The sequence below is a fragment of the Alosa pseudoharengus genome, unplaced genomic scaffold (assembly GCF_046254945.1).
Source record: "Alosa pseudoharengus isolate Yale_2024_CS ecotype anadromous, Long Island Sound unplaced genomic scaffold, YU_APseudo_1.1 YU_APseudo_1.1_scf_3, whole genome shotgun sequence".
Classification (NCBI taxonomy): Eukaryota; Metazoa; Chordata; class Actinopteri; order Clupeiformes; family Clupeidae; genus Alosa; species Alosa pseudoharengus.
In genome coordinates this window covers 22623024-22695112 of record NW_027468718.1, presented here as the reverse complement: position 1 = coordinate 22695112, position 72089 = coordinate 22623024, and the positions used below count along the sequence as shown (strand labels likewise).

The following is a 72089-nucleotide window of genomic DNA, read 5'->3' as shown; positions in this document are numbered from 1 at the left end:
CCCTGACCGACTGAAGTTCACCAATCAGCATTTCTGTACCCCTCACGGTGCTGATCCACTAGCACTACACGACATTCTGTCGTATCGCACTCCACTCCATTCCTTTGGGTGACGTCAAGCGACTTTTGCGCACCCGCAAAGCATTCCGGAAAGGCAGCGCTGCATTTGAAAAAATGTCAGGCGTCAAAAAACTGTCCGATGCCCATCTTTATGCAAATGAAGCTAAAACGAACTGAATATGAGCTGCTAGGTGACATTTTTAACGAAACGCCCACACACGACTGGGAGGCAGCGCGACACCATGCGTATGTCGTGTCGTCCTAGTGGATCAGCGCCGTCACACACTACGCACACCCACCAACCAGAAGTGGCACAGTCAAGGAGGATGACGAGAATATAAAAGTCAAATAACAGAAATGTACCTATGCATGATTATTTGCAGATTTTACAATTGGGCAGTTGCATTGGATCATATTTTGATTACGATTGCAACAATTGAGCAGCCCTAAACGGGACACTACAGCTTACCACATTGGGAAAGAGCCCTCTCCACGACACAGGTTGTTGGAGGCAATGGCTGAAAGAATCCAGCTATTGTTGCATCCCTGTTGTGGAACACGTGGTTTCGGTGTATATTGACATCACACTCAGCGCAGAGGAATGGGTGTGGTCGGCAGTCACGACAACGGACAGCAGCTGGACATTTGCCACAGTGTTGGCAAATCCGATTTGCCGCATTTTGTTTTGCCACCATAGTATTCACCAGCTGGGGTCTCTCTTTCTCCCACCTCTCTGAGAGGAGACTTTTTCGAGTAGACCAGTCTGAGGAAGCTCGTGGTGGTGCTGGTGCTGTTTCCTGATCATCCAAGTCATCACCCTGTGAGTGGTTTAGTTCCTCAAGGAAAGACTCTATTAAAATAGTACATAATATTTAAAAACAAAATGAAAGTTTGCAACATGCTGTCTGTTAATCTCTGTGAACGTTGTCTGTTATTCTGTCGCAAAAACATGGAATTTACATTCTAATTATTAGAATTTACAAGCATAATGAACTAACAGAGACAAAATAAATAACATACCAACAGTGTCAGGAGGACAGTAGTTGGCCATCTCATTGCTGCTGTCTGGCTGGGGGGAGAGCGAGAGAGAAAGAACAACAGAGAACCAGAGACTGACAACAAATTTTAACAAGACAAACGTGGCTCTTAAAAGTGCCTTTGTTTTTGTTTTGCAGGGAAGCTGAAGTTTTGAAGTAAATGATGAAGGGACTAGGGGACCTGTTGAGAGAAGGGAAATCATATGAATTCAGCTTTTTGAAGAGCATGCTACATACTACTACATAAATAATGAATAACTAAAAGGTTTAATAATTGGACAAAATGCGGTTTTTGTTTGCCCATGCTTTGGGATGTGGTGGGGAGGTCTGTGGGTGAATATTAGGCCAGAATACTGTATTACAATACAATATCTCCACTAGGTATGGACTGATCTTGACATTCATGGCTGAGAGATTTATACCAAACACTCAAAATGCCAGTTTGGCTGATAATCAGTTATTTTCATGTTCATCCATGCTTGCCTTTCATTAGCAGTTATAAGTTACATTGACTAGCATGTAAATGTGCACAGAACAGGGGGCAAAGAGCAACTACACAAAACCACACACAGACGTACATTAGGCTACAGCTGACACTTGTGGTATGTCTCATTATGCCTACCCATCACATTGCGAAACACTTAATTTGCATTAGCTAACTAGGCCTATTAGCAAATGACTTATTAGCTGGTCTTCTGTGTAGCAAACTGCACATTTCATTTGTTGCAACAACCGCGCATTATATGTCGTTAATTTGGTCTCTGTCCAATGAAAGTAATACATTTATATGTCACTTTAACTGTGCAAACAAACTCAACTACAACTTCTTCACATAATTAGGTCATCCTTTATATGTAAATGTGCAACATTTTCTCATTCAGGTTAGCATATAGTAGGCCTACTTACCGATTGGAGTTGAGAAGCGCAATGACCTCGGGATCGTCGTCGCACTTATTTATACAGTCAATAGTCGCATAACGTGACGGCATCATCTTTGATGGACATTTATTTCCTTCGATTTCCTTTCGTCTATATCTGACGATGAGGGTTTAACATGAATGTCTATCTGACGGACCCCCACGTCGAAAAACAACGCAGAAGGTACACCTTTCTCGTTGGAATTTGACGCCAAGGACCCTTGACCATGCGTCAGACCTTTGACGAGTAGGGAGTGAGACTGTGTTGCAACGTATGTATGTATAATATTAGGATGGATGGATGGTAGTTGTAGATAGATAGATAGATAGATAGATAGATAGATAGGTACTTTATTGATCCCCAAGGGGAAATTCAAGAAATAGAAGATTATAGGCCTAGGCCTAATGTTTAATGTGAAATAAAATAAGTAGCCTAAAAGGCAACATTCGAAATGAGGAGAAATAAGGCAAGATAAGAGTAGCCTAATTGGGGAGAAAAACTGAGTAGCCTTGGCTATTTTTAAGATCTTAACGTGAACTTCAAATACAATTTGAGCTGAGACAAGGATGGATATTCCACAGCTGGTTCCTTGAACCCATTAATCAGCAAGTTTAATTAATTTTTTTTATTTTTTATGTTAACCCGAAATCCTGGAAACCCAGGAATATCACGTTGTTGGGCAGTGAATGCATGATGTAGGCTTAACTAGATTGTGGTGGATCAATCATATTGCCTTCTTAAATCGTAAAATATTCTGTGGTCTCAGTTCACTGTTGAATGGGCCTAGCCTACCCTATGCTTGCTCAAAATATATGCTTTGTCTAGTAGAGGTGCTTCAAATGCTTTGTCTAGTAGAGGTGCTTGAAATTGGCGCTTAAAATCGCCTGTCTCAGAATATATAGAAGAGGTCCAGGGCAATTCCGCGCAAAACTGTCACACCCATATTTAGTTGGCGTTACAGACGTGACAGTTTTGCGTGGTATTGCCCCCGTATCATTATATAAAGCTCTCTGTTCTCGCTGTCTAGCTTTCTCCTCTTTGAGCAATCGATGATTTGAAAATAACTTACTTATCGTTAACTTAGATATCCATCTGATTGTTTCTCGTCCCGTCTCCTCTCCTCGCTCATTTCAGAAGAGATTTCATCAGTCTCTTCTAGTAGGCTACTTTACTCACTGACTCGACTTTATCAGAATTCACAGATTTCACTGGCTGAGTAGCAGCAAGCGAAATGATGGTTCCTGAAGCTCCTGAAGTAAATGCTGTTATCCTAACCAACGAAACATTTAGCGCAGCTTTGAAATCTTACGTGAAAATCTAAATTAGGCTATTATGGTCTGGGTCCGGATAGGATCACGCCACGGTCCGGACTCGGACCGCGGTCCGCCATTTGGTGATGGCTGGTTTATGGTATATTGCTACATGGGGCATTTATGGTAGGCTATTATGGTACAATTTGTACTGTATAAATGTTGGTGTAACAGTGTGGACTATGTGGATGAGAAATGTTGACATTATTTGCAGTGTGTAAAAACTGTGCAGACTGTATCTATACATGTAGTGTTAAAGCAACACCAAAGAACTTTCCCTCTGTCGCACGCACGCTATTTGTTTATCCAGCACCGGCTTTGCAAATAACGATGTCCACAGACAAGGTAGAATATGTTGCACGATTTATGTAAGTACAATGTATTGCGACATCAGATGCAAGTCAAATTTGTAGTTTCTTATGTCTCATTCCATCGAACTACAGACCGCTACCCGATCTGGCAAACTTACATAGTGCGGTTATAGCCGATAGAGGGCCGCAAAGCGAATGCAGAAGTGCCGTTCACCCTGTTACAAGTTGATGAACCACTGAAACGATTTTGGAAACATTATTTTAAGGTACAAAAAACTCTTTGGTGTTGCTTTAAGTTAGAGAATAACCAAGATCCATCCTATTCAACTGCTTCCTCTGCCCAAAACTGTTTCAAAATAAAAGTCCTCACTACAATAATCCACTGTTAACCAATTTAACCCATTAAACTACTGAACTTTTTACATTCAACTTTTAAACTGTCTACTTTTAAACTATCATTAAACTATCTATCTATTAAACTAGCTGTCTATCAACAACTTGTAAACTATCTACATTCAACTTTTAAACTATATACATTCAACTTTTAAACAGTCTACTTTTAAACTATCATTAAACTATCTATCTATTAAACTAGCTGTCTATCAACAACTTTTAACTTGTCATCAACTATGTCAACACTTGTCATCAACTATGACTCCTACCCACTGTAGCTAGTTAGCATTTTTAGCAAACCTGCTAGAAAACATTAGCTAAGTTAGCTAAGTAGCATGGTTAGCATATTAGCATAGTTAACATTTTTAGCAAAGCTGCTAGAAAACATTAGCTAAGTTAGCTAAGTAACATGGTTAACATAGTTAGCATTGATAACATAGTTAGCATGTTAGCATTGCTAACATAGTTAGCATTCTTAACAAAACTGCTAGAAAACATGAGCTAAGTAGCATAGTTAGCATGTTAACATAGTTAGCATTTTTAGCAAAACTGCTAGAAAACATTAGCTAAGTTAACTAAGTAGCATGGTTAACATTGTTAGCATGTTAACATTTTAACAAAACTGCTAGAAAACATTAGTTAAGTTAGCTAAGTAGCATGGTTAACATTGTTACCATAGTTAACATTGTTAACATAACTGCTAGCAAACATTAGAGCCATTCCAACTTTTAGTTATTGTCAAATATCTACCTATACACAGCCATTAAACTATTTGAATATCAACATATTAATTAAACTTTCAGTCTGTCAACAACTTTTAATCTATTTACATTCAACTTTTAAACAGTCTACTCTTAAACTATCATTAAACTATCTATCTATTAAACTAGCTGTCTAAAAACAACTTTTAAACTATTTACATTCAACTTTTAAACAGTCTACTCTTAAACAATCATTAAACTATCTATCTATTAAACTAGCTGTCTATCAAGAACTTTGAAACTATCTACATTCAACTTTTAAACGGTCTACTTGTAAACTATCATTAAACTATCTATCTATTAAACTAGCTGTCTATCACACACACACACACACACACACACACACACACACACATATCTGACTTTCTCCAACTTTTGCACATCTCTATAGAACTTTTTATTTATTATTTTTGATTTCTCCTCCATCTATCTACCCATGTCCTTGATTGCCTAGCCTTTCTGTCCCCCCCCCCCCCATCCCCAACACACACACACAAAAAAAAAAACACACACTCTTACATCATCACTGTCATCACCTCACATACATACAGCACACTGCTTGCTACAGTAAGCCTCCCCAACACACTTACAGCACACTGCACCCCCCCCCCCCCCTACATACACAGCACATTGTCTTCAGGATCTTCTCCAACACACATCCTCTACATACTTACAGCATACTGCCCCCACCTACCCACACACACACTACACACACACACACACAGTCACTGCTCCACTCCCCTCCCGCCCACACACACATCTTCACTGTCATCACTCACATACATCATACTTGCAGTACACTGCCCCCCCCCCCCTCTCCCCTACATACACAGCACATTATTTCATCAGGAAGCTTCTCCAACACACATCCTCAACATACTTACAGCACACTGCCCCCGCCCCCCAATACACAGCACATTGTCTCATGAGGAAGCTTCTCCAACACACATATTGCACACTGCCCTCTCCCCACATACACAGCACACTATCCCATCTCCCTTGTCATCCCCCCAACACACACACCAAGACCCTTGGCAGTTGGGTTAGCCCCTTGAGCCGTGGATATGCCCAAGGTTTCTTCCTTGGTAAGGGAGTTTTTCCTTGCCCCTGTTGCTCTTGGGTGCTCCTTGTTGGTGCCCCCCCCCCCCCCAATCGCAATCCTCCCCCACCTTTCTTATGCAGCCCTTGCCACTTAATCTACTAAACCCCTCTTCTACTGCACTTTTTACCCCCCCCCCCCCCCCCCCATAAATGCACAAATAGGCTGACACCATACTTAATTTCACTGCATTTCTTACTTCCAGTAACTATATGCATGTGACAATAAACTTCCTTGTATCCTTGTATCCTTGTATCAACAACTTTTAAACTATACATTCAACTTTTAAACGGTCTACTTTTAAACTACCATTAAACCATCTATCTATTAAACTAGCTGTCTATCAACAACTTTTAAACTATCTTCAACGGTCTACTTTTAAACTCTCAACTTTTATTAAGCTATGCAACCACCATGTCTATCCTAGCATCACCGTAGTAACCATCTCTGTATTATCTATTTTAACTAGACACACTGTAAAAAAAAATCCGTTGATTTTACGGTGAAAAACTGGCAGCTGTGGTTGCCAGAATTTCACCGTAATAAATACGGTACAAAAATTCTGTTATTTTTACGGAAAAACCCAGCAGCTAGATTACCAGAACTTTACCGTAATAAATACAATAGAAAGAATTCCGTTATTTTAACGGTGAAAGACTGGCAGCTGGGTTGCCGCAATTTGACCGTAATAAATACGGAAAAACAATTCCGTCATTTTAACGGTGAAAGACTGGCAGCTGGGTTGCCGCAATTTGACCGTAATAAATACGAAAAAAAACAATTCCGTCATTTTAACAGTGAAAGACCGGCATCTGGGTTGCCAAAATTTTACCGTAATAAATACAGTTTAACCATCTCTACATTTACGCTAAAATGTATGTTGATTTTACGATTAACTTTTGTTTCAAACACATTTTACTGTATACGTTAACTAACACCCTAACAAATCCGTCTGAACAGTCTCTACTACTATTTTACCTATCCTATGTTTACCACACAAATCAACCATACAATTAACAGTTTGGTAAAAAAGACAACTTTATTCCTAGAACTTACAATCATCTATGCCCTAATCAGTTAATAAGCTGTTAGTTGGCCATTCTGCCCATGTTGTACCAAAATGTCTTGTCAAAAACAATGAGCTTGAATAGAATTACCAGGAATACCTCCCTTCTTACATAGTAATTAGGCATAAGTCCACAGATTTCAACAGTCTTATGGCATGGAAAAAGTCCAGGTCTGCAAAACTTTGAGATGTTTCAAAGGTGTTGCCTTTCTGTGGCTTGTGAAGTCAAAAAAGGGACAGTACTGGACATCAAGAATCTACCCTGGCTTGTAGGTGTGCCGAAGGAGAAAGGTCAGCTGCTTCAGCCCTTTCTGGCGCCATTGAATGGATCAGGAACATCGGCATAGGAAGAGAAAACGAAGGCACTTTTAAGTCATATCTACAACGAGTACTGGTAGAATAAAGCAATTAATAAATTTACTGTCACATGCAATTGCCACCAGCTCAGTAGGTACATAGTTTATCAGTTAAAAGTTGACACATTGCTGGGGTGGAACCTGCAGAATATAACAGATAGTAACAAAACCCCAAGACCCCATAACACAACGCTGATTAGTCTCACCATGGACTGCTACTGCCGAGCCAACCAACAGGCTTCATGTGTATCTTTCCCTTCTTCAGAGGTGAGCGGGACATTGGCTTGGTCTGGCAGGAGTGAATTGATGAAACATTATGAAAAATTATGACTGACACAAAGGAACATAGTGGGAAAATAGGCAAAAGGTAGTAGACAGCCAGGGCTGTAGTGGAGACTAAACTCAAGTAAACACAGTTTACCCCTCTCAAATTTGAGTTTATCCACCCCTCGATAGAATTTATACATGAAAATCAACTTAAAGTGTAACACCTGCGAACTTCGATTGTAGGCTCTATGTGTGCATGGGCACAAGTCAAAAATTCGGTCAACGGGACGATTACGTCCAAACCCGCGTCTTCCAGTAGTAGTGTTCTACTCACTTTCAGCTGTATTGCTTCTATGGGTGAACTGTGGGCAAGTGGGACACACTCACAAAATGTCAATCTATAAACACTTAGAAATTCAAGGTTTCTAAGTGATTATAGATTGGTTTATAGAAGGTTCAACATTGCATAAAACTTTGTTCAAAGTATTATCGGGGTCTCTACATATGAACTCGAGCATAGAGAACATTGTTTGAGCACAGTTTATAAACACCTTTGTTTCTGAAGACTGCACATTTGCGTATCCTAACAATCCAAGATGGCGGCGAGAGGGAGTGGCTAAGGTAAGCAAATGTGCAAATGTGTGTCTTTAGAAAAAAACGTTTTAATGAACTCTGTGTCTACATATGAACTTGAGCATAGAAAACATAGTTTGAGCACTAACCACTAACAAAATTAGCAACATCTTACCTTTAATATTAGATGACTGCCAACTTGAATAGCTGAGGAAAAGGGGCTGACCTGCAAGGACGAGACAATGTTAACTTTCACCAATATATCACATTGTTATAACTTACAAAAGAACTAGATTTGCATCATCTTTGACATGTTGCCACATGTGGCTGCTAAATTGTATACAATGTGAATGAATGAAAAGTCAAAACAGAAAGTTTTCCAGCACACCTTAGACATAGCAGCTTTATTTGGGCCTGGGTCTTCCTTGAACACAGTGATCATTTCTGGCAGAGAGGGGACTCAATCCTAAGTCGACCCAGTCGTTCGTGCTGCTGCTTGGCAGGTCAAAAGAAAATTTAGGGGTGAATGGCACACAAACTAGATAAAAAAAAAATTTAAAACTACATTAGCAAACTTATTACATATTACATTACATTCCTTTACTTATACAACCAAGCATTTCAATTAAAAATGTTCATTTGCTACCTGACAGTTCTTAAGTATGTCTAGCTTAGCTTTGAATAGCAATCTGTAGTTGACTTGACACAGCAGTATTGTCTCAACTAAGAAATGTAAAATGCATTCTATTGACTTACCAGCATAGTGGGCCTACAGGTCTCCTGTGTGTCCTAGCCCTCCTTCAGGTGTAAGCAGGGTGTGTCCTGTTCTAGATGGTCTGATCTGAAAGAGGGGATTAACAGGGGATTGATGAGACATTAGGGCTGATGCAGTAGGAGCAATATGTAATGTTGGTGGACAAGCATTACAATATAAATGACAGCATAAATGATTAAGGCAGAGACAAGAAATCAGGGATACTTACCATGGTTGGCGAGAGCGAGAAAGAGAGAGAGAGAGAGAAACAGAGAGACATTGCATACCTTTTACATATACTCATCATTGGTTCCATAGTTGTTCTAACCAAGTAGTAATGAGAATGAACCATCTACAGTTCAAAAAAGACTTACCGAATTCATGCTTGCTTTTCTTATTGGAAATACAGCGCCAGTTTTTTTTTTACAATTGAAATTACTGCTTTATCGGAATTTCTGTTGAACAGTTTTACTTAATTTACTGAAGAGTTCAATCTATAACATAAAACTGGACATTAAAACTGGATATTTAATTTTTACTAACCTGTACAATGACAAAACTCTACATCAGTTAACATTTCTGTGGCAATAAATTATCACTGTACCTTGTTGATACCCTGTTGAGACAAACCAATCAAATAAATAAATATTAAGTCCTCAGCAATGCAATGATATTTCTACCTTTCTCTTACACTCAACAGACGAAGCACTTTGCAATGCACGCCTTAGCAGACAGAACAGCTCCACAAAATGTGACTGGAAAGCATGGCTAAAACGAGCGCGAAAAAAAAACCTCCTCCCCAAACGTTCAGAAACCCTATTCACCACTTCACTTCTAAATAGCCTACTCCTAGTAAAGAAAATGTAAAAACTTACCTGTAGACGTCTCTCCCAACATACCTGCAACATAAAGATTAGGCAACGTTAACTTGCATCAAAGCAATACGATTTCCAATGCACAATTTTCCTGTTAACATTAGCCAAAACTATGCTTTAACTCTAGCAATTATCCAATTACTAACTGTAAAGGTCCAAACAATGAATGTATTCAATAAAACATGTTTAACACCTAATGTACTTCAACGCCAAAAGTTTCGCCTGGAAACATAAAGCAAGGCTAAATGACTGGAACTCCCGTAAAGTCATTTCAAGCTTCTGTGCACAATGAAGGGATTAACGTTAATAAAATGGCGTTCTCAATCAGAACTCGGTTAGATATTTCACACTGAGACATTCCAGCTCAGAATATAGACTTAATGACTGTAGAGAAAAACGGTGTAGACTAAGTATGATATCTCCGTTTTATTACAAGTTAGAATCGAAGCACAATATACATAATCTAAGGTAATGTTGACATTAATCAAAGCATGGTCAGAAATCTGGATGCTAGCTGGCAATTTTGTCATAGGCTAACGTTATCCTACAACAGAGATTCAGATAAGATAAGATAGTATTTTATTCATCCCGAAGGAAATTCTAGACGTAAGCCATTGCAAACACAAGGAGCTTAGAATTGCATTACTAATTAATACTTTTAATCAGATTGAACTCTTCAATTTATTAAATTGTCGTTTTCATTACTTACCATCTCACAAATCACTGTCTCCTTCGCGAACAAAATGGCGGTTGATATTGGGCCATGTGGTTTAACTAACAAAATGCAGCGCCACCTATAGGCTAGCTTGGGGAAATACCTTGGGGAAAATTCAGTGATTGAATGCACATGGACTATAATCATAGATGGCTAATGCATATTAATTCGTTAATTTACATACATTATTTATATGTATAAATCAAAGAAGGGTGCTTAGACAATTTGATTCATCCATTAGACTACCTGCAGTGAATTTTACAGGGGTAACCAGTATTTTTTACAGAAAATAAAAGCAAAATATTAATGTGTTTTCTATGTATTATGTCATATTTCTAATGGTAAATCAGACTATTTATCCGCCCCATAATGCACTTCGGCTCCCCATTCTGAAGTTCAAAAAGACCAGCGAAATTTCACCTCGGGGCCGTGACAGCCAAACCGCTAACCTTTTGACTGCAGTGTCTAGCCAGCCCAGTGGTGGCAAGCGAGCTAGTTCAAACGTTTAAGTACTTAATGAAGATATCCAGGGGTCTTTATGCCTTGACTTGACTAAGTTGATGTTGCTTATAAATAACAATTCATATTCATAGAAACAACAAGATCAATAAGACATAATATATTTCATACCTGTGTTGCAGCATGTAGCCTAGCTGTCTAGCTAGGTTTACAATGCAATCCAATGTCCGAACATACTAGCAGTTCGCTTGTCAGCTAGCTAAAAAGTTTCAGTGTTTAAACTAACATATAGTGGTCTATTTAGTGGTGTATGTGCCCTGACTAAGTTCGTGTGGCATATAAACCACAATTTGTGTTGATACAAGTGCCAATGTTCGTGTAGAAACATTTTAATCACATACAAATGTTCGTGTTACAGCTCAGGTAGTCTCCGCCATCTTGGTCAGACTTTTTTGTAACTCCCGCCTCCAAACACAAACACGGGACCTGATTGGTTCTCGAATGGTCCTCATTTCGCCTGCCTCGGTGATTCGCTGTCATTTCGCCTAACCAGGGCGAATTTCGTCTCCATTCAACCTCAATGAGTGAAGCGAAATTTCGCCATGTGGAAACCGACCGTTAGATGAGGGTAAAAGTGGGAACAAATTGTGTGCTCCCTGTTTTATAATATAATATGGCATGTTTCTGTTTTCTTAACGGTTAATCAATGTATTTTCTATACAAAAAAAAGGTGAAATATATGGTTCCAGCTGGTAAACATATTTACAATACTTAACTGTTGTAAGAAATGTTTTCTACCGTTTCTAAGTTTACGGTTTTGTACTGTTGCAATTTCACAAATTTTCACCGTAAAATCTACGGATATTTTTACATCACAACTTTTGCATTTTCATGCACTGGTAATTCCTTGGAATTGCATTTCTAGTTATTCTTCCCACCAAATTTCTGCGTCTAATTCAGCTTTAACCGTTTAACTAGAAACTTCGTTTAAACTTTGTAACGTAGGTCTTGAAAAGGACTACTACTGTAGGCCAACTCTCTCTGTGTCTCTCCATTCTACAAGGATATAAGGCACATTCCATCCAACTTTCTATTCATTCATCCTCTTCAAACCATTCACTCATCCACCCATTAAACTATCCACCAACATCCATTAAACAATCTGCCTATCAACATCCATTCAACTTTCTGTCTATCAACATCCATTACACTATCTAAATTCAACTTTTAAACTATATACCGGTACTCTGTCTCAGGCTTTAAGCATACAATCTGGCTCTCTTAAAGGTGCCATGTGTAAGAATTGAGGTAAAAATATCCAAAAAATGAGCTACACGCATCAAAAGAATGAGAAGAAATAAGGGCGATGATGTCATTAAAAAATGGCAAGGTATAGTGCTGCAGAGATATCAACCAGAATTAGCATGCTAAATTACTAGCCACAGCCCGACAGGTGTCATAATACCAACTTCGGCCATGGGAGCTGGTATGCGGGCAACATAACCGCCAGCCAAACTGCAATACACGTTTCTCGGTTGTTACTCTAGGGTAGACCAACTCACTTTCTGGAGGTATACTGCCTCCATCTTTTATGGAATGTGGAGTATGAATTGATTTTTTGGCGGATATTACACATGGCACCTTTAAGACTACAGATTCTGTTCAACTATTTCCTCTGCCCACAACTGTTTCAAAATAAATGTCCTCACTACAATAATTCACTGTTAAATAATTTAACTATTTAAACTACTGAACTATTTAACTGTTCAGACATTTCAACTGTCAGTTGTTGTCAACTATGACTCCTGCCAACTGTTTCCAAATAAAAGTTTGTTTTGCAGTTTATGTTAATATACAGTATGTTTATATTTTCATGCACTGGTAATTTCCTCGAAATGACATTTTCTAGTTAATACGTGCAATCTTTACAACTATATTTCATGTCTATGCATACAAAGGTCAACTCTCGGCTTTCAGAGTAACGTTCAAGCACTGCATTATAATTGATTGAATTTAGGCAGACACAAAGTCCTTGGCTAAACATTGCATTCAATGCAAAACAACATTGGCATGTGTTGTGTTACCAACCTGCCATTTCTAGTAAATTGTTCTTGTGTCATAATAATAACTAGAAAATGTAATACTGTACATATCTGTCTATATGGTTCATCCTGAATATTCATATTTATTCAGTTTTGTCTTATAATTTATTCTGTTAATACACTGGAAATCTTACTACTTATGTTACTGCTACTACAGTACACTGCACATATCTGTACATGTTGTTCATACTACATAGCCATATTATTTCTGCTCTTACAAGGTTACTGCTAATACACTGCACATAATAACTGCACCACCTACTGTATACTTTCACATTAGACTTTTCTGCTTTTTTGCACTTCTGGCTAGATGCAAACTTCATTTCATTGTAGACAAAGGAGGGTTCTTCGCGCTTCTGTCGTTTGGCGACAATCCGGTGCAACCAGGCCAGGACAGATACTTTAGAGAGAAGGAGAGACACCGGTGCAGCTCAGATGTCTTCTTAATTTTCTTTATTCTTTACTAAAGGGTGCAGAACAATATTAAACTTTGACTAACGTTTTCGACTCATTTCATTGTCTTTGCACTTTGCACAATGACAATAAAGTTGAATCTAATCTAATGTGCACAAAATGCATATGATCCAAGATCTCAATTCTTGTATATTTCCAAACTATTCAGGACATCTTCAAATCTGATTAAAACAATCTTTAAAAACAAAAAACAAATCCAGCATCTAGGTAAAACATTCCAGAGGTAAACACTTTGAATGTGAACCACCTTGCAGTTCAGAGGTGAAAAACTCTGCTAAGAGACTGTTCGTTATTTATAAACGGGGCCACTGGAGGGATTTTGAGTGCTTCAATCATAAGTTGAATGACCCTCCCCTGCCTGCAAGAAAATTTTCAACGACCCTCCAGCTGTTTTTTCAAAGAAGATGTGACCCTCCCTGGCCAATATCAATACCTTCTGCCCACGCTTTTAAGCACTAATCACATCGACTTAGGCTATCGTTCTAAAATCAACCTCTGCTTTCTGATCTTACACATCACACTTCACCAAGATGGTGGCCATTTCAGTAGATTTACTCACTAACATTGTTGTGGAAACACAATAGGCATGGAAACTAAATGCACACTTCCTGCAACTGCATTAGCCTACTTGAAATAAGTTACTCCTCTAGTAAGTATTCACATGAAATAAAACAATAAAACAGAGACAATTCAACAAAGCACACTGGGTAATAACAAATTCAACACATGAACTTGTTGCTATGGACTCGTCTCTAGGCTTCCTCAGTCATTGTAAAGCTGCCAAAGCTGAACATTATCCAAAACTCCATTTATCAGACGAGCATCAATTTGGGAGCTTGCTACACTCCTTCCTTCTCAAATGACTTGAAAAGGCTGTTTGCACAATTTCACAAATAATCACAGGGACCGAAAAATACCTAACATGCCAACTTTTTCCAGGTTTATCATTTTAACTTTTCCCCGCTGTCTTGCCGTTTTAATATTTTCCCGTAGAATATCCCATATTACTGTAATACTCATAACATTAATACGCATGTTTAAGCGCTTATGTGTTATGGTTTATATAATGTTTTATTTTAATTGGGCTGTTAATTAATTTGACATTATTGTTTATTATTGATATTCTCCTTAATGTAGTCTTAGCATGTTATTGTTTTTATATTATTGATTGAATTGACATTGTTTTATTATTGCCTTTCCCCTTTTTTACATTGCTTTTTTTATTAGGCTATTGATTGAATTGATATTATTGTGTACTACAACTATTCTCCTTACTATATTTGACCTAGATTTTAATCTGTTCCCTGTTCATTTTTAAATATTATTATGTTGTTTTGTATTTATATGTCGCTTTGGACAAAGGCGTCTGCTAAATCCATAACCATAACCATAACATTAGTCCTGCATTCTGGCCGGTCTCTGTTGTCCTGTTGTTACCCCTTGCCCTTCCAGTGAAACAGATGTATTCAAATCATCGTTTTGCTTGCTTGAATGCGAACTCAGTGATGTTAACCAAGGCCTACTTAAGTTAAGGACGTGGTTGTCGTGAGAGCATGATTCATTGGCGCTTGCAGTGTTCGGCCGTAGGCTATGTCTACGTAGCCTACGCACCTGCCAGGCTACTCAGCTATGAGTAGACAAAGAATTCCCCCTCGAACTCCCATTTCGGTGAAGACAAACTATGAAACATTGCCGTTGCTATGCAACCTTGACTCAGGGAGTCGCGGCGTCCGAAGCGTGGGTTAGCTTAGTGTTAGTTTAACTTTGAGCGTGTGGCAAGCTGCTAAATCAAACTGTCAAGCAGAGGGGTTAAACTAATCCATTTAGCTTGAAACCTCCTTAGAGTTGCATGCGTCAGGGATTGCACAAATAAGGACTACACACAAAGAACCTTTTGGGCACCAAAATATGCAGACTGCATCTTCAAGCAGAACTCAAATCCAAGTTACCATCCCCACATCACCTACAAATGAAGTCAGAGAAGGTCTTCAAAATAAAAATGTTTATTGGGTAATCATTTTCTCTTGTCTAGTTCTGAACTGGCTTTCCCATTGACAATAACCAGCGGTCCAACCACAGCATCCCTGGTCATCCCTTTTCCACCTAAAAAAGGAAAAACACAAAAATCTAAGCCAGTCAGAAAAAAAAGGAACACAGGACACAACACAAAGGGTCATCGGGAAATTTGAACATACCTATTGCCCTCCGCTTTCTGGACTGACAGCCGTAATCACCACCATAGTCACAGCAGCTGCAGAGAGAACTCTGGGTCGGGTTGTCAAGGAGCTCCCAACTGTTGGCCATTGCAATTTTCGTATTTAAAGGTAGATGCTTGAGGGGGGGGGGGTGGGAGTAAAATAAATAAAAACTGCATATATTACCTTCCATTCTTGTCATGGCAGGCCTTCTTCCCTTCGTTAAAGCTGTTTTCCTCCCATGCCACAAGCTTACAGTGGATGTAGACCTGATGAGACGCAACGTCAGATCAGAGTTCAAGCACACCAAAATATCCTTGTTATACTTGTTAAGTGAAACAGTACCGGCTGGTTAAGAGCAAATGCAAAAGCTTGCAAATAGAGCTGGATTTCTGAGCTTCTTTGACGAGGTTGGAACCTAGACATGGTTTTGCGGCTATCGGTGAAACACCTGGAAAGGAGAAATCCAGGTCAAGGATCCAGCGATTGAGCAAACACTTTTAAAGGTTCGAATTTAAAGGGACACCAGGACAAGGTTTGTGTTATTCAATGATCTTCATAAGTCGGTATTTGGTTAAATGACTCATTACGGGGCGAATGAAGGCTCTCGCCCGCCACTACTGCCTGTAGGAAGAATATGCCACTTGCAAGTTCGGTGTATCCTACCCGCCGACCGAAGCAGGATCAGTTTACAGCACAGAGGCAGGCTAACGAATCGCTAGAGATTGTTGCAAACATGTGTATAATGGCAGAGCCGGCGAAGAAGCAGCAAAAACCCTTGACTGAAGATGCAAGGAAAAGAGCTTCAGACCGAGCGAGGGGGGAGTTTCGTAGAGAAAAAGCACCAGGCTTGCCTGGTGTCCCTTTAAATTGGTTCCAGTATGTTAAAGTGGACATTAACCCTTTGTTGGTGATAATAGGGTAGGTCTCAGGCCCCAGCTGGTCCTCCATGGAAGCTAGACATTCCTCCAGCAACAGTAGCAAGGGCTGGTGGGCCTGCTGATTCACCGAGGCAGAAATGGGGATGAGGTTGCCTAGATCGTATTGGCTAGTCACCGCTGGACCACTGAAATCATCTGTGGACACAGTAACTACTTAAGAACCGATTTACTTCCAAAAGTAGGAGGGAGGGGGTGGGGGGTGTCCTCTGGTCTGTACAAGCAACTGTAAAAGTTCTAAACTGGTGTGTGTGGCAAGGGTTATGGATTACTGACACAATTCAAGACACCTACCATTCATCAAACTCATACTGAACACCAGTTCACTAGTGCCAAAGGTTTCAATGACAGGTCTGAAAATCTGGGGAAGCCAACCATCAGGCCTATTGAGAACAATACAGAAGATGAACCATGTAGGTAGGTGATGTAGATAGTCTGTTTAAAGAAATAAGATCATGCACAGTGTATTCAAGATGTGCAGTGCATAGATCATGAGCAGTGTATCCAAGCTTAAAATTTGGATAGCCCCACTTGCCTTTGGTAAATACAAACAACCTGAAGGAGGAAAACAGCTCCCGACTCAGAATTATAAGTCAGCTCAGTAGACCAAACAATATTATCCTTCAATGCCTTAAGAGGAGAGGGGAGAATTAACACAAATATATAAACTGGCATCCATTCCACGCTAATTCACTTCAGTACACCATATAGGTTTACCATTTATCCATGCTCTCCAGTTGAGGTCGCTAATGTGACGTAATCACCGTGATTCAACGCAAGTATTGTGGGTAAATATGGCAAAAACACAAAGCTATACGCATTGAATATTTTGGTTGTATAGCTGCCCATTAGCCCCATAATACATTGAGTTTTGATCACATGGTTTGGCAAACTCAAAAGAATTTAGGCTTTTGGCATCTAATCCTTTAGTGTTTATGGCTAGAGTCACTCCCTAGCATCTCCATGAGCATAAAGCAGTAGGCAACTTACCATCATCTCTGCCCCACATCGCCACTCCAAAAAAGGGAAAACAACCTGTGCACCACCCGGGATTACAGAGATGTTGGTTGGAGAGCAGTAACCCAGCCAGACTGAAGAGGGATCAAGGTCTGGTTCATGCTGCAGTCCCATCGGCCAGTTTACAGTCACAAAGTCTCCCTCACACTCCACAGAGAAGTCCACTGTCACAAAAGACATCAGGTCAATAAAGGCACATATTGCAATTTCCCTTTGTTAAACAAAACAAATCAATGGTTACCTGCTTGTACAACAGTGACAACCATAAGTGTGACCAAATAGAAAACAGGAGCCATGGTAACAGAGCATACACCTGGTCCTACAGCTACCCCTTTTATACCTCTAGAAATGTCACAGCTGGTGATCATGAAACTTCGTCATGAGGTTGTTAGGCACAATGTTCATCAGGTGCAGCTGTCTTGCCAAGGTGCAGACAATTATCGTGTGAATGGCAAATGTCTTCTCAAGTGAATTTTGATACCAGTGTTTCAAAAAGATTACAGATCACAGGTTTAGTGTACACATGTACATACACAGATGACAGATGTACATGTATATCTGTTCAGTCGGTACTGTCAGAAAGGTCTGTCCATTCATTACACTAGGAGGGTCTCATGATAATCATGCCATTTAGGCCTATCCTTTAGGAAATAATAATTACAGTGCATGAAAATGCACTGTTCTCTTATCCGAAATCTTCTTCTTATTATTTTTCCCACCAAATTTCTGCATCTAATTCAGCTTCAACTGTTTAACGTAGAAACTGTGTTTAAACTTTGTAATGTATGTTTTGACACTTGAGGTATGTATTTTTTGTTTTTGTAAACTTTATACTTTTTGAGATATTAACATAAATCAAGCTTATTTCCCCCCATAGACTTTGCATTGGCACTATGACCTTACAATGGGCTAATCAAACTGATTTGCACCTGTATCAACTGACAGCTGCTTAACTAGGCCCCCTCACAGAGCCAGTTAACGACTTAATGCAATCAACTGCACCTGTGCTCTCTCAATGACTGCAGCAACTTCAATGCAACCTCCTCTCTGTGTCTCTCTCCATTAAACTGGATAGCTCACTTTTCTCTTCACTTACTTTTACTTCTTTTTCTTTACTTCATCCATTAAAGTATCTGTCTATCAACATCCATTAAACTGTCTACCTATGCACATCTATTAATTCACTATTAAATAATTTAGCTATTTAAACTACTCAACTATTTAACTATTCAGCCATTGCAACTGGCAGTTGTCATCAACTATGACTCCCGCCAACTGTTTCCTCAGCCCACAACTGTTTCAAAATAAAAGTCTTCACTACAATAATTTCCTATTAAATAATTTAACAATTTTAACTATTCAACTATTTGACTGTTCAGCCATTTCAAAGTTGTCATCAACTATGACTCCCGCCAACTGTTTCCTCTGCCCACAACTGTTTCCAAATAAAAGTTTGTTTAGCATTTTATGATAATGTATGTTTTGCTTTTTCATGCACTGGTAATTTCCTCGAAATTACATTTTCTAGTTTGAAATTGCAATGTGAACTCATGCAATTAGAAAATTGCAAAGGCTGCAATTAATTATGCAGCTCACGACTTTGAATATTTTTTTTTTACCAGAAGTGATGTAACAAACAAACAAAGGCACTAAGGTACCATTCAAAACCGCCAAGCAGTTGCTACCTCTTGAGACAATCCTGCAAACATGTAGCAACATTTGAAGAAGCACCACAGGCTGCATGGTAAGAAAAAAAAAATTACAGTATATGTACTGTATTGAAGCTCGGCTGACATTGATAGCTTGAATTATATCGCAAATCAAATCACAATCTGAATATAAGTCAGAAAAGTCACAATTAATCTGCCCTAATAAAGAGAACTTAATCATGGATGAATCTGAGTGTCTCATTCAAGGACAAAGAGAAATTGCCTAATTAACTTATTCATAATATTCATTACTTTTACTTCAATGTTAGAGTTATCATCGTACAGCTTTCTAATATGTTTACTTTACAATTAATGTGCCTGCAGCTCATCTGTCTTTCAGGCTTAACTGGTAGAGCAAGGTGCTAGCCATACAAAGACTATGGATTTGAGTCCTATATCGTTTATGAACATACATTTGGTCATTCATTTACTGCTGATGTATATGAAAGGGGACATAATTAAGTGTGTTAACAAATTAAATATATAGATTGAGCATATGTGTGACATATATGTATATATAATGTATGCATATATTAATTTTAAATATTATTTTTTTCATATGGGACAGCATGTGCCAGAAAATCAAAGTGTTCCCTACATGTAACTAGAAGACGGAAGAGTCACATCACATCATAGCTGTAGGAAAATGGTGTTTGCTGTTCATTGGCAACTTCTGTTTCCTATACAAGCAAGAAATAAAGACATAGATTTTAAGAGTACACTATTCAGAACTATTTTTTCCTACCATTGACTGGGTCTTCATTAATCTGTGGTATCAAAATTACCGTCAGATCTGTTTATAACTAATCAATTAAAATGTGTAACATTTACATACTGCCTCCACTATATAGTTTGGGTTGTTTTATATAGTTAGATGCATGGTGTGACCGTATCCAGCTATAGCCAAACAAGCTAACGTGGGAAGAAAAGCTTATGAATGAAAGTGAGGGAGATCACAGTATGCAGAGACCTAGCACAACAGACCCCTCAATTTTCTGCTAGGCAGCCTGTCCAACAAAAATAAACTGTGCATCCTGGCTGAGAAACACTCATTCTGATTGGCTCCTAGTCCAGTATAATAAGGCCAAGTGGACATAAGCCCCAGAATCCAGACCACAGTGTATAGCTTGCCTGACTAACCGAGACTTGTCATCTCCCCTGTCCATAAGCCTTTGTTGTTTCAGAAATTCCATCTCAGTTTAGTCAGGGTTATGCTGCAGAAACTGTAGCTCCAGCTTTCATCACAAATCAATTCATGTCCGTAACTAATGGGTCTAGTCAACCAATACGCCTTTGTCTGGATAAGAGTTTCTATGCACAGTACAGCAACATAAGATGTGCACTAACATAAAGTCCACTTTAAAATTCCCCTACTGAAATTCCCTTTAAATTCCTTTCCAAATAATGCATGATGTTGGAAACGCAATTAAGGGTTCATGTAATTTCAATAAATGTTCATATGAAAGCATACACTGGAGTATAAATTAACCAATACTCTTCAGGCAGCACAATAGCTCTCTGTGTTTTTTGTTGTAGAGTGCCAGAGTGATTTAAAGCTGCTGACAGCACCAGACGCTTACATTGCAATCAGTCCTCGCTGGCTCTCTCTCTCAACAATTTGTATGGGATGGGTACCGCCTGTCTGCCTGTACTGGACTCTGCTTGGCAGACACAAAGAGCATGTACTCCTGTAGGGGATATTTTTATTCACTTCCTAAATATACCATAACTCTTTTCTCTCTTCAGTTCCCCAAGCCTTTCTCATATTAGAAATACTAACATGATATAAGTAATACATATATCATTATGCTTGGAGAGATATGTTTCAATATTCCCTCATCATGACCAGTCATGATCATCAGTAGTTTGATAATGATTTCTATCAAACTGTCTTTTTATCTAACCCTTGTTTGGAATCTGATCTAATTAAAAAATATCTTTGTATGTCCATTCAGACTCAATACAATTATACATGTCACCGAATTAAAACTAGGCCACATTTTTCCTGCAATGAGAACAAAGCCTTTGCAGCCAGGAGGAGCCAAACTCAAAATGTGAACCCTGTGAGTTTTGAATGGCCTTTCAATGGCAGTGGACATAACAGAGGCCAGTACATACAGTGATGTAGCAGGAAAACCTCACTTCCTATCACCAGAAGCACCTTTGCTATGTTTTTTTTTTTTCCAGGGCCAAGTCCAAAAATGCACAAAGTGTGACTGAGAGCAAAAGTACGTTACAAATGTCTCTGACATGTCAATGTAGGGTCAACCTTTTGACATTAATTTGTGGTCCAGGCTCTGAAACAAACTTGGTAGAGCTGCACATTACTAAAGAGTTTTAAATAGAGCATGAAAGTATGTTGACACACACACACAAATGCTTCTAGTAAAATAAAAATGTGCCATGATAGCCAGATAGTCCTAGATCTCAACGTATAGGGCCATAATCTACATTTCAAAGTCTAATGGAAACTAAGGATGATATTAATTAACCTGCACCGCCACATACAGATTCTTAATAGCCTATAGGCTACCAAATGTGAACATAAAATGTCCATTATGAAATTGGAATGTCATTTGATTAAATTTTCCATTGGGATCAATAAAGTATATATCTATCTATCTATCTATCTATCTATCTATCTGATTGTTCTTTGTTAGACCACAGCCATACTCCTTCCCTTATTGTAGATAAATGTTGTGAGATAGGGGTCTAATTGACTGTTTAGCCTATTATGGAGTGAGCCTACCATTCAAGCTTATGTTTATTTTTCGATGTTAATGCGTGACATTATATATAGCCTAGGCCTACATTGAGCAACTCACAACTGGGCATCTTCCAAGCTAGACCTGGCAAACAAAAAAATTACATTTGCGCCTGAAATCCTATCCTAAGCCTAATTGCCTGTTACCTTAAGCTGGCCCAAAGTAGCATATAGCCTATGCTATAGGGGCAATGTGGATGACGTCTGAATGTGGCTTGTTTGACAGTCAACATGTTATGTTCTATTCTGTCCGTCTGTAGAAAACTCTGGTCCCTCTTTGAATGTGACTGTTTTGTTAAACAGAAACTTTTGGATTTGTTTACTGCTAGGCTACTGTAGCACAACGAACTACCAAACAAGTTGGATATTAGTCTTGCATTTAAGTAAGATATGCCTATAAACTATATAGATGTGAAGGAGACTAATGTTAATCATGCAGTATGTTATAATTAAATCAATCTAGCAAATCGCACTAACGATGACGCCGAACTGCACTGAAAAGGACAACGCCCATTGCGTTTTACGTAGGCCTAATCACCTCAGCAACTCCAGTGCTCCCTGTAGACGAGAATACAAAGTAGCTAGTAGCAGCTCCTCTCATGTTTCAGTGTGCAATTAGCCTATCGATCTGGAAGTGGCTTGCACAGATATTCACCTGGACGTTGCTGTCTGCATCATACCTTATCCTCAAATGAGAATACCAATGTTACGAGGAATGTTTTGTTTTCATTAATCGGCACTTTCCGGAATGTGTGCCGAAGCTCGTTTTTGTTCGCTTCTCTGGCTTACTTTCCATTATTGTCACCCCTCTCCCCCAGACTGCTATTATGTCTGGCTGTTCCGAATCGTGAACACGCATGCGCTTTCGCCATGTTGGCAAGCACTCCTCCCCCTTTGGTCTCGTCACAGCCACACTCAGCAGGCAACATTACAAGGTGGCCAGTGGTCAGAACCTGTGAGAGAGTGAGACAGCAAACGGTGGACTATAACAAAGAGGGGACGAAATGGAATAAACAGTGATTTCTAAACCAAAACGGGGAATCTCTTCTTATCCACTCCGGCAAGGACTGTTTAATTATTTTAATGTCTTCTACGCAGTATGTCAAATAATATGACTCAACAGAGCCAGACAATGCTGAAGGTAACGTTAACTTAACATTAACGTTACTGTGGACTTGTAGTTAACGTTGACTAGCAGATTTATATGTATTACTAATTGAACGGGGCATAGATACCCGTAAAAGGGACACATCTATGTTGGCTTAAACTTCAGAGCAGAGTGTTAACGCGCACGCCACCAGGAAAGCCAGTGTTATCTTAGTAGCTAGCTAGCTAGTCAGCTCAAGACTGCTTGGTTTATGCTAGCACTATCTCTGTACTGGTTGGTATTTAAATACTCCCCGTTAGATTCCCTTGACTTGACTGAAACTAAAAGGGTTCCAGCGTTTGTGGAATTTAGTCTGGCAAGGTGGGACGTGTGTTTATCAAACCACTGTGAAAACGGCAGTACTTCATACCGGTGTTTACAACTGTTTACCCCCTCTGGATATTTCGAAATGCATAACCCGGATTCTGCAGGGGACTCACCAAGCCCAAGGAAAATGGCGTACCCAGCAATTATTCCTAGAAGGGGTAACGTTTGTAATCAAAGCAGTGAAACCATGTCTGCATTGTCAAGTGTGACTTGCTCCACACTTAGTAACAACCCTCTGCTGGCTGATGAATATCACTCACTGACACAGGCTCACGCTATATCTGTCTCTTCTACTGCTGGATCTCAGCAACCTCCCCACAGTCTGAACATTCACACCCAGTCTACAATGCAACCTCAGATTCTGCCATTATCTGGAGCACAGATGAAGAAGAAAAGTGGCTTTCAGATCACCAGTGTGACACCTGCTCAAATTACTGTCAGCACCAACAACAGCATAACTGAGGACACTGAAAGCTGTGACGACTTGGATGAGTCACACACTGAGGATTTGTCTTCCTCTGAGATTATGGATATACCTCTTTCCCGAACTGATAAGGGAGGTCCACAGAGGAGTTACTCAGAGGAAACGCTCAACAACTTTCCAGAGGCAGAAACCCCAGGAGCAATGTCTCCCAACCAACCCCCCCTTCATCACTCCTTGACTCATCCACAAGGCATATTCACGAATGGATCTGCCCATCACCTCCACCAACAGGATCCTCATGATCACCACCACCATATTCATGCCAACCTGGCCTCATCAGCCTCCATCAGTGCCCAGTCAGTCTTCCCTGCTCTGACCACCGTGTCCACTTCTGTCCAGAAAATGCCTTTGAATGTTGGAGGCCTACTTGAAAATTCCTTTGCCAGCACAACTGGTTTGATGGGTCAGCCTTCACCTGCATCTGTCCCAGGAGCCACTGCTGAAGTATTCTCTGCTGTCTCAGGTGCCACAATTTGTAATATAAGTTCAAGCAATGTTAATAATATCAGTACTTTGAATTCAGCCTGTGTGCCTGTTGTGGGGGGTATCAGCACCAGCATTAGTAATGTAGTACCTTTCACTGGTTTGATGAATAGTAGCAGCAGCCAAAATATGAACATGGTACAGCAACATCAACAAAGTGGAATAACTGGAGCAAGTGTGTCTGGTGTTTTGGGGATTAACAACAGTGGCCTTACAGGAGTGCCTGGAGCAGTGCAACCCATGACTACAGGAAACACTGTACCTGTCTCTCACACCCAGCAGCAGCAACACCCTGTCACAACAAGTTCACGTTTCAGAGTAGTCAAACTAGACTCTAATTCCGAGCCGTTCAAGAAGGGGAGGTGGACATGCACTGAGTATTATGATAAAGAGACAGCTTCATCCACTTTTGCCTCTGCTTCAACCTCCACGGTCCCATCAGAGATTCCCGTCAACCAAGTAGTGGAGACTGTGCGGCAGCGGACTGAGAACACTGTGGCAGGTTCGGAGCGTGATTGTATGAGCTTGAGCAGCAGCTCTGTCAGCAGTTCTGTGAGTACTCTTAGCCACTACTCAGAGAGTGTGGGCAGCGGAGAGATGGGAGGTCCCTCTATCTTACAGCAGACTTTCCAGCAGTCACAAGACTACACCCCAGTGGCTCCTCTGAGTGTGCACAATGTGAAGAACATCACGGCTCCCTCTCCTCCTGTCAGCATGCAACAGCAGCAGACATCAACCAATTTAGGAACCCTGACCTCAACCATGCCCCCCTCCTCAGCAGTGTCCCAGCAGCAGCAGTTGTCATATGTCCAGACCCCCCCAGCTCAGTGTGTCAGTCAGCAGCTGATGGGCTACTCACATGCGCAGCAATCGGCCTTACCAGCCCAGGTGGCACTGGGACACATTCCTTTAAACCAGGCTTGCACCCAATCATCTGATTATAGCCAAACCCAGCTCCAGACATCTTGCCCTGGGTCATCACAGTCAACAACCCTCCAGACTGGCTGCATGCCACCTGCCTCTGTGTCAGGGAATAGTCAGTTGATGATCGCAGCACAGCAACCGGTAGGCAAAGCACCCACTTCTGTCACGCAGCCTCTCCACTTAGGTCTTTTACAATCCCAGCCTCAGCAGACATCATCACCCCAGATGGTCCAGGCTCCTGTTGGGGTCATGCCTCAGACGGTGCCGGCTATGCTTCCTGGACTTTTGCAAAAGCCTAAAGGCCACCAGCTCCCTATAGAGCAGCAACCAGTCAGCACACAAGGCATGACCCCACACTCCTCTGTAATAACAAATCTGCTGTCAAATGTGCCTCCCAATCCTGCAAACATTGCCCTGTCTGGCGTGGTCCAGAATGGTACTAAAGACAATGGTGTCCATTCTAGTGCCAGCACTCTGTGTGCAACCCTGCCTACTCTGACAGCCACACAGCTTGAGGGTGCCCAACGTCTTCTCCTCCAGCACCAGTCCCTGCTATCACTGCCCATGCTGGCTGCTGGTGAATGTGCCTCTCAGACTGGAACCTCCTTAGCCACAGAGGGAAGTGTTGGAGTTAATGCCTTAACTTCTTCAGCAAGTCTGCTGAAAAACCTGCCTGTGGATGGAGAGGATGATGGGTGAGACACTGCATTTCTTAAAATTTATCTGCAATTCTATTGTAGGCCATCTTAACTACCAAATAATACTTCTACTACTAATTAGACCATTTTGGAATATTTATAGGAAGAGGGGTGGATGGTTAGGCCTAATCTTGTAATAGTATCAATATCACTAATGCCAGCCTATCTCTACCTGTTAACTTTTTTTTTGTAGCATGTGTATTAGTCTATGTAGCACTGTACAGCCCTGTATACATTATCTATGCATACTTGACTTAAAGGAAGAATGACTAGGCTTAATGCATTATACTTATTCAGCAGTAGTATGGATTTTGATTAAGAAATGATGATTCACCCACAAGACTACACTGCATGGTTGGTTGCTATGACTGCAGATCTGATGGAACTAATTGAGTTGATTCTTGTTGGTTGTTGTGGCAGCCTTTGTCGTATTTGTTGTTTTAGTTTGTGCAGGGGAGCAGACCTTATTGGAGGAAGAGATTTCAGTCTAAAATCCTATAGTGATTAGGCATTTCATAGATATGTAACTGTTGAGAGTTGGTTATGATATTCAGAAAGCAGATTTATTAAGTGGGCTAATTAACTGCTAAGAACTCAACAAATAATAGGCTCTAAATTGTAGAACAGGGGCCATATTCACAAAGAATTTTAAGGCTAAAAGTAGCTCCTAACTAGCGAATTTAGGAGCAACTCCTAAAAATAATGGGCGTGTCACTCCTAACTTTAGGACTCCTAATTGTTTTTACTAAAAGTAATTCACGAAGCAATTTAGACCTAAAAGTAGCACCTAAGTCTGGGACAGCTTAAAAGAAGTCGAGAGGACTCCTAACTCACTAAGACCTACTCACAAACCGCTTTTTGTGGCATTTCGCGTCGCGATGTTTTGAAATCCTATGCGGCTTCCAATCCCGAGGGAACAATTTTGCATTGTAGGCATAACTAAGGGATGCAATAACACCACCAACAACCAAAACTGCTCATTGTCAACATGTAAATTAAATGTAATGTCTCATTGTGAATCAAATTAAAATGTTCTCCTTTTTGCAAACAGGCATAGGCATATGGTGACAGATTAATTTAATAATGTTGCAAAGATACTGCATCAATCCGTATGTTTCATTAGGCTACTAGGCTATTTGTTTTGCCTTACTCTTTATTCACCTAGGCCTTTTTATTTAGTTCAGTTTATTCATCATCTTCCGTCCTTCGCTAGCCTGGCGGGCCATCCTATATCATGGAAATGTATAGTCTGGAATCGAACCATTCACCTCACTTAATCCAAGGGGCGGGCAGAGAATTGTCTTTCAAACTGCCTAGGCATGCAATAGGCCAGCGATACGACCATATCCGTATCTGGTCGGCAAAACGGCATTGTGTTGCTCAACTTTCAAAGAAAAGCAAAAGAAAAGTCCAACTCTTCCAAAGTTGACGCCAACGCTGATTCAAACAACCGCTCTTCGTTCGCCATAGCCACCTTCCTTGTTGTTCACCGTCGCAGGACTGTCGTTATCCTGTTAAGCCCGCCTTAATACCCTATGGTTTGATACTAGACGTACAGGCTGAGCAAATTAATTTGCCGCCTCTAGGGTGCGTCTAGATTTCTAGGCTAGTCCTTCGCACTACTTGTGTAGCGCACGCATTCTCAGACCTGTGAACATGTCACTCATCATCGTAAGGATTCCCGCGTTACAATCATCAGCCAATCAAGGTGGTCACTTCAGTCAATCTTGTGCATGAGTAATGACGTCATCCATAGCAACGAAGACTCACTCTTAGTTTAGGAGTTGTCATTTTTCCTTACTAAGAGTAGGTCTGAAAGGCTTTGTGAATAACTTTTAAGAGAAAACTCCTAGCTAAAATCTTTTACTGCAATTTAGGAGTACTCCTAGTGGTAAGATAAAAGGCTTTGTGAATACGGCCCCAGGCCTATAACAAGCCTTCTGTTACGTGATTGTCTTTTCAAATATTTCCAATAGGCTGTGTCTTGTCCATGACTGGATTACATTCCCTGTGAGTTTAGTCTATTGATATAAAAGCGTCTACATTAAGTCTAGCATTTTTGTATGGTGTGCTATTGGAACAGTCTTGTTATGCTCTTACTGATAAATAAGGGGATGTTTAGGCCTGTATTCTTATATAGACGTACACAAACAACATACATTTTGTATTGTCAAACAACTTTAGTTATTTCATAACCTTAAAAAGCATGGAACTGTAAAATGAAAAATGTGGCAATATTGTGACCAGTAAGAGCCTCTGATTATTAGAGACACATGGACATTTCTGTGATTTGCTATGCTTTGTACTTTGTTATAAATAAAAAATAGGCATACCAGGGCTAAATTAAATAGATGATCTTACATATTCCATAATAATATTGATTTTTGATCTCCAAGCAGATCATTAAAACGTTATATTGTTCAAAGGCATGATCTATTTTTAAATTAAGTCCATGTATTTATTGAGTTAAATCTTTGAAAATATTGTTATGTAAGGGATAACGGCCGCTGAGGTGTCCTGTATACGAAATTAATGGACGAGGGCGAGGCAAAGAGTTTCCTCTGCCCGAGTCCATTACTTCCGTATAACAGGACACCTCGAAGGCCGCTTATCACCAGTTTGCCACTATAGGCAATACTCATGCCTTTATAGCACGCAAAGGAAACAAGCGGTTCCGTTTAAAAAGAAGCCGTCTTGTTCAGTTTGTTGTACAACTTTCTTTTGCCCTAACAGCGATAGCATGGACAGTTAGCTTGTTTACAGTTGATTCTACTGTTGCGAAGCCTGTTTCTAGGCTCAACCATCGTTGTTACCATTCATAAGCATTGATATGGAACTGTGATTCAACTTTTTTCTAAAGAAATACACATCCATGCGGGGCTTCAATGGCCTCTTGGCCAGACGGACCTGCAGAGCAAATCCAGTTTGTATGGGTGTTCCCAGGCTAGTTCCTTCGGTGATTAACAAAGTAACCCCAGTAATAAAAATAATCAAGTTAAAAATTCTGTTGAAGAAATGTTTTAGCCTAATTTCACATCATCAGCATCTTTTTTGTGGCCAAGGCAGTAGCATTTTCCCTTTGAACCTCTCTTTGTGGTTCACCTACCTGTCTGCCCCAATTGACCCCTGCCACCCATTCTGCAAACACAGCATATTCTGTATAGACTAGTCATTACTAACCATTACTATAGCCTAGAAGCTGAATGCTAACCGGTTGTTTTGGGACAAACAACCCATAATTTCAAGCCTTGTTTTCTTGCCCAACTTTTATAGCCTATGTTGTAATGAATAGAACAGTGACTGACTGTTTACATGAGGTGAAAGGAAAATTATTGACTTTGCAACCCTTAAATGCCACTGTTACTTTCTGTATTAGTCTAGTTCTTGACCTCCATTGAGGTCCCGTGATGTAGTCACTGTACTGCGAAGAACCTTGCCTTGTGGTAAATCGATAGGAGTTTTTCAGTTGCTGAAGCTGATATGTAATAAGCGCAGGTCAGCCCTGGGTCGATATGTAATTATATAAGGTTACTATCTTTTTGCATGTTGCAAGTTAATAACAAGCAATAATACCTAAAATTGCAATGATACAAAAAGTAACCCACTTATTCTTGAAATATGTGATAAAACATGTCCAGCAATTGTAACTATCGTTAAGAGTTTAATAATCAAGAGGCCATGTGTGGACACCTGCATCAAATCAGAATCAAGCCATTTTCAAGATATTGGTCATATGAATATTTATCAGAGATTTGATGGTTTTTGCATCTGACTTGCAGAGCAGACCACTTAAGTTTTAGGCACTTGTGGCGGGATGCTATTCCAAACCCTTTTATCTCTACAGCTAGGTTCCATGTTTCTGTTGTTGTCATGTGATGGGATGGAGCATAGGGTGCTCTGTTTGGGCCAGTTATTTTTATGCGTCATTGATGCAGAAGCCTGGTGCTGCCCGCCTAGTATCTACGCTCATTTTCATTTCACTGAGATGCTAGTCTAACTCCTTTCAATGGTTACAAGGTGGTTGATGCAACACCTTGTGGGAATGTACGAAGATGTTTTTAATATGTATTTTTTCTTTATTCTCTATGATCCCTTCTTTTTAAAAACACCAATTTGACCTGTCTTATGCAAATCTTTCTTTTTTTATTTTCCACCCTGAACATAGGCAAAATGCACCATTGAGATCAATATGTTTTGTATAGATTAACCACAGGTGGCACTGAAATCACTGAATCACTGAAATTGAAAAGGATAACCCCACCCCTGCTCAGGTACTCTCAGGTGATCACGTCAGAGCAAAATTTGGTTATTTACATCAATGCTATTCAAAACAACACAAAATGCACCATTGAGATCAATATGTTTTGTATAGCATTAATGTAAAGAGTAAATAACCAAAGGCAAATTTTGTTCTGATGGGATCACCTGAGAGTACCCTAAGAGTACTTCTGCTTCTCCCTACAACCAGACAGTGTTGCAAATTGTGTGTTCCCGTCACTCTGTCTCTTTCGTTGCTCTGATTGGTTTTTGGCCTCTCCTATTGCGTCTGGAGGCATTTTGATCGGCGTCCGTTTGGGAACGCCATTTGGAAATGGGCTGTGAACGAACCTTCCCCAGACCCACTCTCAGTTACTGAGAAGTGTCTGCTGCCAACCGGGCTACCAGCATGTTTGCAAATTATGTACCAGCAAGTTTGCAATTTGAGCCTCCTACATGGTTTAGTTCTTGTGCTATGAGCTTGTGAACTTTGACAAAAAAAAAGAGGCCGAACAAAATCGACACTCCCCTCCCTCCGTAAAACTGGTTTTATCTTGGAAAGTGTTGATCTTACATAAAAGTAATTTTACAGTGTGTCTCCTGAGTAACATAGGTACACCTGGTAATTTTTTTCAGTATTTTTGAGACCTAAGTGTGTGTAGCCCCTATTTGAATTCACATGGAATGACCCTCCAGCTCAGTCGGATCAGACTAGAATTGGTAACAATTCTATGAGTGAGGATGGCATGTTACTGTGCAGCCGTCCTGTTTTCTTCTTGTACATTCGATAGTAAGCATAAACACAAGACCTTTTGCACATGTGATTTTAAGATCTCTTTTAACCTAATTTTCGAGACTATTGCCTTATTTGTCTTTTTTTCACTTTGCTATGATTCCCCCTTACAACCTTGTACTTTTCTTCTTTTACCCTGTATGTTATCACATAATTACTTAGGAATATTGTTTACTCTCGGCAAGGATCAGTGTTGACATGAGAACTGTTTACATTAGACAGGATGTCCAGAGGGGTATTTCACAAAACCTAAATAAGGGATTACGCTGAGATTTTTAGGTTATCCTGGATGAATTTAGCCTTGACTTGGTTTCACAAAAGAGATGGCGCATAAGTTACCACGGGGATTTATTCTCTGCACCTATCCTGGTCCCGACCAGGCTAACAGCCAAGCTAAGTTAATTTGGTAATGGTAATTATGTTGTCTTATTGGTTCAGCTAGCTGTCATTCACATCAGACGTCCGTGCTAATTTTTAAGGAGCTTTATTCCATTTATAAACTATTTGCTAAATGTATTTGCTCGCAAAACAAAACAGATTGTCTGCCTACTACCATATGGTTATTATTTTAATTGTGATAGCCTTATAATTATTAACATAGGCCTAGGTACTCATTGTTTGCTTATTTTATTGATAGACGTTTGATGAATAGCCTACTGTAGTTGATTAGAGGTGGAGGGGACAAGTTTTCAAAGGTATTTTCAACTAAAATATAATATAATAAGGTATATAATATATGTGCATCTTTGCAGTGGCAAGCGCTTTCTTAATGACATTGCGTGCCGAGACAAGGAAGCACTCACACGTCAACCTGACTCTCGCCAGATGAATTTCGTTCCTCTTAGCTCCGCCTAGCTTCACTCACATCCATCTGGGACCTCTTCCATTGAGAGTGTTCTGCACCCGATTTTATGGTACAGCCAATCAGGAATGCTGGGCGGGAGTTTCATTGATGTGACATAGCGTAGAAGCGACTGTGAGACTGTTATCAATGTCACGGGTTGGCTTCGATGTGAGTGGTTGAAGTAGCATGTCAATTGATGACGGACAAGTGGCTTATTCAATCATATGCAAGCATTTTTTGATTAGGCCCAGCCTTCTGAAGCAACACTCCAATGGATTGGTCCCAGATGGATGAGTGGAGCTAGGCGGAACGAAATTCATCTGGCGAGAGTCAGGTTACTCACACGTGGGTGCATGCGTAAATTTGCATTCAGTTGGTCTACCACGCCTACTGCTGTTTTACAGAAATAGCCATTAATCCCCATTCCAAAAAGGACAACTTTACTTCATTGTTAGTCTATATCAAAAGCAGTTGTTCACACGCGCACACATCCTGAATTGCTTACACCTGGCTTGACATAGTCGCTCCTACTCATCCTGGATTGGCATTAGTGAAACGAGTTGAGCTAGGATGACCAGACAACGCTATGTCAAACCTCGCTTTATCACTTATCTTGGATGTCTTAATTCTGCCTTTCTGAAATACCCCTCAGTTTGTGTCTGTGAACCCACAGTCTTAATCTGGACTTGAGCGCAGTAGTGAGGCTGTTTTGTGCTTGCATTTGTTTTCAAAGTGCTATGTGTAGGATTTAAGGGGATCTATTAACTGAATTTAGTATAATTATGTGTCACCAGTATGAATTGTTTTCATTAGTTTAAAATGACCTTCAGAGAGAAGGGTCCTTTCCCAATTAGCCCATTGCACCACCATTCCCACATTAGCCAAGTAGCCAAAGGACTAGTCTAGAGGGACCCTTTGCATTTTTTAGTAGTAGTGATTTGGTGATGCCAGTTGGAAGACAAAGAGGGCAAAGAATCATTGGTTGCTGGGGCTAGTTTTAGTGTTGCAGAATCCACATTGAGGATCATTAAAGAAGAAAAATCTAAGTCTGAAACATTGTTAGTAATGAAGCGGAAAACAAGGGAAAACATTGGTGTGGCCTTCCCTAGTTGTAAGCCTTTCCAAATGGTTTCTGAAGGATTTTGAAGTTGCCCATTTCCTGTTGGTCAGGTAATTTAGCTTACAAGTTGTTGTTTTATAGCTTTAGCTAGAAAATGGCCATGGGCATAGTTGCCACTGTCAATATGTATTTCTTAAACCATCAGTTTTATTGCTGAATTCCACTACCCATAACCTTTAATTATGTCATGTATGAGGTAGACTAGTACAGATGGATTCTAAACCCACTTGTTGCCTTATTATACTTGTGGTTCTTGGAGCACAGGGCTAAGGAGTTAGCTGCTCCTGAGGTTGAGGTCCCTAAGAAGACCCTAGAAATTCCTTGTCAGAAAGCAACTATTATTACACGCTATATTGATTTTTTACATTTTTTGGTCAAAACTGTTCAGTATAATGTGTTTGTGTCCAGGACAAACATTTCATGTTACAGCAAGTAAATGTACTAATGATACAGGGTATGGGCATGTTATTGTCCTAATTATTTATTATGCTTGATACGAAACCAACAAGGTAAGGTCAGCCAAACTGAAACACTTTTGCTGACTGACCTGCATGCACTTAAGAAATTCTTATTTTATAACACAAGAGTTTTGCCTCTCAACCATATGGTGATGGGATGGTATGGTGTAGACCAGTGTAGATCTGTACCCAACCTTGAATGTAACCTTGAGTTTGTGTCCATGTAGCCCTTGTGCTCTATTAGCCGGGCACAATATGATTCCCCCTCCTTGTGTCATCAGCCTGGCTAGTGTGAAATGAGGTCAGGACATAAACAATAGTAGCTGCACAAAATGATATTTTCTCTCTCTCTCTGTCTCTCTTTTTTATTTCTCTCTCTCAGTATATCTCTTTCTCCCTCTCTCTCTTGTCGCTCACTCTCTCTTTCTTTTTCTCTTTCTCTCTCTGTATATCTCTACTCTTTCTCCCTCTCTCTCTCTCTCTCACTCAGTCAGTGCAATCTATGTCTGTCTTTCTGTCTATCCATATCCATATCATCGTTTTAGCATCTTTTCCACTCAAAATCTGCTTATCTGCACTGAAACTCACTACACCATGTCATTATGTACTGTGGGCATTCTTTGGCAGCACTGTTACTTTGTATAGCCTACATGTTTGTTTTTTTTTATTTTGGCTGCTAATCCCCCCTAACCTGGGTGAACTCAGACGAACCTGTTGGCAAATTTGAATTTGCTCTGCAGGTCAGGCAAGTCAATTCTTTAGAATTGAATAAACAACTGCATCTAAAACCTTTGTTTACTAGAAAGATGTATTTGCTGTACTTCTGAGAGGATTTGGTCACAGTTTAAGGCACCAATTTAAGATTAATTTCATTGCCTGCCAGTCATAAAAAGTTTGGAAACAATGGGATCCTTTCTAGACTGACCTGCAGAGCAGATTCAAATTTGCTAACAGGTTAGTCTGGGTTCACCCAGGATAATTCCCCCCACCACTTCAATGTCATTCTCTTTTTCTGCGGCTTGTACTCAACATTTAGTCATTGTCAGTGAGTGCCATCAGCACTGAGTCATTGTTTCGAATTTGCTGTTACGGCCGAGTAGACACGCACCAGCTTTACCCCTACCACACACACACACACACACACACACATACGTACATACCTTTGACTAAACCCCATAATACCACTGTTCTAAAGTCAGCTTTTCTTTTTCTCTCATAGCCTTTTCCAGGATGTCAATACTTTATGCTCTGTTTAACCTACAGTAAGTTGTTAGCCACATCAACAGTGGACAGGGGAAAATTAGGGTTCTAGTGGAGATGGACCACTGCCTTGCATTAGTGCTTGTGTCTGCAGTCTGCTTCTTCTTACTCTTTTGACCTTGTGTAGATTGATATCATATTGTACATGTAACCTACTGTGGTAACACACATTAAAAAAAGGCTTTTCTAGCCTTTGATGATAGCACAGTGGAGAGGAGACAGGAAATGAGTGGGATACAGATGGGGAGTGGGATTGAGAAATGACCTCAGCCTAGACAAACTTGGATCTTGGTGAGCATTGGACCTGTATGTGGTAAGGGACATGGGTCCAATGATCAATAACTGTGTAGTGGCTCTGGCTCGTCTCGGCTAGCATGCATGCCACTGTTAAGCCCTTGAACAAAATATAGTCACAATGTATTTTGTCACTATTCAAGATTGGCAGTCAAATTAGGCTCTTCTAATCAAATTGTGGGTCACCCATATACTGTAGATGAGTATCTGAGACCTGTTATGCTACAACAACTTCCAGTCTGATGCACTTAAATATGTCATGCATGTAGTGTCAGTTATTCAAGAGAAATTAAATGCATAAAATGTTTTATTGTTGCTTGAACTTTGTGGATGACTGTACCAACTCATATTAGCCAATTCTGAGGTACATAAATTGCAGTGGATCCTGCAGTGGATCACACATAAGTTGAAGCCGAGACTTTATAAGAGAACAGGTGAATCACTAATGGGAAAACGAATGGGGATCTATGAGGGGAATTCGTAACACAAAACATGGCGGAGTTGTTAACTGGAAGTACTGCCCTGTAGTATAAAGAGCCAATCATATTGCTGAATATGACATGATAGACATTTGGTCTTTTGTTTACTTCCACCATGACCATGGTAATAGCCATGTCATAACGCAAACGTTGGTGCATGCATGCAAGCCAACGCAAAGAATGATGTTGTTTAGCATTATTTAAGTGATTTTAGGTTTTTACATTGTTTAAGTAAGATTTTAACCGTGGATTTTTATGTAATGTACTTTTAGGGTCTGCGTGACCTTATCTGGAGTTACGGATATTACCCTATTCATTCCGATAGGAGCCTGATCTTATTAGTCTGAAATCATCCATCTAGATCTGCTTATAAAATCTACGGGAAAGCAAAAGTAGTCCTATTTCTTCAAGCTGTCATTGCTCCTCTTTCTCTGTGCCCTCTTGCCCTCTGTGTCATCTGATGACACTCATTATTGGTGTCTATATTTGTGCCACTTATAGAGAACACTAGATTGTGTTTTCATTGGGTACAAGGCGACCAAGATTAATGGGGTTTAAAGTTCATAAGATGTTTTATTAGGTTAAAGTGCAGGTCAAAAATGTGACGTGCAAGGATCTAAACTAAAAAACTAACTCGAGGAATTAGTAGATTAGTGGCAGTAGAGGGTAGCAGTCACCTGGAGCCTGCATGTTATTGTCATTGGTTTATTACTTAGCTGCCATCTACTGGTTATGGTATGTTACTTCATGACATGCCACACGATAAATTGACATTGTTTGGAGGGGAGACTGGGTAATTCTGGAAAAATGTTAGGCCTATTTATATTTGATTTTAACAGCTAGGCAAATTACACCTCTATGGTCCCTGACATAATATTTTGATTGGCTGTACAGTGTACATACAGGATTTTTTATGTTTTCCCAAAATGCTGCTCTCGGGCCATGTAGAACCATTCCCCATTAAACAAAAGGTTTTCCTGGACTGTACCTTTATATGGCTCATGTGATGGCTCATGTGATGAAGGTCTAGATTTTATGTTTGGCTCATCAGAGACCCTTCTAAAAATTGTTCAAGCAACAGTACACATGACAGTTGTCAGACAAATCACTGATCATTGTAGAATGGAACAATGGAACAATTCTAGCCAATCAATACATTGCTTCAGAAGCAACAGATGTAATTTGATTGAGCTTAAAGATGAAGTGTATTATAGATTATAAAGGTGTTGAGTTGAGAGAGAGACACAGAGAGACCTGTATGACCACAAGAGTGCAGCAGTGAGGTTTGCATGCATGAAGAATTCACATTCTCTCACACATTCTATCTTACATAATGTAATGAGAGTTACTTTAATAAAGGTTGGTTATGGTGGATAAATGATTCACAGATACAAGACTATGCAAAGTGATTTGTGTAAATTATGGTTGGATAATGTAACATAGAATGATTTATAGGTTTGCTCTCTAAGATGTGTTCTTGAGTAATCAACAAACAAAACACAGGCAGGCACTACATATGAAAAATGCGTCTTCGCTTCACAGATGAGGTGTTGTCCGGAACATTACTGCCTTATGATTGCGGTGAAGCTGAATGAATATCATAGTCATTATGACATTTTTCTTCACCTACATGATGTATAGTACCAATACAGTGCATGCTTCTGATGTGTTGACTTAATCACTATTAACACTTAGTCCAAATTAGCATTAGCTAGTTAGTACATAGCATAAGTAACATTTATAGATTAGTAGTAGATTAGTATTGATTAGTATCATACAATTATATGGGAAATACAATAAAATGCACATTGACTGTCATTGCCCATTTTGTCCATAGTATCTCTTTGCAGTTAGTCTCATCAGAGCAATGTCAAGTATTTTCCAGGCTCAGGGCATCCCCTTACATATTTTCATCTACTGTACCACTCAAATTACATTCTAAATGTGTTATGCTATTTTATATACTGTAACAGTTAGGTCCGGTTGATATTTATAAATATCTGATTAGACAAGACATTCCATGAGTGGAAATATCCCAGACTCTTAAGCGCTAGTAATCACCCCACATTTTGGATTGAATTATCGATGAGAACATTTCATTCATTCAAAGTGGGAGAGCAGTGATTTCATGAGTTCACATTTGACAGATATCGCATGAGGAAATGGGGCAAATGGAGTAGTTGTTGCAGTTTTAGTAGACATTTCTGTACTCACAACCTTATGTGGGTATCCCACAGCTGTTCACAACTCCTCCCTGGATTGGAGTGTCAATTTTTAATTAAATGAAATTAATTAATAATGAAAACATGGACAGACTCGCCATTTCTTTTGCCAAATTTGAATTTGCTTAAAGGAGAAATCTGGCAAATTTTTACACGGATCTTGATCGCTAGACGTCGCCGAGTACTGTCGATAGGGAAAAAACGACCACAGTCGGTGCTTCCGAACTGGAGTAGCTGCAGCTAATGGCCAGTACTCCCATAGAGCTACAATGCTAGGTCTGGGGGCATCATCTAAACGTGCCTTTTTGCCTCTTAACAGACTCAAAATGTCATTAAAAGGTCTGCACTAGATAAACAGACTCCTTACATGACAAAACGATGCATTTTCTACTCATTAGCTGTGAAGAAACCGTCTAAATACAAAGTAGGCAAAAATAGGCCGGATTTCTCTTTTAATGTTTTATAATATTTATGTTTATGGTATTTGGCACTTTTGTCCAGAGCAAATATGTTAATTTTGTCCATAATTCAAAATAATTGAATGGAAACCCAGCTAATATCTGTTTCAATGTGATCTATAATGTAATCTGTATATGGTCATTTTACATTTTGTATGATGTTTAATCTTATAACATATTTTTTATAAGTGATATTTGTAAATTCCAAATATTAGGTTATATTCTGTGGCTGCCTTTAACTGGTGTCACAGCACCCACTGAGACACCCTGATGCAGAGATTGAAGCTACCTTAGTGTGGATGTAGCCTGAGACGGGAAATAGAGATTTTACAAAATTGACGACTGCATACCATTTACCTGCTAGTATGTTCTTGTGGTCCCCTGATTCCACTGTCCATCCAGTTTTTCTCTCCCAATTAATCTCAGTATTCTTAAATATATTTCCAGGGCACCATTGTCCATGTAAGATTAAAAATATGTTTGATCCATGTCTCACTTTAGCACGTTTTTCGTTTATTCGTCCATGGCACACTTTAGCACGTTTATTCGTTTTTGTCACATATAAAATCGTACCGCAGTTCACCATTAAGGACACGGTCATCATAAAACTCCCATCAGTAAACTGTAATCCATTGTTGTGTGATTAGATCCTGTGATAAAAAGTTGCAACTACTTGAAGGTTTCATGTCTTTAAAGTGGAAGTAGTATCTAACCTATTCCACTATCCAGAACTAATGTCAGAAATATAATTTATCAAGTCAACACTGATCCCTTAAATGAACCTAGGGGTTCCAAAAGAGCAGTGCAAGGAAAGGCTCTGAAACCCTCTCAAGTCCTGGATCCCCAATCCAACCTCCCACTCTGGGTACACATAGTCCTCTCCTCCACACACTGTCCTGCTCTGTTCCACTGTCAATGAAACAGAAAGGGGCTCTGTGTGCCCATTCAATTACTGTGAGTGCCCCCTTCCTTCCCTTATAGAGGGGCACAAAAGAGCATGGTATGGAAGAGCAATGAAAAAGGGGGATTGGCTGTTCACTGCTCTAAGACACTCATGGAGGGTTCAGGGTTGTATAGAGCACCTCTGCAAAAAGGTTGAGCTGTTATACTGTATAACCTGTCCTGTGGTTTAAGTATGCACTTTTATCAATCAACCACCTTAGGATATGCAGAAAAAATTCTAAGCACAAAAGCAGAATGAAGTGCGAAGTTCAGCACAGAACAGGAAACGTGGGGTCTCACATACTTTCCTTCATGTCACAGAGAATTGTCAGCATCATCAAATTCAATATTATGCATCTTCCAGTGGTTCCCGTTTCCTCTCTCTTTGTTTGGAGAGTTCCGGTTAGTGCTCCACCTTAATGAATGCGTTTACATGGACATCTAGTATCCTACTTATTATCGGGTTATTTAGTTTTCCGATTTTGTGTTTGTGCATGTAAACATCAAATCCCCATTTCAGAGCCCCAGATAAGTCCTATATTCCGTTTTTTGAGGAATCCGGTTATGATGGCCAGAGTACTCAAAAAGAAACTGGTATACGATTATATAGAATGATTAGATCATCACAGTGTTTCCCAGATAATTGAATTCCATTTGTGGTGGTTGGTTTGCAGAATTAACTTGAATGCAACAGTTTTTAACAAATTAGCACAGCGTGGTTATGATGCTAACCAGATTTAAGCACAATTTAGTACAACCTGGAAAATCATTGTGTGGTGGTCAATGTTGATATTGTGCTGGCCGCCACAAATATAGTCAATGTATGGGAAACACTGCATCAAGCAGGTCAATAATCCAACATATATGTCCTGATCAATACAAAAACACTAACAGAATTAATACAAAATCAGGTTTCTGCCATGGTTGTGTCAGTTCCCTGAACTTCACAACAAACCATTTGGGGGCGCTTAAGAAGAAACCACAAGAAGACCAAAGAATCTGGATGATGCAGACACCCCATTACATGTTATTTACATTGTAGTGCATGCTTACTACCTAGAAGAACTGGAGGCACAGAGCCAACAGCCGTTATCAGAACCAATACAAAATTGACCATTTTCTGTGTCTTTTAATGGTTTATCAGGTTATCTGTCTTTTTATGAATTTAACATGGTTTGTTAGATGTATATTGAACAATATCTGTCCACAATAACGATTCTGTACGTCTTGAATGTCTTACAAATATTGTAAAGGTAACATGGTATTTTACAGAAAATTACACAATCCAATGAGGCTAGTAACGTAACCTAGCGTCATTAGAGAAGAAGCTAACAGCTGAGGAATGGCAAAGAGTTGGGCTGTCAGGTGTAATTTTGATTAAAAAAGAAATAGATAAATTAAATCCCAGTGTTCAGTTGCAGTATATCTCATGTAATGCTGGAGACTGTCAGGAAGTTATTTGCCTCAAAAAACGTTTAAGTAAAGAAAGGTTGGTGGCTTTTAGGAATTTTAAGTGGTGGTGGCTAAGGTAAATGTAGATTTTGAGGGAGGACACCCATGTTAAAATACACAGGGTTTCCACAGGTCATGGAATTTCCAGGATATCCTGGAATTTTAAAAAGTTTATTCCAGACATGGAAAGTCAGGGGATTCTATCATGTTTTTGGCCGTCATGGAATATCAGCGAATGTGTAGCATATTAAAAATGTAATTGGCATTTATCAAAAATAATATTTTCCATGCAGTACTTTTTTCTTGAGTTAATTCACATGCTTCCCATAATGCTGTGGCTGGTTTTTGTCTGCTTGGCACAAAGGTCTGTATATCTTTCTGGTCTATTAAAGGTCAGGAAATTTAGCTTATTATTCTGTGAAAGTCAGAGAATTTCACATTTGACTTAGAGTGGGAACCCTGATTACATTTATAGACGTACTCGTTTGACCATGTTGATGGGTATGTTGTTGCATGTGATTCATACTGTGTAAAACATATATAGTCACGTTATAGAATGATGAAGTTGTTTAATAAGACTGAGAAAGTCCTGAATTTTACATGACTGTCCATTAGGACCAACAGTTTGCTGCCTCCTGACCCCCAATGCATTGACTCTAAAGAAGTCCATTCTGTAAAGAGGAATGGGTGCAGGTGCATGTGCATGTCATTAGCTCGTGTGACAGAGAGAGACAGAGCTGTGTACGAGGAAGACCGGGATAAACAAACAGCTCTGTTTCTAATTGCAGATGGTTCAACAAATATACATAATGGCCAGAGGGTTGGTTTTTTTTCAGTTTGTGTAATGTTTTATAAAAGGTTCATGAGTAATATAAACTCTGTTGTGATGTTTGCAGTTTAGTTTTTAGTGAAGAGTATTTTTGAAATTAAATTGATTTTTATTTTGTTGGAAAAATTAAATTTATGTTGATTGTTTTATGTTGCTGCTTTTGACTGTGCATGTTTATGAGATAATATAGCATAGGCTTATGCACATTCCTTGTAAGGGCGCATTCAAACTAGACCGTTTGGTCTGGACCCGAGTTCATTTGAACCGATGGTTCGGTTGTCTTTGCTAGTGTACCCGGAACCTGACCAGAATCTGCTACAAAACAGTGGTCCGATTCGCTAGAACTTTGGTGTGGTTCGAATGCTAACCGTTCCAAAACCAGGAAATAAACTGCCGTGTAGATAGATAGATCGATCCCCAAAGAGAAATTCAAGTTTTTGTGATGTTGCCAAGCGATATTGGTAAACAGAAGCTAGTGTTTATCACTTTAATGGACCCAAGTGCACACATACCATTTTAGTCCCTTGAAAATAACCATAAAAATGCAGACACTTTGGTCCACTTTGTTTGATCCTTAATATCTTCATTTTCATACCCTGGGAATCCAGAGTTCTCGCGGAAGCATTTGCTCAGCAAGAGACTCTGGCAACAAATAATGTGCACGTAACTTTTGCCCCTTGCATCGTGGGGAACCACATCTGTATATCTGATATTGGCGGGCCAGAGGTGAGCTAAACAGATGACAGACGTAGTGTTATCCAAATCCAAGTCCGGAATCAGTCACTTAACATTGATCGTATAGTGTTATCCAATTGCGTGCAGTGAGATTTTCAAATGTGTGCTTGGTGCCGGCCCTCGAGTTGGGCCATTACGTTATTCGTGGCCAGACCCTTAATCTTTCAGATTGGGTTTGGTCCTTCAGGCTATCATTTTCATATGGTGGATGGAAAGATTTGCTTTCATTGGTAAATCAAGATTTCCTGTAGCTCCTTGCATAGATCGTCCCCCCCCTGCCATTCTTGCGAGGAGCACTCTCTGGTTGGCTTGGCACTGGTTTTTTTGACCCTTTTTGTGTCTGTATGTAATGGGGGAAGGTATGCTTGTGTGTGAGTGTGTGTCTCACTTCTGACTGGCTTTCTTTTGGGGGGGCTAATCCCACTAAAGCCAGGTTTCACTGCACATTACTTATACCTGATGCCCTTCTGTGCTCATTCTCTGCACACTTATGTAACACCATTTTATGGAACATTTACCAATGCATTTACAGAGTGCAAAACAAAGCTCTCTATATTAGTGTGGTTTTGATCACTTGCAGTATGCTATGTCAAATGTTTATCTCAGTCCAAGTATTGCATGGTATCAAATCACACAATTTAGTTACCGTGGCAATATACTTTACAATCCTTTGAAGGTTCCCTGTATCGGTGGGGAAAATTAGCCCAGTATCTCTTTGTAGACACAGTTCAATTGTAGCATTAGTAGCAAGGATCTGCTTATGCTTTGCTTATGTTTTGATGACTTCTTTGAACTGTTGAAAGCAGAAAACTCACTCAGATATGTCTTTTTCTGCCAATGGGCCCAAATTTGCAGACTTGTGGACTCTTTCTCCCAGTGCTATGTGTGCAGAAACTGTCCTCTCCATTCTGTTGGTTGTGTGCCGCATGTGAGTGTGAGCTGGAGAATGCAGGATGGGCTTCTGTTGTGCAACTTGCTGCTGTCAGCCCAATTGGCCAAAAGGCATGCTCTCATGCAGCGAGGCAATATGGGTATCATTTGTCTATGTCAAAATCCCACTGATGCTTAGTTGTACTTTGAACAAGTAGTTCTGAGAATGAATGTGGTGATTGACAATGTGGATGAATGTGATGATTGAGAATGTCTACCAGTTAATGCCACTGATTATGGTAGTGGGTGCATTTGTACTAGTATACTAGTAAGTATTTAGTATTTTCACATGATTCCTCATCAAATTCAATTTCCACTCTGTAGGATTCTGTAGCAATCTGGTAAGATTACAGTTAAAGGAAGGTTTCTGGGTGCCTGTCTGTACTGTAAACAAATTGAACAGTCTTTCCAGATATGTTATGACTAGGCACCATTCCACTTGGCACCTGAAAAAAAAACAGGATCTCTCAGTGTCAGATGAAAGTGGAGTTATGGTTGTGTTCATGAGGACTACACACGTTCACGGTCGTTCACACATAGGTCCGTATACGGTCAGTATAAGGTCCGCAGGTTAGCATCATATCTGAATCATCCGAAGGGTAGGACCTCCGTTTGACAAACCTCCGCATATACTCCGGAGGTTATATCTGAAAGCGCTTACTGAGACCCCATCTGAAAAAGACTGTATAAAATCCCTTGTTGTTCAGTGTATTTGAAGAGGTGGAACACCCTCCTCAGCAGGCCACCCAAATCTGAGAGAGACATAGGCGTGCTTCGTTGGTTGCAGCCTTGCTAAGCCCCACACTGGCCCACGGGACTGATGAGAAGTGACAAGATAAGTCCAGGCTCAAGTGCAGAGGCTCATTGCTCCACACTCCGACACCACCCCAATGCAGGGAACAAAGTGGGAAAGAATTGCGTTGCTATGCCTCAGGGAGAGGAGTGGATAAAGGGGAAGGAGAGGGTCAAGGGAAGGGACAAGGGGCAGTTTTGGGGGGCACAGAAATGGAGTCGGCAACAGCTTTGTTTCAGCCTCTCGTCAAAGAGAAGGAGAAAGATCAGTGGGAAGATTTTAATCTCTGTTGATGGTTTATGTAACTAGCAGGTCACATGACCTCAGGAGCTGTATGACATCACAGCTTGCCTTGCTCTTGTTTTCAGTCAATCTGAGGCGAATCTGCCTGTAAGACGCACAAAGGCACAGACAGCCTTGTTTGCTTTTACCCCCATTCTCTCTCTGATCTCTTCTCCATGTCACACTACAGGGATAAAACAGTCGTTTGTGTGTGTCTACATGAGTGTTTGAGTAAGCCTTGTGGAGAAAAAGAGGAATAAATTCTGTATCCGAAGTGGGGTTGATTGACACATCAATGAGAGAAACATTTTTCCAAATGCAGGGCCGAGACGAAATGGCCATGAAGCTATTGTTCTGGGAACTGGAACAGCATTTGAAAAGGTAAAGTGGCTGAAGTAAGCTGGAAATTAAGCAAACTGTATAGTTATGCTATACAGTCAATCTTAGAAAAAGAAACGAATTAGTCAAAATGTAGAGAGATAGATAGTCGATAGATCGGTAGGTTGATAGGTAGGCATGTTGTGTGTGTGACCTGTTTCAAGTGCTCGTTCTCCTCATGAATGAAAACTTCCTAAAACCTTTATCAATGAACTAGGCTACTCTACAAAGTTTTCACTCAAATTTTGTAAGAAACTATACGAGATTACTTGAATGTTTCATTGATATTATTTGAGTTAGGTTGGTTCCGATCCTTCATGGATAAACAAACTGTATTTCTCAAATGTATGTATGCCCTAAATGTGTGCGGTGCAGGGCTCCTTTGGTGTTGAACTTCTATTAGTGTAGCATGTTGAGGATGAATTAAAGTATCAGGAGCTACACTCAATGTTGTAGTGTGGGTCCTGTTATGGTCAAGATCTGGATCAAATAGGTCATCCCCATCTAATGACTCTGAGTGCTGGGACTTTAACAAGACTGATTCATGTTCAGATCGGGGACTGTTCTGCAAGCTTTGTTTACACTTCGCCCACATGCTATTGCATCCAACCTGATGTCATTGTAACATGGGACTTCCTCATCTACCACAAAAGTTTGGTTGACTGCTGGAATTCATCTCTGTACACTGTGCAGCAGCCTTTGTTTAGTGGTGGTTGAGAATGATTTGGTTGTTTGGCTTAAACGAGTCCAGTTTGGTCTTGCTATTGTACTGGACTTCGAACAACTGTATCTATGTTTGAACTGTATCTAGGCCATGAGGTGATGGTTTGAGTTCAATAGGTGCTCTGAGAAGTAAGGCCATGGATCACAGTTGTCTGACATATTTTGTTCTGAGGTCAGGTCATCATGGACACTGAAGGTATATTTGGGCTCTGTAATTGTCTAAATCCACCTTCCATCAAAGAACACCGGAAGAGCTTACTTTGAGCTGCTTAGTTAGGTTTTGGCTACACTTGGTGTTCCGTTACATTTAATGAGGATAAGTGATCTATATTTGCTATTCAGACACACAGATAAGTCTGCCTGAAACATGTAGCTACAGTATATCCAGTATATATATTGGGGCAGCCGTGGCCTACTGGTTAGCGCTTCGGACTTGTAACCGGAGGGTTGCCGGTTCGAACCCTGACCAGTAGGAACGGCTGATGTGTCTTGAGCAAGGCACCTAACAAGGCACCTAACCCTCACTGCTCCGGAGCGCCGCTGTTGTAGCAGGCGGCTCACTGCGCCGGGATTAGTGTGTGCTTCACCTTACTGTGTGTTCATTGTGTGCTGAGTGTGTTTCATTCACGAATTGGGATAAATGCAGAGAACAAATTTCCCTCACGTGATCAAAAGAGTATACATATACAATACTTACTTACTTATATCCCACATCTTCATCATATTGATCTGTCGTCTTTCCATAAATTACCAAACGTGGTAACAATAGCTGTTTATGACTTATTTGCCGGTAGGTATCAGCAGTCTGGACTGGAAATGGCTAACATTTATTTATGTTTATGGTTATCAAGTAGAAACTTGGGTCATGTTAGCACCCTCTGGGCTACTGGTCATTTCAATTTTATAGTGAAGTCTACTGGTCATTTCAATTTTATAGTGAAGTCTACTGGTCATTTCAATTTTGCAGTGAAGTTGTGATTGGCCATGTTTTGATTTGGCATCAACACAAGCATGCCTTTTAAACACTCTCCTATCTAACGTGTTTTTGTGCATTTCCACATAGTATGTTTTTCCTCATGCACTCCACAAACAACCCTCGTCAATTGTCTTATTGTCTTAATTGGACATGGTTAAGGATGGCTACATTTGATAGGTCTTGTGACAATCCTTTATAGGGATTAGAATCTAGGGATGTTCAGTTTTGAATTGAACTTCCATCCTCAACAACCGTGCCCTTGCTTGTGGTAAAAGCTTTCCTGTTATTATCTACTTTCACATTATAGCCAAGGTAACAATTGTTGTGACACTGGCAAGACGTTTACCCTTATAACATTCAAATGTATTACATTTGCTTGTGGATTTTAATTTCCTTTTTATTTGGCTTTGTTAAGAATGTCTTTTCATTGTAATGGAATGGCCCACAGGTAACAGTGTAGGGGAATGAATTGTTCACACAATTTTATTTTTATTGCACAACAAATGGCATCACTATAAAACATTCTATTTTTTCCTCATTACGAATAAGTTGACTAATTATGTATTACCTATACATTTTAGATATCTATAAAAGTAGGGCTGTTGACAATGTAGAAAATATTTGCAGGGTTCCCATGGGGTCATGGAATTTCTGGAATATCATGGAATTTGTATAAAGTCTATTCCAGACATGGCAAGTCAGGAAATCTTATCAGGAAGTTTGTAGCTGTTTGAATTGTACTTGTCAAAATACATTTCCACACAGCATTCATGTTTTTAGCTTTTTCCATTACTGCTTGAGTGGTTGTGGTTAGCCTTACTTAGATTTTTTTAAATGGCCTTTTATTCATTTTCCACTCGTTACACAGCTGCTCTAAAATCTTTGGTGGTGAAGTAATTTCAAGTATATTATAATCATTCATTAGCAGATTATGATTTTATATATATTTGTCAGGGAAAAGTCATGGAATTTTACATTTGACTTTAGTGTGGGAACCCTGTATTTGACTCAAGCTCTATGTTGATGTTCAGTTTATTTAGAGCTGTTCTTACTTTAGCCAGCAAGTGGCAGTGCATTTACGTGTGGAACAAAATAATCAAACAGGCCTTTCACATCAGAAAATATTTATTCTAAGAACTAAAATGTAGCCTGCTGTGCAATAGGGTTTGCTTCTTCTGAACTGACACTTTGATTTTAATTTATCTCTTCATTAACAGTTTTGTAAAAAAAAAAAAAAAAAAAAACATTTAATTAATGTGATGCCATCGACTTTCTCAGTAAACAAAATGGATACAGAGAAGATGCCCTAGTAACGAGTTTGGAAACTCATATCTTGTTCCAACCGGTTTTCGTTTGGAATATATTATGATGATACAGTCGGATGAGATGCTATTGGGGGCGTATCTACATATAGTTATTAATATTAATGTATCTCTTCGCCAATAGGAGTCAGCCATGTGCTGTTTTTCTCGCATAAATTATGCAAATTGTATAGGCTGCATATTTTCATGAAAGCACAGATGAGCTGACCTTGGCGGTTTTTTGTGCCGCAGTCCTAGAAGAACGCTCTCCGGATAGAACCCTTCCCTTCGAGGCTATAAGCTACCTTGCTTGATCAACCTTGAAAATGTGATATTTAATCAAGAGACGGAGGTTGTGCTGTAGGCTACAGCTACATCCTATGGATAAAGAAGCATGAATTGTGCATGCCACAGCGTGGCGATGGATCTTGGTGTTTGTCAGTTGAGACATTTTTCGATATCTTTCCTGTCGTCATTGCTGGAAACGGACAGCTCGCCCGTTCGATTGGATAATAGGTACATAATTTCAGTGAACTATTTTGAGGGGAGAAGATATTAGAGCGATATCTTGGTTGTCTGGACATTCATCATCAAGGTTGAGCATCAGGGGTTCGTAATGGAAAGCCGCCAATGTTTTTTACGTTTCTGTTTTCTCTCTCTCTTATTGTGCCGAGTAGCCTAATACAGAACAATTCTGCGTGCTGCCATTTTGTTAAGGTCGAAATATGTTGTTGCAAGTTGTAGACTCGCTTTCACCAGGGTTCGGATGCTGCACCTTAGTGCGTGGAATATCTTGAGATGTGCCGCTGAGTCAACGTTCGTTAACGTGATTGAATGGGAAAGGATATTTGCTTGAATCATGCATATGTCACTTTAATTTCCTGGTAAAGTTTTTAAGTCTTGACAAATGTTTGTTATTTAGAGGCCTATGTTTGTCATTGTAGTTTACCCTGTGCAATTGTAGCCTAGGTGAAAGGAAAATGAAGTGATCACTGTTGTTTTGTCTCTGCAGTTCCTCGGGTGCCAGTGTTGTTGCCATAGACAATAAAATTGAACAAGCAATGGTAAGTCCACTATTCCTTTCTACTTGTTGTTTATTTTCTGTACCATATAGGCTACAAAGATAAATGCTTAACGTAGCCTACTTAATGACATTTAAACCAGTAACCAAATTGCATCCCTAGTGGAGTTACATAAGGTATTAAATGTGGTGCTTGAAGTGTTCAATCACAGCTTTGCATTGCAGAGGTTCAGTGTGGTCATGGTGTAAGATCTTTAAGGGTAGGGGGTCAGTCTTGGCTCATACTATGACCAACAGCTATGTCATACTGGATTCTGTTGTGCACTTCAAAGCCTTGCCCACTGTTGCTAGGCAAACCCTAAATCTTTGACACTGTGTTAAAAATATCTCCCGCTCTGATTGGCTGCTGGGTATGTGGGCAGGCCATTGTGCTGATTTTATGACGTTTTGTGCAAAGCAAAGGAGGAGGATCTATAGAATGATGTAGCAAACACATATCCACAGTAGTTAGCCTTTCCCTCTTAGGACTTTGAAATGTATTTGATTAATTTGCAGTTTTCTTGGTAAAACCATTGTCTAGACCAGTGTTTCCCAACCTTTTTTCCTTGAAGGCCCCCTTGCCTAAGACAAGCCAGGGCCCCCTACCCAAACTCCTACCCGCATACACACACAAAAAGAATAAAGTAATTAATTACAAACTTATAAGTTCAGAGGTCAAAGGTAAAAAATAGCTACATGAATTTAAATGTGGAACAAAAATATGTTTTAATTATACAGAATTTTGATTATCCAATTGGGTGTGTTATTGGGATTTTATACATTTAATGTGCGTAAATATAATTTTAGTAACCTTACAACCTCAACCCTGGCAACATTGTGCGGACCCCCTGCAATCTCTGGCGACCCCTAGTGGGGTCTGCGGACACCAGGTTGGGAACCACTGGTCTAGACAGTACTTTTTTGTTCATTTTGTGTTTGTATTTCATTGCCATAAATCTAAATTTTGAGGGACACACAGCTATTTTCTTTCTTGCCTTCAGGATTTGGTGAAGAGTCACCTGATGTATGCCGTACGGGAGGAGGTGGAAGTTTTGAAAGAGCAGATCAAAGAATTGGTAGAGCGGAACTCTCAGCTGGAGCAGGAAAACAACCTGCTAAAGAACTTGGCCAGTCCAGAACAGCTGGCACAGTTTCAAGCACAAGTGCAGAGTGGCTCACCGCCGGCTTCCATTCAAGGTAGCCAGCAGCCTGCCCCATCGGTCCAGCTTGCCTCTCAGACCTCTGGGCCTTCTGCATAGCCACCTTTTAACACAGTGGCATAAAGACTGTGCAAAACGACTGAATGCAAACATGTTCAAGCTAATGATCATTAAACCTGAAGATCGATGCCTCATTTACAGGAGAATTCTGTTAAAGGCTATTGTTTCTTTTTGCACATATTTGACTTTCAAAACTTGATGCAGTGTTACAACTGAAACACAACTGACAATCCGGTCATGCTCCGGAAGCTGATGATGGAATGTTGCCAAAAAAGACAAACAAGCTGGACATGACATTATGAATCACTGTGCCTAAGTCTAATAGATTTCAAATGTTGTTAATTTCCATTAGTGACTAAGGGATTGTAAATGTTTGTCATTATGCTCCCTCGAGATTTGTCTGTGTATGTAACCACAGCAGTCCTTAGGTCTGTGCTCTTGATTGGAGGAAAGCATTTTTCATGGTGATGGATGGTCAAAACTCAGAGCCCCATCTGGCATGGGGCTGGGGTGGGTGGGAAGTGTTAATTTTGTTATAGTCATAATTATTATTTATAATTGTTTGAAGGGAAAACACATTCTTCAGGATAGGCTGTTTCCTTTTAAGATTGAGCTCATCATTGCCCTTGTTAAACCCTTATTCATTTTTTTAAGAGCCTGGGTGAAATCTTTTGTTGGGTTGAGCTTAAATACTAAAGAGATGGAAAACAGTATGTATATTTCTGTACATCTAGTGTAAGTGCTTTGTAAAATAACAATACCATGGAAAGAGTGGAGAGATGCTATTAAGCTTGTACAAAAAATGGAAACAAGCTGATTATTAAGTGACCTGAGCATTTTGGGCAGTGTTTTTAATGCTGTTATTCTGGGAGTGGAGCACACCAACAGTTGTAAGGATGTTTACCTGACAGAACACCTGGTTCCATACACTGTCTGTATTCACTCCTACTTGTAAACATGGGTCACTTGAATTTCTTATGAAGTGTTGCATCCAGGCTTGGAATTTCACCATTTTAGGGGCAAGGCCACTTGGCCTTTAGCTGGGCATATTTGGTGGGTGGGGGGTCACCAAGGCCAAAGTAAACTACACAGTAATAGGCTATAAAAATTATCACAGTTGTACTTAGCCTATTCACAGCAGTAGACCTGCATCACTGTATCTAGGCTATATTTAAAATTTATTTTATATTTGGCCTGTTATGAAATCATGTTTTGAACAATTTAAACACATTGTGAAAGCCCAAATTTGGAGACATGCATGTCGAAATTTGCTGCAAATTCAAAACCGGAATACTATGGAACGGTTAACTGTACAGGGGACTGCTTTACACCTTTGTGTTCGGTAAGGTCTGCTATGTATTCTGATATATGGTTTGTCATGTGTTGAACGAAGGGTTCGTGAAGTATTCCACCGAGATGAATGGGTAGGGAGATGGGCGCAGAACCTTATGTAGAATTTATGATTAAATTGAATCATATTATGTACTTTTCTCACGAACCGTTCACCACAGCAATTAGCGGCAAACATCATTTAAAAGATGAGAAAAAGCTCTTTCATGTGATGTGATACTTTGTCTGTGTGATGAGTAGGCTACTTCGGGAGTAGTTCAACTGAGAAGAATGGGTGAATTTGGACGCACTTTCTTTCTGGCCGTGCGCTGTTACTTTCTCCACTGCGTAAAACACTAAATTAATTTGCGCTGTGAATGCTAAGCTTATTTTGACAGGCCATAGGCTTAATAAAAATCACTATTAGTCGGACGCAAAGTAGAATATTGAAATAAGGGGCCACCAAGGACACATAGGCCTGTAAACCTCTGATTTTCAAAGGGGCGTCACAGCCAAAGCAAGGTGCAACGACGGCCGTGGCAGCAGTGAAATTCCTACCCTGATTGCATCCACAGATTTCATTTTTATTTTGACAGTGAAACACTCTGGCTGATAACTCTTAACTTGCATTTGCGATGAATATCATTACAGAATATGGATATGACTTTTGCATTACACATATGCTTATGTTCTGTGCATGTTCCTCAAACCAGATAAGTTGTAACAACTCAGTTGCACTTCTCAACTTTGAATAAAATGTTACAGAAAAAAAGATTTTTGATAACCAATGGTGTCCATGTTTGCTTTTACTGTATGCAGAGTTTTCAAGGTAAACCTTACATAGGCCGTAGCCTACTGGTTAGTGCTTCGGACTTGTAACCGGAGGGTTGCCGGTTCGAACCCCGACCAGTAGGCACGGCTGAAGTGCCCTTGAGCAAGGCACCTTACCCCTCACTGCTCCCCGAGCACCGCTGTTGATGCAGGCAGCTCACTGCGCCGGGATTAGTGTGTGCTTCAGCTCACTGTGTGCTGAGTGTGTTTCACTAATTCACGGATTGGGATAAATGCAGAGACCACATTTCCATCACGGGATCAAAACAGTATATATACTTATACTTAAATAACTTGATTGGAACTTTGACTAGTGAATGTCATTTGCATGGGGTAATATATCAAATGTGTACATACCTCCAGAGCCAGATAGAGTGGACTGATGTAAGTGCATTTTAGTGTTGAGCTGTCATCTAAATATCAGCACCTTGTCATTCCAGACATTCCAGCTCTATAATTCTTTTGATCTACAAATGATGACCATTTTAAAGGAGCAATGCCATACACTTTTCAACTCACTTATAACATTCCCAGAGATGCTTTTGTAAAGTCTGCAGGGTTTTTTATCAAAAGAATGTTTACCTGTTTTTCTCATGACGTTCTTACGATCTGAAAGTAGAGATTCACCGGTTGCAATTTTCTGGTCGGATTCCGATTTTTGACCTGCCAATTTAATTTCTTCTAACCACTTTACAGCACACAGAAAACAAATATTTGTATCTTTTCTTTAATAAAATATTTTAACTGAAATTTAATCAATAATGGAATGGCTGTTAAAAAATGGAACAGATGAACAGACCGATTCTTCTTCAAATCTAACTTCAGCTGTAGTGTTTCTTTATCATAGTGCTTAAAAAGGACAGAACACAGAATATAGTATGATCATGTTAGTCAATTATTAAAGGGCATTAGCAAATAAAGTGCATAGAGTTCTGAGAAACCAGACAATCCATAGTCCATATAACAGTAGAGACCAAATGCAGTACGATTGTATATAGAGCATTGTTGAGGTGCATTAATAAAATGCATAGTGATCAGAGGTAGTCATACAGTCCATAGTCCATGTGCAAAGGGAGAGGGGGTGGATAAGGGCGGCACAGGGGCTAGTGTTGGGTCTTGGTGTTGAGCAGTGCTATGGTGTTGTGAAAAAAGCTGTTTCTGAGCCTGCTGGTACGACTCCTAAGGCTCCTGTAACATCTCCCAGACGGGAGGATGGAGAACAGTCCATGACGGGTGTGTGTGGTCCTTGATGATATTGTGTGCACGTGGCAGACACCGAGAGTGATGAAGGTCAGTTGATGGCTGGGAGTGATGTGCCAATGATTTTTTGAGCAGTTTTCACCACTCTTTGTAGGGCTTTCCTGTCAGTCATTGTGCAGTTTCCACACCACGCCGTGAAGCATTTAGTGAGGATGCTATCGACAGTGCAGTGATAGAAGTTACCAAGGATCTGAGGGGAGAGTCCAGCTTTTTTCAGTTTTCTGAGGAAGAAGAGGCGTTGTTGAGCTTTCTTGGTCAGAGTGGAGGTGTTGAGTGACCAGGAAAGGTCTTGTGAAATGTGGACACCCAGGAACTTGAAGCTGGTGACCCGCTCTACTTCAGCCCCGTTGATGTGAATGGGTGTGTGAATGGCTGCCTGCCTTTGCTTTCCGGAAGTCGACAATGAGTTATTTGGTTTTGGAGGTGTTCAACGCAAGGTTGTTATTTGCGCACCATGCTGCCAGGTGCTGCACTTCCTCCCTGTAGGCTGTTTCATCATTGTTCTTGATCAAGCCGAGCACTGTTGTGTCGTCTACAGATTTGATGATTGAGTTAGTGTTGTGAATGGGGGAGCAGTCATGGGTGAAGAGGGTGTACAGTAATGGGCTGAGCACACACCCTTGTGGCACACCAGTGTTTAGAGGAAGTGTAGTGGAGGAGAGGTTATTTAACCTCACCATCTGGGGTCTGTTGATCAGAAAGTCCAATATCCAGGTGCAGATGGATATGTTGATGCCAAGCCTGAATTTCATGATCAGATCAGATGGTGTGACTGTGCTGAAGTCGATGACTAACATCCAAGCATAGGAATTGCTATTATCTAGATTTAGGTACTCCACCATATGTATGAAAACAGTGTATGTCTGTTTTGCCATGAAAAACCCCCGCCTGTTTAAAGCAGGTGTAATCCAAATTCTGGTTAAATGTGTCAATTAGAGAAACTTTCAGAGACAGCTGAGTCAGTATTCAGAGCATTGTAGGCTACTATGTCAAAAGCAACTTTAATTTTTGTAAAGTAATAAACCACCAATGCAATAAAAATCTGCATGTTTTAAACCCAACAACGTAACAACTTCTCACCAACGGTTTGATACGAACCTCGATTTTTCTTTTTTTGGATGGGGGGGGCTAGACATTTCAATAGCCTACCTTAGAATACCAGAGGATTACAATATAATATATCTGTATTATTTTATATCTTGATATAAAAAGAGAGAATACTGAATGTCTGATATTTATGACAGCACACTTTATGCAGATTAGCCTATAGCTTAGGCCTACTATTTCTATTACAACTCTACCACATTCAGCTGTCTGGTTGAAGCCTGGAAATATTGTAAACAAAGTAGCATAGTTGGCTAGCTTATCCTAGTCTACTGATTGGACTGTTCAGTTTTCTCATGTGTGTTTAAGGTAATACTGTTCTCCTTGGGACAAGCCTTTTGGGAAACATTGGTATTGAGATGATCATTCAGTTCTCCCAGAATCCCCAGCGCGAAACATCGTGGGAATCTCAAGCACAGTCCAGCACGCTGGCGTTGCACAGCTCCCCCAACAAGCCATTGCCGTCCTCGGCGCGGGCGTTCCCACATTCAGTCCAGCAATTAGTCTCTGGCACTGCCACACAGCAGGTGGGGTGCACACACCGCAAGAGCCCTACTCACCCTGGGGAACCACAACCACCAGCGGCCCAATGCGGGGCGTGTTAGCAGTCACCTGGTCTGTCGCCTCTCGTCCCCAGCTCCCTTCAGAGAACGCCCTCAGGTCGCACTTTCGCAGTGTGTACCACTGCAACGTTCCTCCAACACCTGGCGGGGCCTAGCCTCCGCTGCCACAGACTCCCCGGCGCTGAGCACCGTAACTGGCACTGCACCTCCGATGCTCCACTCCGTCGTCTCGCCAGTCGGGGCAGCAGACTCCAGCTCCATCGCAGCTGGACCACGCTGCACACAGCTACAGCTACCGACGTTGGTGTCCCTCCTCTGCTGGCTTGTCGCAGAGCTGTCCTCCGCTGTTCCGGCCACTCCACACCGTCACGATCACGCCAAGGCCTAGACCTTCTCTCTGGCTCGTGCCATCGGATTTCACACAACAAACTTGTTTTCCCCCTTATTTTTCTAAAGAGCACCGGCGAACAGGCCGACTCGAACAGGCTCCGCCAACCGTCCGTCCTCAAGGCACCACCTCCTTGCCGCTCCACCTCTGCTCTGCTCCGCAGCCAGGGCCACCGCCAACTCTAGCCTAAAGCTGTCCGGCGGGGGCAGGGGCTCAAGGTCTTCTCTCGGTGAAGTCAGCGCCCAGGCCAGCGTCACTACCTTATTTTCCAAGGCCGCTTCCTCAGACCGCGCTCCCAGTCGCGTGAAGTCCTTCTCCGCCGTGGCCACTGCATCGAGACCCTCTTCAGGCAAGCATTTCTCCCATAGCCAGGCCCAGGCGACGGCTGGTCTCCTCCTGCGGCTTCTACTGAAGGCCTCTGTAAGTTTTTTAGTACCCCTTACAAGGGCTCTCTTCGAATCCTTTTGCTTGGGCCTCCACCTAGCGGTGAGCATGGACGGATTATGAACTTTCGGGCCCCTGGGCCCAGATGTATTAAAGGCCTCCCACTAATTGTCGCATATGTGGAAGGGGGGTTTGGAGGTCCTTCCTCAGAAATGTTTTAATTTGTTTGATGTGATTTCCTGTATTCTGGTGCATTTTGGGGATGGCCAATACTAAATTCAATCAGATTCATAGCCTACATCCTGATGTGTTGATATTGAGGCAATAAATTCATGCAAAGGCTTAAGCTTCAGGGCCCCCTGACCCCTTGGGCCCCTGAGCCGGGCCCGGTAGGCCCGTGCAGTAATTCATCCCTGGCGGTGAGGTCTCCCACTCCCGGCTCCTCCAGCACTGAAGACACTGTCTCCTACAGAACGCAACTTGCTCCTCCATGGAAAACGTGCCCATCTACAGGTGCTGCTTTGGAAAGCAGCTGACCGTCCTGATCCACCGGCTGCCGGCCAAAAAACCCAGCAAAATCAGCTTAATGAGAGTAAAAACTTGACCAAACCAAGTTTAAATAGTGATTTTGAATCTTGAAAATGTCAGATATGGACTCAGCATCTCCAGTAACCCCTAAAAACATACTAACATGGTCCCTTTTGGCCAAGCAGCTCTTATAATATGATCAATATATGTGATTATGCTAATTAGCTCAATTACACAAATTGCCCAACATATGCAAATTAGCATCCGGCAGTTTCTGCATGATGGGAACCCATACTATATATTTCCATCATAAAACTTTGGTGTACTCAACATTTCCGGGTTCACCTTTCTGTCCACTGGACTATATCGGCAGCAACCCAATTAAGCTGACGAGACAGTCCACTGATAGCAATCAGCAGTTTCTTATCGTAGGCCTGCAGGCTGGCTGAAAGTTGTTGATCGCGTCCATGCAGAGGAGTTGAAGGGGAGTTGAACGCGAGACGCCGTCCAGCCATTGTAGATCACGAAGCAGCAAAACACAGTAACTGGGGATAAAGGTCTGAGTACAGGAATACAAACCTGTGCTCGTCTTGCAAGCAAAGATTGTTGCAAGTACTGCTGTATGGGTCATGCCTGATGACCTCACACGTGATGGGACGAGGAGTAGGAGGCTCGTCGGGCTCCTCCAATCACATGCGAGGTCATTGTTATACGGAAGGACTCGCGAGACAAGCTCGCATCTATGATATAAACAAAGATAATTAATGCGTAGCAAGATGGGTCGTCCTAGTTCATGTCTATGAGGGCAAAGTGGAGTTCAGTCAGAGACGGGCTCTGGTTCAGTCCCCGCCTGCACAGGGGCGTGTCACTGGCGTATGACTGACGTTTGAACGCCTCGGTTCCACGCCAGACAGAAGCCGGAGTATAAAACAAACTTGGTGTACACCCTCAATAGGCTTGTTCGACTTGAGGCAGTGCATACCTAAATTCTCAAATTATGGCCGGGATTCTATTTATAGCCGGGCCTCAGATTTGGACAAATTAAGACCGGTAATAATTGCCTACACTGTTTAACTCATAAAAGAGCTCTTCTTACTATTTTATATTGTTGGTTGGTTTAATATTGTTGCCAATGAAAAGTCGTTGTCATACACCATGGGTCTCCAACACGTCACTCTCAAGCTACCAGTCACTTGCCCTTCTGAGCTTGCCAGAGGCTGAAGCAGATAGATAGATAGATAGATACCGGTACTTTATTGATCCCCAAGGGGAAATTCAAGCAGTAGCCTACATTTAAACATTTAGGCTATCGTAGACCTATTTGGCTATACACAATAAGTTCCATGAATGAATAAAGCAGATGCCTTGTCTCGCAATAAGCGGATGGAAATCCCGACACTCTTTCAACTACATAACATATCATTTAGCAATATAATCAAACAGTCCAAACGTAAATCTTCTGCTTTTGATAGCCTATCGGTATGCCGCTCCAAACAAAACGTATGTCTCACAATAAAACGCACCACGCAAGAAATAAAGGCCTGCCAGCCTGCCCCAAATAAAGGTGCTGTGCTTTGCGCAGTAAATAAAATAATTTGAGGATTTACGATAGTCTGTCTCCTAAACATTCCTCATCCGTTATTCAGACATGCACGAAAACATTTGAAAACAAAACTCACAGCCATTAGTTATTTTGAGAATGATGACTTTCTCTTCTGCATTGTCCTAACTGTTAAAATGAGGCATATATGACGAGGCATTGCAATAATGTTTACAGAGATACACTGTAAGGTGGGCTGCAATAAGTATGCAGACTGTCACGATTGACTGACACGCGTGTGCACATTATCGAAATTTTATACCGGACGCTTTAGGCTATAGTCATTCTACATGGGTTTAGTTAATCATCCGGCTATAATAAGACCAAACTTTAATAGTGGTTGTCTGAATCTTGAATTTAGTCACGATAAGTCGAGCGACGAGTAGGAATGAACAGGTATGATAAGGGATCAGATTCCAAAAATAATTCTGTGGAAATGCATGGATTCCAGTTGCTGCTACTGGAAGCAACTGGAATCCATGCATTTCCACAGAATTATTTTTGAACCCCAACTTTATGAGGTGAGCTAGTGGGTAGATGGGTAGTGAGGTTGCTACCCATATCCGTAATTCATGATTTATTAATTTAGCAACTTCTGGACAGAAGCAGAGAGCTGGGCTCTCTTCTCAAGTCAAGCTTTTACAGTAATATTCAATACCTGGTGAAAGGTACATTCTTGATGCTGATGCATAGACATTTACCAAACAGAAGTTTTTATGGAAGATTCTTGGATTTCTGTACAAAATTCTGGAAATGTTAGGATTTCTCTCATGGTCCAAACAAAAATATGACAAGTCATGCCATGTAACCAACAATCCCAACAGAAAAGAAGGAATCTCTTTACAGTTGTTTGCAACTACTACTACTACTACTACTACTCACTGAGCATTGTTTCAGAACACTGTGTGTGTGATTAGTGGTGCTTTTTATTCTTTGTCCAGTACTTCTAGTTGTTCTGCAAGCCAGGCTATACTCACATTGTTTGTGACACTACATCACACAAAACCATTTCTCTACACTAGTGCTGTTTTAGCTGGCAAACCTTTCGCCGAACAAAGCAACTATGGACAAAAGATATACAATCACAGAGAGGGTGACCTCTGAAACCCCCAGAGAATGCAAGAACAGCCAACCAGCCCCTACATGCAATAACTGAATTCAGCAAGAATGAGTATATCTCAATATGTGTGTGTGCACGCACACGCTTTTAACTTCATTCATTAGAGGGTAATGGAGTCCCTGGGCTACACCTGATTGACAAGTGAAAATAGATTTCGACAAAGTAATGTTAAATAATTCAAAACATATCATGTAAAATAAGTGGTTGCATAAATATTCACACCGCTTAAAGTAACTGACCTAATTCAATAGAGGTCCAGCCAATAGGTGCTAATAATTAGTGAAATGGAGTTCACCTGAGTGCAATGAATGTGTCTTAAGTTATTGCAATACACCTTTCCATATTGAATGTGAGTGCATGTGCATGCAAGATTTACCACATTTGATCATTGCACTAGAGAAAATATTAGCTATTTGCACTAATTATTCCTTTTAGTTTACACCTTCCTGCTGTAGCCATATTTCCATTTGAGTACTTGCTTTGTGGGATTAAAACTACAGGAGACCATCTCACATAACACAGATTTTGGCTACCAGAAAGTTGCTAGCACCAACATATTTTAACAAAAATACAATTGGGTCATTCTATGAAAAAATTGCCTTTTCCACTATGCAGTTTTCAAAAATGTTCATCAAAAGTAAACTTCTTTTTAATTAATCCACAGCATTTAAGACATGATCACCCTCATATTTGCCCACCTCAGGCATACATTTTTTCCCACATTGAAATATAATGGGGAAATGTGATGGGGGGGGGGGGGGGGGGGGGGGTACAGTACCCTCCAGAATTATTGGCACCTCTGGTAAAGGACTAAAAACTTGTATAAAACATAATCTGTTGGTGATTTATTGTAATCTCACAATGAAAAAAATAGGAAAAATACAACCTTGAAGGGAAGGAAATTTATTTTGAGAAAAAGGAAATAAATATTTTTAACAAAAACACTTCGCTCACAATTATTGGCACCCCTGCTTGTAATACCTTCTTAAGCCTCCCCTTGCCAATAAAACAGCTTGTAATATTCTCCTATGACACCCCATAAAGTTGGAGAATACAAAGCAAGGGATTTTAATAATTGTTTTGTAAATATAGGCATTTTCAACAAAATACCTAGTTGTCATAGACATTCTCTGACTTACAAATGTCAACACCCTTTCCTTTTATTTAAATTTAGTGTATTCTCTTGTCTTTCCGATATTGAAAAATGACTAGGATTTAGCCTCTGCGTGACTTTATTTTCATACCACAGTAAAGAAAGTCATGAACTACTTCTGAAAGTGCACAGACACTCTGATTAACTTAACCCTCCTGCTGTGTTCGCGGTCAAATGTGACCGATTGACACTTCTTTTCTCTCAAAAATATTGTTAACTTATTCTGACTACCATGAGGCTTCATGACTGTTAACACAGGGCATTTGAACACACAAAACTAATTTTGATCATTTTCATAACAATTTGAGTGTTTTATTTAACTTTAGAACACCTATGTGTATTCCGGCCATTAGAATGGGTGAGAAAATGGTCAGTGTATAAAATTGAGTCCAGGCATATAGTTATTGATCAGATGGACTGTATGTGTGCTTATGTATATTAAAACACACACACAAACACACCCTGACCCCTCCTCTTTGCTTCTAAGCCAGCCCCCATTGGAACCTTTCCCCCATAGAATCTTCCCCTTTCTGGTCAATGAGGCCTGCAGGCCATAAATAGCAAATGGAAATTATATCTAATAGAACACAAGTTGATACAAAGGTCTATCACAACATTATTTGATAATATATGTGTTACTATGGATTTGTAACAAGTTATAATGCAGCAGTCATTTTTGACCGGGAACACAAAACTAGTAAACATGAAACGAACACAACAGGAGGGTTAAATAAATTGAAATTAGATAGGAAAATGCTTCTGTTACGTTTTGTTTATAAGATTTTTCAGGGGTGCCGATAATTGTGAGCTACGTGTTTTAGTTAAAAATATTTATTTCTTTATGAGATTTTCACTTTTCTCAAAATAAATGAGCTTCCCTTCAAGGTTGGATCCTATTTTTTTTCATTGTGAGATTACAATAAATCACCAACAGATTTATTTTTTATACCGGTTTTTAGTCAAATTTAGCAGAGGTGCCAATAATTCTGGAAGGTAGGCTATGTGATCAGGTGTTTCATGAGAGAAATGGCCCTAGTTAATCATGTGGTCAAGTTATTTACTTAACATGCATGCCTTCAATTAAAAATGCCATTTCCTTAGCAATGATAGTGTTAAAACTAACTAAACTAACTAAAACTAACTAAAACTTATTCTTATCTAATTTGTGTGACGGGGTGGTTGGATTACGCTTCACATAGTAATGAAAAGACAACCAATAAACAATATAAAATAATGTCAGCATTTTTCTGCTTAGTTTATTGGGTGCTCTACAGGCAGACATTATTAAAAATTGTCTTTGTGATTTCATTTTAAGTAATAGCATGCTTCCCTACAAGTGCGTGCCTTAGTGGGGATGTTGCAGACGCTAGGTCGTGAAGGCGCACTGGAGCTTGAATGTGGGTCCCACGTGGAACGTTTGTTAAGTAAACTCCCCTCAGATCTACGCTCAGAATTCCGCAGATGTATGTGCCGCCGACCTGGTACCGGGTACAACCTCTCAGACTTCTCGGAGTGGCTAGAATATGAGTTGTGGTGTCAAGACAGTGAAGGTCAAGCTAAGAGCCCAAGCCAGATGGTAAGCGGAAGGTAGATCCAAAGCGTGACTCCAAAACCTCTCGTCCGGCCACAGTTCTCCACGGCGCCGAGGATGTAGTGCCAGCAGCAAAGAAACCTGACCGCACAGGCAACAAGAAATGCCAAGCCTAATGCCCATATTGTGACAGCAAGGAGCACTTCTTAAGCCAGTGTGAGACCTTTAAGTCCTTCGATAAAAATGAGATCATAGAGTGTATTAAGACCAACCGACGCTGCTAGAGATGTGGAAGAGAGCACCCTGTAGCAGAGTGTAACCTTTTGTGAATAACAGTTTTTTTTTTTTTTTTTTTAATACAGACAAACTCAAATACAGATACAACACCCCTCCCACCCCCCACCCTGATCCAAAACACACCACAAACAAATTCGCCTTGGTTGCACACAGATCCACATATAAGATGTCTTGGCATGTTAGGAAGAAACAAAAAAATTAAAATACCCTACAAATAAAAACAAATGCATACAAGATATGATTAATACATATGTATTACAATAACATACCACATACACACCAATAAAAATAAATGACCAAAACAAAATACAATAGATGCATCTCTAAAGGAATTATTTCAATTTAGAGACTCTTTTCTTCTTTCATAGAATGTTAAATATTTGCTCCATTTTTTATCATAGAATTCTAATTTTCCAAATGACAAGACATCCTTTCAAAAGCTGCCACGCTTGCCAATTCAGCAGTCCACTCTTGGATCGAGGGTACTCCCTCAGTCTTCCAACCTCTAAGAAGTATTTGTCTGCCTATCATGATACTGGTTTGGACCAATTTTTTATGTATTTACTCCCTTCGGTTAACACTGAATCGTCCCCTAAAACAAATAGTATGGGACAGAACTCTATTTGGATCTCTGAAATCTCAGTAAGGAGACTGTGTATACAAATTCTTGCACTTTGTCACAGGACCATAAGGCATGTAAAAGATGACCCTCTTCAGATTTACATCGCCAGCAGTTTGGATTTGTGATCAGACCTAATCTAAACAGTCTAGATGGGGTCCAGTAAAAGCAATGCATAATTTAAATTGTATTAAACATACTCTTGCATCCCTTGACATGCTTTTTATGTTTGAACATATCTTTATTCACTCCTCTTCCTTCAGTGTCAGACTTACAGTAGGTCCCCATCCCCCGCTGTCTGAATCAGCATGGAATAATATACTGAAGCCTTGAATCCTTGACTATAGTACCTTAATATCTCTTCTAGGAACTCAGCTGTTTTAGGGGCTGTTGTGTTGGGTTTAAAAGTCCCCAAAAGCATGTGACAAAGAATTGTGACTTGGGGATTCCAAATTGTTGTACCAGGTCATCAAAGGATTTCATAGTATTGTTGTAATAAAGATCGCCCAGAGTAACAATCCCCCTCACAATCCAATCTTTCCACCAAATGGGGGATTTGTTAATGCGTAATTTTGGATACTAGACCAGATACTAGAGCATACATTCAAATAAGGGTCAAACTTAAACAGCCTAGCGACTTTAATCCATCTCTTTCAGGTTGGTGAGTATTGGATGGGCTTTAGCTTATCTTGTTAGGTTAATGGCAGGGGCGATTCTAGATCTAGAGCTTTGCTGGGGCACAGGCCCCCAACTCCCAATAGCCTACATTAAAAAAAAAATGTACCTTTTGGGCAGTTCCAAAGAGTTCGAAGAATTTGTGACCAAGATGAGGTTTTTGATCGTAATTCTAAAGAGATGATGACAAGATTTTTGGAACGGGGATATAAGAACACCACGCTCCAGAATGCTCACTCTAGAGCAAAACACACTGACAGGTCATCTCTACTGAAAAGAAACACACACAAACAGACAAAAGACAGACCAATATTTGTCACTAAGTACAGCACAGAGGCTGAACAAATTAAACGAATTATAAAAAAGAATTGGGGGATTATTGAGAGTGATGGCCTACTGACCCAGGTCTTCCCTGAACCACCTCTGATAAGTTTTAAAAGATGCCCTACTCTGCAAGACAAACTGGTCCACAGCTACCTCAAACCAGATTGCCAACAAACATGGTTGGGCACCAGGCCCAAGGGTTGTTACAAATGCCACCACTGTAATCATTGTTCTAATGTAATGCAAACCAAAACTTTCCAAGATGTTGTATCCCAAAAACAACTCATTATTAACCACTTCATTAATTGTAAAACCTCTTTTGTCATTTATAGACTGGAGTGCCCTGCATGCAATGTTTTCTATGTAGGAAGAACAAAACGACGATTACAAGATAGACTGGCTGAACACAAATATGCAATCCGCACTGGCAACATTAACTATCCCATGGCAATACACTACATGGAACATCATAGTAGTGACCCGTCCACCTTACAGGCCTGTGGGATTGATCACATTCCACTGACCTTGAGGAAAGGTGATAGACAGAGACAGTTAAATCAGAAGGAAACCTTCTGGATTTATAAATTGCAGGCCACTAAATATCCGGGCCTAAATGAGGACCTTGACTTTAGAGTCTTTATTTGATGCTTTCTTTGTTTGTGTTTGTTTTGGGTTCACTCTCTACATATTTGTTTTTAATTTGATAATAATGTGTCTGAATGTTGACTTTTCTGTATGCATGGATGTATATACGACATTTATTTCTCACAGGGATGTAAGGATGACACCTGCTGGTTGTTGTATACTCTTACACTTGTCACCTGACTAGCACATCTGCAATGTGGAGAGTCCTGAACTCTTCTTTCCTGTTGAGAACTATTTGACTCCCTGATGAAGGCTTGTTTGCCGAAACGCGTCGGAGTTTTTTAAAAAGTTTAAATGTAACCAAGCCAATAAAATAAAGGCTTTTTAACCTTTGAGAATTGAGAGTGCCTTGGAATTCCCTGTTCTTCTCATCTACATTCTCCCATCCAAAGAGCACCTCAAACAAACAAACTTGAGTCCAGGAAGCGCTCCTAGCCAGACATTTTGTGAATTCTACACAGCACTGGCTACCAACATAAATGTTAATGTTACCGTTAATGTGGGCAATTATCATACCTCCCTCATCCTCCTCATTGTTCCTCTCCCTCTGTTCAGGAAGAATTTTCTAATGTCCATCTCTGAATAGTTTATCAGAAGGCTATGTTTAGTTTTACAGTAGGAGGGCTTCACAAACAGTATACGCTACTTTTACAGGACTCTCTCTACAGTATACGTAAATCATTATTAATTCTCCGCATGTGTGCATGCAGCCTACGCATGGTGTGAGTGTGTGTGTGAGGGAGAGAGCACAAGCTGGTAAACTGTTGCTAAATTTAGGCTACAATGACTCTAAGCACTGAAAAACAGATGCTAATTATGTGGGCAACATTCTCTAACAGCGATCAACTTGTCATTTTTTTCTGTCAAACAAGCTGTGAATTTGTTGTAACATTAAAACAGGGGACGAATTATTCTGTGCTCAAAGTGATGTGATGAGCTCCAGCAGTTTCCACAATACAACGAAACACTCGGAAGAATCATGTGAACGATTTTCATTGGTTGTTGCGTTCAATCTTACCCAGCTACAGAGGTGCTATTTTCTGATTGGCTATTATGGCCCCTTTCTTTTTTTCCTTTTTTATTTTTATTGGCTGGTAAGTGACAGGCTCGAGTCATGACTAAAGCACGCACGGAGATGCGCTCATGAATGCCGTTTCCAGCGAGAGCAGCGCTAGAATTTTACTGGGGCACTGGAGACTTTTACTAAGGCACGTGCCCCAGTGAATAAAGTCTAGTGACGCCCCTGGTTAATGGACAAACATTGGAGTGGCGGTACTGGGGCCATCTCTGTTTGACGGCTTAGGCTGTCTTACGGCTTTTGCCCACCAACCTCTCCTGAACCCTTCCATTAAACCTGTCATCCAACCTCTCCGCCGCATCCCTCTGGCTCTCCGTGATGGTGTTTCCGCCGAATTCCGACTGCTCCTGGATGCCGGCATCATTGAACCAGTGGATGTGTCACCCTGGGTCTCGAACTTGGTGGTGGCTAAGAAGAAGTCAGGGGTTCTGCGCATCTGTGTCGACCTGCGTGTGGTCAGTAAGGCAGTGATCCCTGACAGGTTCCCTCTACCTACCTCAGAAGAGCTCACAGCTCAGTTCCATGGCTCAACAGTGTTCTCCAAACTGGACCTCAGACAGGGCTACCTGCAGGTGCCCCTTCACCCCGTCAGCAGAAACCTCACAGCCTTTGTGACTCATGCAGGTGTGTTCCGCTACACACGTATGCCTTTTGGACTTAGCTCCGCCCTCAGCTGTTTCCAAAAGATAATGGTGTCCGTGTTGGCTGGCATACCAGGAGTGGCCATATACCTGGATGACATGGTTATTCATGGGCCCACCACTGAGAGCCACAACGAATGCCTCAATAAAGTCTTTGCAGCTCTAACCAAGCACAAATTAACCCTCAACACTGAAAAATGTGTTTTCTCTGCACCGGCCATTGAGTATGTAGGTTTCCGGTTGTCGGCGGATGGTATTACACCTCTTCAGTCAAATGTGGACGCCATCCTGGCCATTCCCGAGCCCATCTCAGCTGCACAAGTCGCCTCTTTTTTGGGCATGACCGGCTACTATTTGAAGTTCCTCCCTCACTACTCTACTACCACCGCCCCACTGCGCCAACTGCTGCGTAAGGGTGAGCCGTGGGTGTGGTCACGAGCGTGCTCTGATGCTGTGCATTCCCTCAAGGTGCAACTTACCTCAGCCCCGGTGCTGGCTCACTTTGACATCTCTAGCCCCACCCTGGTTACCTGCGATGCATCGGCCGCAGCCATGGGAGCGGCCGACTCAGTAGACTCAGCAGGGCGTGGAGAAGCCCGTCGCCTTCGCCTCCCGGGCCCTCAATCCGACAGAGCAGCGTTACTCAGTGGGCAAGCGTGAAGCATTAGCCTGCATCTGGGCCTGCGAAAGGTGGCACCTGTACCTTTTATGGCCATTCCTTCACCCTCAGAACAGATCACCAGGCCCTGACTGCACTGCTCTCCACATCTGGGACAGGCCACAGGCCACTGAGGCTGCATCGCTGGTCTGACCGCCTCCGGCAATATAACTTTGACCTGAAGTTCACCCCGGGCAGAGATAATGTTGTAGCTGACCTACTGTACTGTCCCGCTCCGTTCCACCCCACCCTGCCATACACACACACTGACACTGACTGTGTGGAACACGACATTGTCCAGATGCTACACACACCCCTCCAGACCACTGTCCCGCTACAGGAGCTCAAGGAGGCATCTGAGCAGGACCCTGTCCTTTCTCAGCTCCGTGCCTACATCCAGAATGGGTGGCCTCGCGAGGTGCCAGAAGAGCTGGCGGCATTTTCCAGGGTGAAGCAAGAGCTGTCCTGCTGGAATGCCTGTGTGGCACGTGGCCTTTGCACAGTGGTTCCCAGCGTTCTGCGCGCACGTGTCTTGACCATGGCTCACGAGGGCCACCTAGGTATTGTGAAGCTGAAGCAGCGCTGCAGGGACCTGGTATGGTGGCCAGGGATAGACAGGGATATCGAGGCCCTGGTGAAAGACTGTCCTGCCTGCCTCTTGAGTGGTAAGACCGGTCACCAGGCTCCTCCACCTCTACAACCTCTTGCTTTGCCTTCTCAGCCCTGGGACCACCTACAGCTGGACATATGCAGTGAGATACAGGGGGTTCCCCACCATCAACGCTTTCTTGTGGTTGTATATGACCTTCACTCGAAATGGCCTGAGCCCATCACCACTGGCTCGGTGACCTCTCAGGTCATAATCGACTTACTGGACTCTCTTTTCTTCCGCTGGGGCATCCCAAACACCATAATTACTGACAACGACCCTCAACTCGTCTCTGCAGAGTTCACGTCTTACCTGAAAAGCAAAGGCATCCGTCATGTCCGTACAGCTTACTATCACCCCCAAGCCAATGGTGGTGTTGAACGGTTCCACCAGTCACTGAAGAACAGCCTCAGAGCGCACATGGTCCGCCTGTGTGCTGAGTCTGGTCTTCGTGCGTTAGGTTGAATTGCACGCCTCGGCCCTGCACACAGCCAGATTCGAACCTGCGAACAGCTGCACCTCGGAGCGGAAGTCGAGCGTGTTGACAATTGAGCTAAAATCCCCCGGGTTGCTCGCGAAAAAGAAAAACCCACCAAGATGTGGCAGCTAACTCATAGACGGCAGTTCAGGTTTGTGCCCTTATATTTTGTGAAACGTAGCGAGATATAGGCACTATTAATCCAAAACTTTGGTTTGGTAACCAAAGAATACTGCTGAGCTTGTGTAAGCTACAATTTAGTTTGACCAGACCTAACTGTAGTAAACAACGTCTAAACGTCTCTCTTTAGCACCCCCGCTGGGTTGCTGGCAAGTTTGCACCTCAGAAACGTGTCTGGTGGAACGTTTGGCTGGGTTTGCCAAAACGGTCCCAGGGGAACGTTTCCCTAATGAGACCAGGCCTCTGTTGCCCGTCGGCAGAGGCAGATGAAGCAAAGATTTGACCTATCAGCACCCGTTAAGGTTCCCGACATCAGCATCTCAGATTGGGTCAGGGTCCGCAGGCCCCACAGAGGCAACAGACTGGCCTCGTTTTGGTCCGCCTCTCTCAAAGTCACCCGCCAGTTGGGTGCAGCCACATTCTCACTGAATGATGGCACTCGGTGGCACTCAAGCCGCCTCCACAAGGTGCCCCCTCCGCCACATACAACGGTGGTGACACCCCAAATCGTGCCTCCAGCTTGGCAGGACGTCCTGACGCCTCAGCCAGTGCCCCAGATAGCTCCCACACAGGTCCCCGACACGCCTCTTGATCCGCCTTCCGGGACTGGTATCTATTCATCACACACTGCCCAGCCTCAGCCTCATGGCTCTCCGCGATCTGTTCGCACTCGTTTCAGCCCTGGGCACTTACAGGACTTTCAATCCAAATTTCATGTCTGAAATCCTGTATGAGGGGGGGAAATGTTATGTCTACACAGAAGCGTGTGTAAGGCATTATGTTAGCGTTCAGTTAGACTTTGTGTGGGTTTCTTAAGAACGGACTAGTAGGGCAGATCCAGTTGACGTCTTTCACGGAGGTACAGGTTAGGGATGTAGTGCAGAAATGGTTTGTCCTTGGATTCCTTGAGCATCTTCAAGCACATTGGCACTTCAATTAACACAATGGAAGATAGGCCTATTATATTATGGAAGATATGATGTGACCCTATTTTTCGATTATAAATATGTTATAACCCTTATAGGCTACTCAACGGTCTTTAAAGCAACACCAAAGAACTTTTCCTCTGTCGCACGCACGCTATTTGTTTATTCAGCAACGGCTTTGCAAATAACGATGTCCATAGACAAGGTAGAATATGTTGCATGATTTTATGAAATTACGATGTATTGCGACATCATGCAAGTCAAATTTGTAGTTTCTTATGTCTCATTCCATCGAACTACAGATCCGCTACCCGATATGGCAAACTTACATAGTGCGGTTGTAGCCGATAGAGGGCCGCGAAGCGAATGCAGAAGTGCCGTTCACCCTGTTAAGAGTTGATGAACCACGGAAACAATTTTGGAAACATTATTTTAAGGTACAAAAAACTCTTTGGTGTTGCTTTTACGTTTAGCCTACACGAAACACATTCAGTGAACTACAGACTAGGTCAGCGTTTCTCGAACTATGGGCTGCGGACCGGCACCAGTCCTGAAGTGTAGTAAAATGATGCCCGGTGCTTCGTCTGATAATTTTCTGCGCAATTCATCAAGGGACCGCAGACTGACTAGAAAAGAAAAAAAACGTTTCTGCAATCAGGAGGTACTTGCTAATTTGGTGTCATCAAACAAAGAGGCATATAATTAAGTGGTGGTATGAGCGTTGATTAAATGCGTGTGCGCGTCTGCGACATTAACCCACTCGATAACGTTGGTAGCAAAGCTCAGCTTCAACCTGTTGGAGCTATTTATGTAAGGAGGTGGAACTTCCATAACAACAGAAACGACACTAGGCCAATACCCTAACACACTGCGTAGCACTGAGAAGGCCTATTGTATGATGACATTTTAATAGGCCTTATAATGTGGGCAAAAGCTATTGTAGCATTAGTCTTGTTAAAGATCTCCAGATCAGTGATGTACGCCTATCTGTTCTGCCATTTACCATAACCTACTGAACAGCTGGTAGCCTATTGTGTTTCCAGAATCCTTACATCCAGGCATTGGAATGAAATGTTATTACATGGTCATATGTTTTCCATTTGCCTACCAGTGTATGATGCTTGCATGAGTTCAACATCCCACAACAATACAATGGCACCCATAATTGCTGTTTTGAGAAGTATTTGTCATGCTAGCATCATGCATCATATTCTTCACCGTTTACTTCAGACAACTTTGCACACAATCGTTTTTTGTTCTTCCAAAAACCATCAGTTATAATGAGTGTAACAGGAGTTAGTGGTAAGCATACGAAAATCATTGCTATTCTGTCCAAAGCGACAAACCAACACGCCATTGCATAACGAAAAGGCTGAAATCATGTTATTGCATATACACATAAGAACAAACAAGGCATACCTTTAAGCTATAGGTCGTAGCATTTGGCTGAATTCCGTTGATATGAAGTAGGCTAGTCAGACAATTAAGAGAGAAATAGTCCCTATTCAGCACGTCTGCAATTATGTGAGACAAGTTATTTCGCTTACCAGCTAGGTGTCGAAGATGAGGCCCAACCCCACATTTTTGCCTGATGTGACCACAATCTACAAAAGATAAATCACAAGAAATCAACAGTGTGACCTTGGAGCGCCCACACATTCTGGTTGAGTTTATCCAACTCCAGACTATGTCCACGTAGCCTAGACTACTAGTGGTTTTCTCAGATGATTTTTTGAAAATAGGCTGATGACATTCAAGCTATTAATTGGCGACTTCACAATTAATATCATTGAAGCTATTTCACTGTCGCAGACCCAGACAAACAGCAACTATTAAGCCAGAGGTGCAGTGAAATGGCGTCATCTGGTGGCGATACAATACACTCGCTATTACGCCCGAAGTGCACGAGAAGTCTCTGGATATTCAACCACGCCACCACACAGGTCGCAGCAACACATAGGCGCACTTTATGTGCTGTGTCATGCTGCCATCTAGTGGTTGTGAAATATTTAACACCCATTATAGTTCTGGGAATAGATGTGCCCTACTTTGTTACAAATTATTTGGGTAATCCATCTGATAAAATGTGTTTTTCTTTTTATACTTCGTTCCTTTATAAATTGTAGTGTATCATTAAGGTACATTTTTCAATGTCATTACTCTGACATTCGACATTAGACGACCATAAATTTGGGCAATTGGCACTTTTTTAGGGGTTGACACTTTGCATAAGATTTCTCGTCATTGCTTGATCCAAATTCTGTTATTTTTTCTTTATATCGTACGAAAATGTAGTTTGTTATCAAAGTGAAATGGTCGTTGGCATACGTCAGCGGCGTTAGTTTGAGCACATAATTGACGTTTTGTTTACATGTGTCCCATGTAAGTCAATGGGAACCGGCAATCGATAAATAGCGGTGACCAAAGTTTATTTCTCCGGATAGCGAGACAGTGGTTGCATAGAGCGAGCGAGCGAGCCATGGAGAAAGTTAGCGACGTCAATTTTGTAAATAATAATTTTGTTGTTTTTTGTTGTTTCGAACAAAATACCTACTTATCTGACCAACACTCCTTCATAGTGTACAAAGCCTAGAATCGCGCGAATTTAGTGCAATTTCTCAATGCAATTGAAAGTCTTGTAAGTAAAAGACGTGGATAAATACGTGATTAGCTTCTAGGTAAATAAATCATGACACGTTATGGTTAAATTATCGAAATGAGTACGATTGTGCTATAATCCTGCTAAACATATTAGGTGATATGTTGTTGACATTAAATTGTCTAGTCTTGTCGGTCTCACATTATCAACTATTCTTTGAGTAATTCATGGGACAAACATGCCTAGGCCTAGGCCTACTACCGTTTTTCTGAACAACATAGCCTATTGCATTCATTCCAAAATATTGCATTCAATCCAAAATATTGCATTTCTCCAGTGTACTACGTAGTGCAATGCAGCTTTTAATGTCCAAAATACAGTATTTTCCTGAATATGAACTACAGATATTCCTCCAAAACTACAGTGTTGAGACCTGAAGTTGTAGAGTTGTATTTTATAGTATTGTAGTATTAGAATATTTACCCACCACATTTTACCCTTGTCTCAC

General features: G+C 41.0%; 2 protein-coding genes across 5 annotated transcripts; one reads left to right on the top strand and one right to left on the bottom strand.

The window, feature by feature from the left end:
- Window positions 1–15543: 15543 nt before the first annotated feature.
- LOC143100425 (zona pellucida sperm-binding protein 3-like) lies at window positions 15544–22958 on the bottom strand. Of its 3 annotated transcripts, none has more exons than XM_076263591.1 (8): window positions 22808–22958; window positions 17653–17843; window positions 16957–17292; window positions 16626–16800; window positions 16070–16175; window positions 15911–15993; window positions 15725–15822; window positions 15544–15632 (listed from the first exon to the last, which is right to left on the bottom strand). In XM_076263591.1, exons 3-8 carry the CDS (start codon window positions 16970–16972, stop codon window positions 15544–15546), a joined length of 567 nt encoding a protein of 188 aa, XP_076119706.1. In that variant the 5' UTR covers window positions 16973–17292; window positions 17653–17843; window positions 22808–22958. The 3 variants fall into 3 exon arrangements, with proteins under 3 accessions (XP_076119706.1, XP_076119707.1, XP_076119708.1); XM_076263592.1 differs by having other exon boundaries at window positions 22833–22953; XM_076263593.1 differs by lacking the exon at window positions 22808–22958 and adding an exon at window positions 19987–20070.
- A 123-nt stretch (window positions 22959–23081) lies between these two features.
- Window positions 23082–52138, top strand: tsc22d1 (TSC22 domain family, member 1). Of its 2 annotated transcripts, none has more exons than XM_076263594.1 (3): window positions 23082–26212; window positions 48754–48805; window positions 49803–52138. In XM_076263594.1, the coding sequence occupies exons 1-3, from the start codon at window positions 23511–23513 to the stop codon at window positions 50058–50060; spliced, it is 3012 nt and encodes a 1003-aa protein (XP_076119709.1). In that variant the 5' UTR covers window positions 23082–23510; the 3' UTR covers window positions 50061–52138. The 2 variants fall into 2 exon arrangements, with proteins under 2 accessions (XP_076119709.1, XP_076119710.1); XM_076263595.1 differs by lacking the exon at window positions 23082–26212 and adding an exon at window positions 47946–48257.
- The last annotated feature ends 19951 nt before the right edge of the window (window positions 52139–72089 follow it).

Excerpts from the sequence above, each read along its gene's own strand:
- LOC143100425 (XM_076263591.1), bottom strand. Across the intron at positions 16,176-16,625 it reads CCTATTATCACCAACAAAGG|GTGTTTCACCGATAGCCGCA; the intron begins GTTAATGTCCAC and ends TCTCCTTTCCAG. Across the intron at positions 15,823-15,910 it reads TGCCATGACAAGAATGGAAG|TTGGGAGCTCCTTGACAACC; the intron begins GTAATATATGCA and ends AATGGCCAACAG.
- tsc22d1 (XM_076263594.1), top strand. The coding sequence starts at position 23,511 with ATGCTAGCACTATCTCTGTACTGGTTGGTATTTAAATACTCCCCGTTA. Across the intron at positions 26,213-48,753 it reads GTGGATGGAGAGGATGATGG|TTCCTCGGGTGCCAGTGTTG; the intron begins GTGAGACACTGC and ends TTGTCTCTGCAG. Across the intron at positions 48,806-49,802 it reads ATAAAATTGAACAAGCAATG|GATTTGGTGAAGAGTCACCT; the intron begins GTAAGTCCACTA and ends TCTTGCCTTCAG.